This window comes from Solanum pennellii, chromosome 9 (assembly GCF_001406875.1).
Source record: "Solanum pennellii chromosome 9, SPENNV200".
In the NCBI taxonomy this organism is placed as follows: Eukaryota; Viridiplantae; Streptophyta; class Magnoliopsida; order Solanales; family Solanaceae; genus Solanum; species Solanum pennellii.
Window position 1 is genome coordinate 46961658 of NC_028645.1, and position 72089 is coordinate 47033746.

Sequence of the window (72089 nt, forward strand, 5' to 3'; positions counted from 1 at the left end):
CATTAGAAGCTTCAAGGTTTTGTGCCTTCCACAGGTGAAGAGTATTATATCATCAGCAAAGCTCAAGTGATTTACTTGAGGTGCGCTCCTCTCCATGAAGAAGCCATGATAGTCTGGATGAGCATGTAGCCTGTTAAGAGACATGCATTACACTTCCGCACCTAAAATAAATAGGGCAGGAGATAGGGGATCACCTTGTTTGAGACCTCTTGCAGAGTGAAAGAAACCATACCTCTTACCATTTACAATGATAAAATACCAATTGTTGGCCATGATTCTCCATACCATATCTATGAACCTTTCTTCAAACCCCATTTTCCTTAGAACAAAACAAATCTATGACAAAGAAACCCTGTCATATGCCTTTGCCATGTCTAGCTTTATGATGACATTACTCTCCACATTGGGTTTCTTAATATGGTGGATGATTTCCTGAGCTAGCATAATGTTCTCAGAAATACTTGTACCTTTAACAAACCCGGATTGATTGGATGAAATCAAAGAAGGGAGAATAGGGCTAAGTCTGATACTCACTATTTTAGAAATAATCTTGCTAGTGAAATTACTCAGACTTATAGGCCTGAACTCAGTTAACTTGTTTGGATTATTAACTTTAGGGAGCAGGACAATACAAGAATGAGAGAAATATTTAGGAATCATCTGCCCACTAAAGAAGGCCTTAACAACTCCCATTAAATCATCCTTGATAATGTGCCAACATTTATGAAAGAAGTAACCATACATACCATCAAGACCAGCAGCGGAGTTAGGATTCATAGAGAAAATCAAACTTTTAAGCTCCTCCATATTGGGTAAACTAGTAAGATGGTTATTTTGCTCTTGGCTGACAATCCTTGGAATGCATTCCAAAGTATTTTCATTGATAAGCTTCTCATCACCTGTAAAGATCTCCTCAAAATGAGCACAAGCAGTCTGGGAAATCTCCTCCTCATCTTGTATCCATTCCCCCTCGTCATTGATAATCCTGTGCACAAATGATTTCCTTCTTCTTCCTCTTATAATGGAGTGGATGTATTTATAATTTGTGTCACCATCTTTGAACCACTGTAGTTAGGTTTTCTGTTTCAAAATAGTATCCTCCAACTTCAGGAATTTGATGTATTTAGCATTAATTTCATGTAAGGCACTTCTGTTAAATTCATTTTGGTGAGTAATGTAATTCTCCTCTGCCTTGTGAACCTGTTCCTCATACATTCTGACATTCTGAAAAATATCCTCAAACTCTTCCCTTGACCAAGCACTGAGGGTGTTGGCCAGCCTCTTTAGTTTCTGATGAAATCTCCACATACCAGTATCATCTACCTCTCTATCCCAACAAGTCTGCACAGTTTCCATAAAATCAGGGCTGTCCACCCAACAATTGATGAACTTGAAGTACTTGATGTGATTTGAATCTTTGGAAGTCATTTCCACTAACAGAGAACAGTGAACTGAGCCAGTAGAAGACAAGTGAGTGATAGTGGTTTGAGGCATACTTTTAAGCCAAGAGCCATTAACCATAGCCCTCTCAAGTCTCTTCCAGATTCTGTGGTTAATACCCCTCTTATTGGACCATGTGAATTTGTGGCCACTGAATCCAATGTCCACAAGGCCACATGCTTCAGTAACTGCTATAAATTCCATAATTTTCCTCATATTGTAAGGTGTTCCCCCAAGTTTTTACTCTACTCTAGTTATAACATTGAAGTCACCTACTCCACACCAGGGTTTGGTATCCTCATTACCCCGTTGAAGCATCTTGTCCCAAAGAGGTCTCCTCAGATAATCCTTACACTTTCCATAAATAAAAGTAGTAATGAAATGTCTCTGTAACTCATTATGTTTTATGTCGCAAGTGATTTACTGTTCATCTTCATCAAGAATGTTACAGTCTATATCGCTGCTCCAAAAAACCCAAATCTTGCCATTACAATTACTAGTTGCATTTCCCATAATCAATTGAACTTTGAAATTCTGTACATGAACACTATCTGAGAAAGGTTCCAAGATAATAATGATTGATAATTGGTGGAGTTTCCTGAGCATTTTGAGTCTCTACAACACCCCTTTGGTGTTGATCCCTCTCACATTTTAAATGATTGTACTAATCATTGAGAAGATCTAGTAGAGAATAACCTAGTATTTGGTCTGCCATCTGTGACAGTGTTGATGTCTTGATTCTTGAAGTGAAACTTTTCATGTTTGAATCCCCTTGGAGATAAGCCTTGCTTTTTTGACAGCGGTTTAAGCTCATCTTTAAAACTTGATCATTCGAAGGACTGAAGGCTTCAATCAAAGCCTCACTAGTCTCATCCTCCTCATCTGGATCCTCTTGAGAATGGTTGTCTCTATCCAATTCATCTCCAGAAATATTCACAGCATACTCATCAATCAAAGGTATAGTATTAACTTGACATAATTGTGGCCTCTTATAAGGTGGTTCTGTTGGAGGAGGGGTCATGAATCTAGTCTGCAAAGGTATAATGTCTAGACCATGGCTGTCATTGATCATCACAAATTTTTTGCATGGTTCCTCCCCTTTTCCCTGAGATTGTTCCTCCTCACTTTTCTGCTGTATACTTTGTCTCCACTTAGCAGCATCCATTTTTTGTTTGCTTGGTTTGTTTTTTCTCTTGGAGGTGTTTTCAGTAGTACCATTGTCAATCTACTTCCCTTTATCATTTGTCTTTGTACCCTTGTCCTTTCCTTCCCCATCTTCATTTATGTCTAGTTGTGTTTCTTTGTTATTTTCTTATTTCTATTTTCTGATTTTTGCAGTCTGCACCTGTTGTAAATTCTGTTGTGATTCCTCTTGAGTATGCTTATCCCTAGTACTGTCAAAGGCTCTAAAGTCTGAGCTAAGGTCACTGTTCAAACCCTCATGAATAAGATGAGGCATACTCCCCCCTTTGGTGCCCCTTTCCTGCAGGTTAGTAGGTTACTCCTAACTCTCCCCTTCCATACCTCCAAAAACTTCTTCATTCTCATTCAAAACATCAAAAGAGTTAGGTTACCTAGCTATGATACCTGATTTTCGGAGTGTTGGATTCTGATCAACTGTTCCTGTGTTCCTGCTGCTTCTGTTTGTATTTCCTTGTGAGGGTGTCTTGTTCCTGTCTAGCTGCTCCTCTTGATTTCCTGCATAGACAAATTACTGGCAGGAATATATTGAAGATTATTGAGGTTACCTGTTTGCTGAGATGTGTTCTGCATTTGTTCATTTGCTGGCTTATTAGAGTTGTGAACTGGTTTCCATGCAGTCTTATTGTTTTTCTCCTCCTGTGTTCTGGAATTTTTCCTCCTCTGTGTGTGCCATTCTTCTTCTTTTAGCTGTTCTGTTTGTTTCTGCTTTCCCTATCATTGTTGTTTTGTTTTCTTTTTTCCTCATTCTCCTTGGATTGTGCTTGAACATTTTCCTTCCCCTTTTGATTTTGTTGTTCCCTGCTTCTGTCTTTTTTCTCCTTTTCCTTTTCCATCCTTTGTCTGTAATCATCATCTCTCATCTTTGCTTTACATTCCTCTATATCATGTCCTTGATGTCTGCAATACTCACAATAAGGTGGGATATTTTCATACTCCACAGGCTGCCACATCCCTACATTATCATCCTCATTGTCTAAGCCAATCCACACATGTCTTGGCCTAGGTTTAGTCAAGTCAATCTGTATTTTTACTTTTCCCATACCTGCTCTAGTTCTTGTGATAGAGGCAGTGTCTAAGTACAACACTTTGCCTATAGTTTACAGGAGAGGGATAAGGAAGGGCTTCTTGAAGCAATGCCATGGCATCCCTGGTAAGAGAATCCAAACTGGAACTATGGGAGTTTCTTCCTCAGGTGTAAAGAAAGGTGTCCAAGCTTGTAATCTCATCAGCTTACCCTCAATGGTCATCCTTTGTTGAGTCCAAACGGTGTTGTAGTCTAACTCATTTTGAATATCAATAAACACATGCCTAGAATTATAATGAGCAATATTAACCCCCCACTTAGCTGGGTTTGTTGAATAAAGCTCTTCCTGATGAGCTCCATTTTAGGCATTGTTACACTGAACTTCCCCACCAAAGTATATTTACAATCCACTGCTAAAATATGAACAAAGTCATACATGTCAAAGATGACTGCAGGCTGTCCTTGCTTGGTAGTCTGTTTACGAGGAGTTTTGAGTACAATGGTGGGTTCTTGGGCAGCATGAATGTGTCTCAACGTTGCAGCCAAGGTCTGAACTACAGTATAGGGAGCAGCTTCAGGGATTTTTTTTATTTTGGCTGTTTTGATTGCTTTAAGGAAGGTTTTTTTCTATCAAGGAAGGTTGTTTTCTATCACTTTTTGATGGGGGTAGGCTGGAAATCTCTTCTCTGAGGAGGATTTTGTTTATCAAAATTGTTGGAGATTTTTGGAAAATCTCTATGATAATTGGTTTGACCTTTATTTTCCCCCCATTACTCTGTTTTGTTTTTCCCCGATCACCCTCTTTTTCCCACTGATTGTGCTCATTTTAAATCCTAGATTTATTAGCTATATTTTTCTGTACTATTATTACAAGAATCATCAGCTACATTTCCCATGGCATTTTCATGCACATGGCCAACACTAGAATAATTAGAATTCTGAATTCGTTTAAGGTTGGGTTGTGGATACTTACCTTATTGTTGTTCCTTCTCCCTTTTGCCATTGTCATTTCGCTTTTGTTCTTGTATCTTAGCTTGATTAGCTTGCATACCTGATTGTTGCTTCATCTCCTCTTGCATACCAGTTTGTTTTTGTTTCAGTATGTTCACATCCCTGCCATGATCATTGGAGTCATCGTGCATACCTGCCTGGAAGTGATCTTCCTTTGTTATTGTGTTATCAGTTGCCTTTAATCCAAATGAGAATTGCAAGGAATTTTCCACTTCAATCACTTCTCTTGGCTGCGTTGCTGATGTGCCTTGTTTTAATATTGCTAGCATCCCCAGCTGTGCCTCTTCCAGTCCCTTCCCAGGTTGAATTTTCGACTTGTGATGCACATAATTTCCAATAGGATTATAGTCTTGGGGAGTTTGATTGAGTGTGTTAGTGGTATGCACGACTTGATTATCAGATTCTGCTTCATTTTCCCCATCTTCAACCATTTCCATTCGACTGATATTTGAGTCACCGAAATTCTTGTCGCCGGCAACCTGGTCGTCTTTTGGGGTGGAAAGTGATTCATTAGAGGCGCCTTTCCAAGAGGAATACACCCCAGTAGGTATCTCACCTCGAATCAACTGGGAAGTTGTTCGATTTTGAGATCGAGTTTCAACGTTTATCGCGACTTCTCTAGAGACGAAGTTCTTGTCGCCGGTGACCTGAGTATCCATTGGGGCTGAATTTGTGGTGGATTAGGGTTTAGGTTTAGGGTTAAGGATAGGGTTAGGGTTAGGGTTCGAGTATAGAGTTTTTTTAGGTTTTAGGCATTGTGGTTTGGGATTTGAGGTTTTAAAATCTATGGTTTAGTGTTTTATGTCGGGGTTTTTGTATTTTGAAATAAGGTGTTTTTTTGACTTAGGGTTTAGGTTTAAGGTGTAGGTTCTTTTTAGGTTTAATAATTTAGTGTTTAGGATTTGAGCTTTAAAATCTTTTGTTTAGTGTTGAATATTTGAGTTTTTGTATTTTGGGCTTCGGATTTAGGGTTTATGGTATGGTTAGTGTTAGGGTTCACCTTACATATAGAGTTAGGTTTTAGGTTATTTTTATAGTTTTAGGGTTTGGGGCTATTTGAGTTGTAATATCAAGGATTAGTGTTTAATGTTAGGGTTTTGGTATTTTAGGCATTGGGTTTAGGTTAAGGTTAATGATCCGGTTAGCGTTAGTGTTAGGGTTAGGGTTTAGGTTTTTTTATGTTTTAGGTTTTGGGGTTTAGGAAATTTGGTATAAAATCTATGTTTTAGTGTTTAATATTTGGGTGTTTGTATTATGGGCTTGGGGTTTCGGCTTAATGGTTTAGGTTAGAGTTAGGGTTAGGGTTTAGTTTTTTAGGTTTTAGGGTTTGGTTTGATGTTTTGAGTTGTATTATCTATTTTCTTAGTGTTCACTGTTAGGGTTTTTGTATTTTGGACTATGATTTTAGGGTTTAGGGTTAGGGTAAAGTATAGGTTTAGGGTTAGGTTTAGGGTTTAGGGTATGTGGTTTAGGATTTGACGTTTAAAATTTATGGTTTAGTGTTTAATGTCTGGGTTTTCTTATTTTGGATTTTTGTATTTTGGGCTTGGGGTTTACATTTATGGTATGGTTAGGGTTAGTGTTAGGGTTTAGGTTGTTTTTTTTAGGTTTTTGGGTTTAGGGTTAAGGATTTGAGTTGTAATATCTGTGGTTTAGTTTTCAATGTTAGGTTTTTGTTATTTGGTGCTTTGGGTTTAAGGTTTAGGATTTAGGGTTAGGGTTTTGATAGGGATAGGGTTAGGGTTCGAGTAAGGGTTAGGTTTTATTATTTTTTAGGGTTTAGGTTTTGGGGTTTAGGATTTTCAGTTTAAAATCTATGATTTAGTGCTTAATGTTTGGGTTTTGGTATTTTGGGATTGTGGTTTTGGTTTAATTGTGTAGGGTTATGGTTAGAGTTATTGTTAGTGTTAGGGTTAGTGTTTAAGTTTTTTTAGGTTTTAGGGTTTATGATTTAGGATATAAGGTTTAAAAGCTATGGTTTAGTGTATAATGTTTGAGTTTTTTATTTTAGACTTAGGGTTTAGGGCTAGGGTGTAGTTTTTTTTAATATGGTTCAGGGTTTAGCATTTTAGGTTTAACATCTATTGTTTAGTATTAAATGATTGGGGTTTTATATTTTTGGCTTTTTTTTAGTTGAATTACCCTTGGAGGGGTAGGATCTTAACAACACCCCCAGGCCTTATCATTAATAACAAAAACAAAATACAATGAGGGGGGCATAAAACTAACCTCCAATCCTACGATGGTTTAGAGTCAACTTTCCAAAAAAAAGGGTCAACTCCTCCCCTTACAATAGAAGATGTAACCAAAATACTAAGAACCTAAGGAGAGGACTCCTCTCGTTACATAGTATCTAGGAAGCATAAATACGGGAGACTCTCGCTTTACATAATCAAAAGGAAGACTAAAATTAACCTATTCAAAGTAGATATAATTTTGAATTATAGCTATGTTTAAAAGATGATCTAATCTCAAGGAGGCTCAGAAATCTTCTTTGTCTTCTTCCTTCTAAAATTAGGAATCTCAAATAAGTCAAGTTGATAGTAGGCCTTTGCTTCTATAGGTAGTTGATGACTATTGAAATATACCTGAGGAGTGGAAGTGTTGTGACTGTGTTTTGACAATGCATCTGCTACACAATTTGCTTCTCTAAATACATGAATGCATTTGAAATTGTGGGCTTGAGTGATAAGATGTTGCACTCTTCCAAGTTGAGTGATGATACTCCATTGTGGGGCTGCATTCTGTAAGATCCAATGGACCACTAATTGAGAATCAAGTTCAAGTAGAATGTTCCTGTAGCCAAGCTCAAGTCCCCAAGTTAAACCAAATATGGCATCTTCAATTTCAGCTTTGTTGTTTGTTCCCTCTCCAATAGGTGTTGTGAAGGCCATTACCAGTTTACCTTCTGAATCCCTTGGAATACCTCCAGCCCCAAGTTTACCCGGGTTGGTGAGTGCACTTCCATCTGTATTTATCTTAATCCATTTATCCGGTGGTTTAATCCATGTTACCATGTTCACTTTGGTGTCGTGAATACTTCTTTCACTCTTTTGGAGCAAATCAGTCCACTTTGCAGGCCATTGGAGATGTGGAAATGCAGTGTTCAACATTTTGAAGTTGTCTTTGTAGACTGCATACTTCACCCTGCTGATGTTGGTTGCTTTACCTCCATACTTGCAGGCACACCTGTTCTTCCACAGATTCCAGCAGATGAATATTGGAGTAGCTTGTAGCAGCAGTTTGTGGGCTGCATTTTTGGACTTGACAGTCCACCATTGTTGTAGTAGCAGCTGTAGTGAAGAGTGGTCCAGCTGTAGGCCTGCACTGCCTGCAAAATAATTCCATACCTTGGCTGCAAATTGACATCAATTGAATGTGTGCTCTATGATGTCCATACCTGCTCTATCAAGACAACAAAAACAATGTGATGACTCAATGCCAAAGTTAGTCAATCTTTCATTAGTAGGGAGTTTACCCCTAAGGGTTCTCCATAAAAGAAAAGAAGATTTAAAGGGAATGTTTTTATGTCATATCATTGAATTGAAATGATTCTTAGCTCTTTTGTTCCTGATTTCCTCCCATGCTGAAGAGAAACTGAAGCTGCCATGGTTAATGAGATTTCAGACAGCTTTGCAGGAAGATGATGCTGTGGAGAGAACTCTACAGCCAGAATGTTGGAGAACTGACTAGCAGGGGCTTGTTCTATCAGTTTGCTCCAACTCCACTTCCCATCTTCCCATAATTCAGCCACTATAGTATTGTTAAATCTGTTGCTATTGGTGGTGTGATGAGCCAGTGGCCCACTTCCAAGCCAGTTATCCCACCAAAAGGAACAATTTCAAGCTTAAAGTTTCCAATGGATGTGATGCTCAACAAACTCTCTATTCATTAACATATGTTTCCAAGTCAATGAATCTCTAGTATCCAATTTTTTGCTTACAGGGTTTGATCTTTGACAATATTTTGCTGTCAAAAAAATCTCCGCACAGAGTTTGTTTTGTTCTGAAGATCCACCACTGTTTGAATTAGAAGGATTTGCTAATATCTTGTAAGTTTCTCATTCCTATCCCCCCCTTCATCATAGGGGTAGCTTGTGATTTTTCCATGAAGCCCAGTGATACTTCTTTCTATCACTCTTCCATCCCCAGAAAAAGTCAGCTATAAGCCCTTGGGTTTGCCTGAGTACTGTGGATGGAAGTGTCACTGCAGATAGAAGGTACATAGGGAGAGACTGTAGAACATGTTTTATAAGAATTGTCTTGCCTCCATAGCTTAATTGTTTGGTTTGCCAACCTGTAATCCTGAAAACAACCTTCTTAACAAGATTAGAGAAATATATATTCCTAGGCCTACCAACAAATAAAGGGCAGCCTAGGTAATTAATAGGACCCTGCTTTTGTTTGAAACCTGTCAGCCTCTTAATTCTACCTCTAGTGCTATTGAAAGCATTAGAGTGTATCATAAAGTGTCTTTTGTCCCCATTGATGAGTTGCCCAGAAGTATCTTCATACTCCTTTAAAGTAGCCATTAGGAGTTTTAGAGTCTTGCATCTTCTAGATGTGAATAGAATTATGTCATCAGCAAATCTTAAATGATTCACTTGAGGCCCTCTCATTTTCATGAAGAAACCATGATAATCCAGATGGTTGTGAAGCCTGTTTAGAGATCTTGAAAGTACCTCTGCACCTAAAATAAATAGGGCAGGGGAAAGAGGATCGCCTTGCTTGAGACCTCTACTTGAGTGAAAGAAACCATACCTCTTACCATTAACAATGATTGAGTACCTGTTGTTAGCCATGATTCTCTACACCATATCAATAAAAACCTCATCAAACCCCATCTTTCTTAGAACTAGGCAAATATATGACCATGAAACCCTGTCATAAGCTTTTGCCATGCCTAGTTTAATGATGACATTGCTACAAATATTGGGTTTTTTGATTTGGTGAATGATTTCCTAAGCTAGCATGATGTTCTCAGAAATACTTCTACCTTTAACAAATCCGGATTGGTTAGGAGAGATTAAGTCAGGGAGGATAGGACTAAGTCTGTTGCTCATTAGCTTAGATATGATCTTGCTAGTTAAGTTGCTCAAACTTATAGTCCTATACTCAGTCATCTTGTTTGGATTATTCACCTTAGGGAGCATCACAATGCAAGAATGGGAGAAGTATTTAGGAATCATCTGTCCACTAAAAAAGGCCTGTACAACCCCCATTAGATCATTCTTGATAATATGCCAACACTTTTGAAAGAAATACCCATTCATACCATCAGGGCCAGCTGAAGAATTAGGATTCATAGGAAAGACCACCTCTTTAAGTTCTTCCATACTAGTAATATTGGTAAGCTGAGTATTTTGGTCTTGACTAATCATCCTTGGAATACGTTCCAAAGTATTCTCATTGATAAGCTTTTCTTCACCATTGAATATATCTTTGAAGGGTTCACAAGCTACTTCAGCAATGTTGTCATCACCTTGTATCCAGTCTCCATTTTCATTGACAACCATTGAAGGTGTGTTTTTTGTTTCAAAATAGTGTCTTCCAACTTGTGAAACTTGATGTACTTTGCATTAATTTCATGGATGATACTTCTATTTGAGTAACTTTAGTTAGTAATGTAGTTTTCTTCAACATTTTGCACTTGTTCCTCATACATCCTAACCTTTTGGAAAATATCACCAAATTCTTTCTTAGACCAGCCACTAAGAGTGTTTGACAACCTTTTAATTTTTTGGTGAAATCTGCACATACCTGTTCCTTCCACTTCCTTCTCCCAGCAGGTTTTTACTGTTTCCATGAATTGAGGGTTGTGTATCCAACAGTTTAGAAATCTTAAGTACTTGATGTGATCAGTAGATGTGGAAACCATTTCCATAAGAAGAGGACAGTGATCAGACCCAGTAGATGACAAGTGAGTTATAGTGGTTTGAGGCATCTTTCCAACCAAGAATCATTTACCATAGCCCTGTCAAGCCTCTTCAAGATTCTGTGATTAATACCTCTCTTATTGGACCAGGTGAATTTCTTACCACTAAAACCAATGTCGAAAAGGCCATGGCTTCAATGACAGCAATAACATCCATACTTTTCCTCATGTTATAAGGCACCCCTCAATGGTTTTTCTCCACAGATGTTATAGCATTGAAATCACAAACAGCATACCAAGGGTTATCATTCAAAGTAGGTTGCTAAATCATTTTGTCCCAAAGAGGTCTTCTGAGGTGATCTTTGCATTTAGCATAGACAAAGGTACTAGTAATTTGATATTGCAATTCATTGTGTTTCATGTTGCAAGTGATTTGCTGTTCATCTTCATCAAGAATATTACAGACAATATCATTGCTCTAAAAAACCCAAATTTTACCAATACAATTACTAGTATTATTTTCCATGTTTAATTGAGCCTTAAAGCTTTAAACATAAAAAATATCAGAGAAAGGTTCAAAAATAGTGATAACAGATAGTTGGTGAATCTTTCTGAGCATCTTGAGTCTCTCTAACACCCCTTTGGTTTTGATCCCCCTCACATTCCAAATGATTGTACTAATCATTGGGAATATCTAGAGGAAAAGAGCCTGGTGTTAGGTCTGCCAGAAGTGACAACCTTAACATCTTGTTTCTTGAAATGGAATTTGTCATGTTGGAACCCTCTTGGGGATAAGCATTGACTTTGTGCTACCTGTTGAATCTCCTCCTCCAGAGCCTGATCATTATGAGGACTAAAGGCCTTAATAAGAGCCTCACTAGTCTCATCATCAGGTTCATCTAGAGAATGGTTGTCCCTATCCAGCTCATCTTCAGAATTATGCACTGCATACTCATCAAAAAGAGGTGTTGTATTCATCTTACACTGTCTCTTGTATGGTGGCTCAGATGATGGTTGATTCATATATTGATCCTGGAGATGGAGGATATCCAATCCCTGATTATCATTAATCATAACAAATTTGTTGCATGATTCCTCCCTCTTTTCCTGTCCCAGATCACTGTCATGGGTTTGTAGCTTATTCTGTCTCCTTTTAGCACCATCCCTTTCCTGTTTACTTGGCTTGTTTTTGCTCTTTGGGTGCTTTCTGGAGTAGAAGTAGCCACCTGTTTCCCTTTATCTCTATTTTCCTCTTTTTCAAACTATTGTTTTTCCTTATTATTTTCAGAGTCTTGTTTTCTGTTATCTCTGTTCTGGCTGTGCTGCTGTTGATTCTCCGCTTGTTGCTTCCTGTTCTTTGGACTATCAGATGCTCTAAGGTCAGTCCTATGGTCAACCAACCCCTCATGCAGAACATGAGGAAAACACCCCCCCCCCTTGGTAACCCCATCCTGCAAGTTAGTGGTTTTCTCCTGACACCCCCCATTTATACCTCCAACAACTTCTTCAGTAAAACCATCATCAATAATAGAAATGTTGGGGGAATTGGGACTTGGGAACATTGAGTCAATACCTATGCTCTTGTGATTGTAATCTGCAGCAGCCTGCTGCTTTTTTTCCTTGTTTATGTTTTTTTTCTTCCCAGGTGAGCTGTTTTTAGCCCCTTTTTTTTGTTGATTCTGTTGTGTTACTTCTCCACTGGTGTGCTCCTCCACTTTATTGTCTGTTTTTTGTTGTTCCTGTATTCCAAGGTTAGAGAAAATATTTTGAGTTGGGATATTAGTCATACTTGTTGTTCCTTGTTCCTGCTGCTGGTTGTCCCTGATTTTTTGTGTTTGTGGTTAAACTGGTCTCCAAACAGACTTGGAGTTACTAGTTTCCTGATTTTTGTGTTGTTTCTTTCTCTGAGTCTGCCACTGTTCTTCCTGTAACTCTACCTGATGGTCTTGTTCATTTTGATTGAAGGTGCTTTTCCCTTGTTGATGGCTTGTAGGTTGTTTCCTTGGCTTATTCTTGTTTTCCTCCATGTTCATTGATTCTGTGTCATTGCAGCTGCCTCATTTGTAAGTTTTTCCTTTTCTTGAGCATTTTTATTTCCAGTCTGCTCCTTATTCTTTTTTGCAGATTCTAGCTCCTTTCTTTTCTTGAATTCATCCTCTCTCCTCTTAACTGTACATTCCTCTTCCATATGGCCTTGATGCTTACAATACAAACAATAAACAGGAATCCCCGAATATTACAACTTTAACCATCTTCCTTTGTTGGGGTTTGAGTTTTTGAATCCCAGCCAAACATGAGAAGGTCTAGCTTTGATAAGATCAACTTGAACTTTAACTGTAGTAGTGCTACCTCTAGTCCATTGGGAGGTTGGTGAGTCAAGGAAAAGTTCTTTCCCAATAGATTCCAAAATAGTAGTCAATAAAACCTTATTGTAACAGTGCCAAGGAAGTCAAGGAATAGCCACCCATATGGGAACAGTGGGGGTTTCCTCCTCCAGGGTAAAATCTGGGGTAAAAGATTGGATTCTCATCACTTGCCTCTCAATATTCATCCTAAGTTTTGTCCAAACAGTTGGTAATCAAACTCATTGTCTAAGTCGATGTACATATGCCTAGATATAAAGTGTGTGATCTTCACACTCCCCGTAAGTTGAGTTTGGAGGGTGAAGCTTTTCCTAACCCACTCTATTTTCGGCATCATATTTGTAAACTAGCCCACTAGAGTGTACTTGCAAACTTCCGCCAACTTCACATAATAATCATTTTCATCAAGCAGTAAAACAAGGAATCCATGTCTAGTTGTATGAATTGGATCATTAAAAACAATCGGGATTTCATTTTTTGATTGATTATATCTCAATCTAGCAGCAAATGATTGCACAAATGTATAGGGTGCTGGTTCTGAATTATTCCCATTTTTACATTGTTGTTAGGATTTTGACCCTGCTGATGGCTATTATAATTCCTAGCAGCTGCCTGACCAAAATCATTGCCTTGTCTATTACTTCTATCCGATTGAGAGTTAGGTTCATACCTAGAGTAATTATTGGATATTTTTGGAAAGTTGTTTTGATACTCCACTCTTTCTCGATTGGTTAGATGTGCTGAATTGACTTCTCCTTGATTGTAGGTGTTCCCACCTTGATCAGTTTGTCTTCTATCTCTCCCTTGGCCCTGTTATGATCCATGCTTGCCACCCTGAACACTCATTTGATCATTTTCTGTCTGCTGTGCTTCCTTGCCTGAGTGCTCAAGTTTTCGACTTGAGTGCTCTTGCCTTTGTAGCTGCAATCTTCAAGACTCCATACCATTGTCATCTTGATTGTTTATCGTTTGTGCATTACCTGCATTAATAGTGGGAGTTAGATAGGATGAATTACCTGCTATGTCAAAAGAAAAATTCAATGCTTGAGTTTCATTTGAAGAGCTGCTGTGCGTGTCCTGCTATACATATTATTGCCCTGTTGTTGAATTAAATTCTCCCCCTGCTGTGTGTTGTTTCTTTGTCTCAATGTTGTTGTTTCAATCGACTGAAGAACTTCAACGATGTTGCCATGTTCATTATTTTGAGCAGCAACTGAAGCCTCTCCTTCACTTTCGTGTTTTGCTTGTTGTGAATTCAATTTAGGATCAGTGAAAGGAGATGGATTGTTGCTAGTAATGATTCCTCCATTAAGATGATTGCAAATGTCTGTTAGATGAATATTATTGTCCCGAGAATCCTTCTCCTTCGAGGAGTTTCCATGACTTTTGACTCTTCGAGTTCCATCGTCATCGGAGTTCGCCTCGCCGGCTATTGCCTCATCCATTTCGCCTAAAATTTGAGTACGATGGACCTCATCATTGGGGGGACAAATCCCAGTGGTCAAATCCTTACGAATTTGACTCGAAGTCGATCAAATTTGGGTGCGCGACTCAGGCAATGCACTTGCGATTTCTTCGAAAGTCACCTTTTGATTCTTATCAATTTCGATGATTGAATTCGTTGATTTTTGACTATGTTGTAGATCTTGATGAGGAGTATCGGTTTCCATAACCCTTTCTCCTTGCTTCAACTCAGAATTTCCTTAGGAAATAATTCCACGTTCTCTATCAAACTCCATTTTTTAAAATGCAGTATTCATAGCGTCAGTATTCTACGAATTCGTGGAGTTGTGAGATGGATAATAGAGCGTGTGGCACTGGGGTTTGTTTCCCTTTTCAGGACGCTCCTGATGGCTTTGGTCCGGCGACCGTGTGACCTCTACCGGCGGTGCACACGCCGTTGAGGCGGTGCACATGCGTGACTGTTCAGTGTCCATTTTAAGGTTTATGGTTTATATTTAAGATTAAGGTGAATATTAGGGTTAGAGTTAGGGTTAGAGTTTTAGGTTCTTTTAGATTTTTGGGTTTAGGGTGTAAAAGTTTAGGTTTAATATCAATGGCTTAGTGTTTAATGTTTGGGTTTTTTTATTTTGACTTGGGGTCTAAGGTTATGGTAGGGTTAGTGGTAGGGTTAATGTTAGTGTTAGGTTTAAGGTTTATGTTATTTTTAGGTTTTAGGTTTTGGGAGTTAAGAATTTAAGTTAATGTATCTATGGTTTAGCACTTAATAATAAAGTTTTGGTATTTTTGGCTTTGAGTTTAGGGTATAGGGTTTAGGGTTAGGGTTAAGGATAGGGTTAGGTAAGGGTTCGTGTTAGGGATAGGGTTAGGGTAAAGGGTTTTTTTTGTTTTTGGTTTTGGGGTTTAGGATTTTTGGTTTAAAATCTATAGTTTAGTGTTTAATGTTTGTGTTTTGGTATTTTGGGCTTAGGGTTTTGGGTTAATAGTTTAGGTTTAGGGTTATGGTTAGGGTTAGGGTTAGGGTTTAGGTCTTTTTTTAGGGTTTAGGATTTGGGATAAAGATTTGAGTTGTGATATCTATGGTTTAGTGTTAAATGTTAGTGTTTTGGTATTTTTTGCTTTGGATTTAGGGGTTAGGGTTTAAGGTTAGGGTTAAGGATAGGGTTAGTGTTAGGGTTCGTTTTACAGATAGGTTAGGGTTAGGACTTAGTTTTTTTTGTTTTAGATTTTGGGGTTTAGGATTTTTGGTTTAAAATCTATGGTTTATTATTTAATGTTTCGGTTAAGGTATTTTGGGCTTAATATTTAAAGTTAATGATTTAAGGTTTGCGTAAGGGTTAGGGTTAGGGTTAGGTTTTAGGTTTTTTGTAAGGTTTTAGGGTTTTTTGTTTTGGATTTGAGGTTTAAAATCTATGGTTTAGTGTTTAATGTTTGGGTTTTTGTATTTTGGACTTAGTGTTTTTGTTGTCGTATGGTTTAGGGTTTAGGGTATAGGGTTAGAGTTAGGGTTAGGGTTTAGGGTATTTTTAAGTTTTATGGTTCAAGGTTTATCATTTGAGGTTTAATTTTCTATGGTTTAGTATTTAATGTTTGGTTTTTTGTATTTTGGGCTTTGGGTTTAGGGTTTAGGGTTTAGGGTTAGGATTAAAGATAGGGTTAGGGTTAGGGTTTGGGTTTAGTGTTGTTTTTAGGTTTTAGGGATTGTTGTTTAGGATTTGTGGTTTAAAATCTATGATTTAGTGTTTAATGTCTTGATTATTGTATTCTGGACTAGGGTTTTTTTTTGGACGTAGGGTTTACGTTTAGGGTGTAGGTTATTTTTAGGTTTTATAATTTAAGGCTTAGCATTTGAGGTTTAAAATCTATTATTTACTGTTTAATATTTGTGTTTTGGTATTTTGGACTTTGGGTTTAGGGTTTATGGTATGGTTGGTGTTAGGGTTCATGTTAGAGTTACGGTAAGGTTTCAGGTTATTTTTTATGTTTTAGGGCTTAGGGCTATTTGAGTTGTAATATCTATGGTTTAGTGTTTAATGTTAGGGTTTTTGCATTGGGTTTAGGGTTCAGGTTAAGGATAGGGTTAAGGTAAGGGTTTAGGTTTTTTTAGGTTTTAGGATTTGGGGTTTAGGACTTTTGGTATAAAATCTATTATTTAGTATTTAATTTTTGGGTTTTGGTATTTTGGGCTTGGGGTTTCGGGTTAATGGTTTAGGATTAGGGTTAGGGTTTATGTTTTTTAGGCTCTAGGGTTTAGGTTAAGGATTTAAGTTTTAATATCTATGGTTTAGTGTTCAATGTTAGGGTTTTGGTATTTTGGACTTTTAGATTAGGGTTTAGGGTTTCAGGTTAGGGTAAATCATAGGGTTAGCGTTAGGGTTTAGGTTAGGGATAGGGTTAGGATTTAGGTTTTTTAGCTTTTAGGGTATGTGGTTTAGGATTTGATGTTTAAAATCTATGGTTTAGTGTTTAATGTCTGGGTGTTCGTATTTAGGATTTTGATATTTTGGGCTTGGTGTTTAAGATTTATGGTAGGGTTAGGGTTAGGGTTAGGGTTTAGGTTGTTTTTTAGGTTTTTGGGTTTGGGGTTTAGGATTTTGACTTATAATATCTATGGTTTAGTGTTCGATGTTAAAGTTTATGTATTTGGGGCTTTGGGTTTAGGGTTTAGGGTTTAGGGATAGGGTTAAGGACAGGGATAGGGTTAGGGTTCAGATTAGGGTTAGGGTTTAGTGTTTTTTTTGGGTTTTAGGGTTTAGAATTTTAAGTTTAAAATCTATGGTTTAGTGCTTAATGTTTGGCTTTTGTTATTTTGGACTTGAGGTTTTGGGTTAATTGCTTAGGGTTAGGGTAAGGATTAAGGTTAGGGTTAGGGTTTGGGTTAGACTTAGAGTTGATGCTTGATTGTTCCTACTTGACTATATGAGTTTATGATGGTTATATTGATGATGATATAGTAGTGTGTAAGGTGACTTAAAGATGATAATGGCTATTCCTATGTGCTTCTAGAATGGCTAGTAATATTTGCTAAAGCGAAGTAATGATGTATCTTGTTTAGGTAGACTTAAGTCCCTTTTCTTGATGCATGAATGATATGTGAATATGTGATGTCTCTTGACTTAGGATGTTAAATCCTATTAGTCTTGTATGAATGAATCAGATGTGAGGCCTTGAATGTGTTAAGAGGGTCCTTTATATGAAACCTTGAACCTAGTGGTAAAGTTATGAATCTTGAAGAAGAAAGTCCTAAGAGTATCCTTCTTGTAATGAATGATGCACTTAAGGTTTATTGTCTGGAACGACATTATATCCATCATTAGGAAAGTCATTATGAGCTTCTTGTCGCCATTGAAAGGCAGACCTAGGGAACCTCTTTGGTAGGGTAACGTTATTGGGTTATGAACTTGATATGGAACCCCTTTGTATGAACCGTTAATGTGAATTACTCTATGATAAAAAAAGTCTAGTACCAAGTGAGTATGGTAAGTGAGTGTTAGGATAGCTTTTAGTAGGGAACTTATATACTAAAGGATGTTTGGAGTGAAACTAAAAGAATTCACGGTAACAGTGAAGAAGTTCACTGTAAAGTGAATTATGCTCACTGTAAGGTTGATCTTAAAAATGTTCTAAATTGACTAAGTGATTTCTTATGTGTTTCTAAGTTGATTAATGTTGTTCTTATGATTATATTATTATGTTTAAATCCAAATATGCATATTTCCATTAAATGTCCGTTTTATGATTTTTTATGCATTATGTTGTACTTATTACATGTGGTTGTACTAATTCCATGATTTATCTATCTCTATAGTGGGTGGTAGGTGAGGAGCATTTGGGAAGCAGGACTTGGATCGTAGCACCATTCAAGTGAAATTGAAGTATGTTCTCATTTGCCTAGGGGGCATGGATGTCTTTTATCTCTTTTATTGAAGTATTGTAATAGACTTAGTATTACTATATTTCTATTGTGCATGGGTCGTGTCCCATGTAATCTTGTGTCTATTCTTTGATGAGATTGAGACTTAGTTTTTCCTATGGATTTTATATGAAAGTGCTTTAAAGACTATGAAATGTTTTGTGAAAAGTTTTAATTCCGCACTACTTTTCACATTGTATATGTGATGAACGATGCATAAGGTCTTGTATAAGACCTTCAAGAGGTCCAGTATGCTGGTTGCACTCCAAGAGTTCCATATATTCTAGGGTATGGTCTTGGGATATGACAGTTTATGGGTCAACATCTAAGAGATCACCCTCCGCAGGTTTATCGACGACCCAAACCATACTCTGTCTATTGATACATAGAGTTCGGTTATGGGATGAGTATCGTGCAAACTTGGCATTTAAGATGAATAACGAGTAGAGGGAGTCTCTTTTGCATTGGCTAGTACTTCATCATGCTATCGATGGAGAGTTTGTCAAGTGGATACTAACCCCGAACTTAGGTATGAAGTAGACGACCTTTACTTTTTCTGCTACATTCTTCTGGTTGCTTGTGCAGAAGCGTGTGTCCCCTACTCTGGTGGACAATGTGGTAATAAGGGATCTTGTAGTGATGGTTACAGGTTTTGTTGCTTATTTGCAGTAGATTTTGCCCACATCCTCATTATTATGAGAAATGAGAGGGCTTTCATAGTCACTACTACCCTTCCATTCCCTTGCCTCATCTTCCAGCTTTGTGGAGATGTTGTTTTACCACTCTGGGATTGTGACAAGTAGCATTAGGCAACCACAACTCTAGATATTATCCTGATTCAGGATGAAGCCAATATAGTTGCACCGCGCAGGAAGCCATAGGTTGTGGTTCCACAAGTAGGAGAGGATCTTGTAGCAGATGTGGAGGAGATGCAAGTTGATGACCCTACCCCTCCAGCCCCTACAACAGATACCTAGGCTCCACAATTTCCGGCCGCCAGTTCGGCCTCGAGCTCCTCCAAAGTCACTCCATCTTCATGGTCTGGTTTTGTGCCTCTAGACCGTACCTAGAAGTTGTAGGCCTAGATAGCCACACTGTTGCAGCATGTGAAGCAATGGATGCGCCAAACGATAGCGAAGTCTGAGGTGCAAATGGTGCAGATGATGGACCATAAGGTCCAAGACGTTAACCAGTTCCAGGATGTATTTGAGTTACGATTCATAGAAAGTCTTGTCCGCACTATTGATGTTTCTACTTTCTATATGGAGCTTGGTAGTCTCTGTGGCGATGTTGCTTCTCTCGTATCCCACTTAGTCCTAAGCCAGAATATGCCCCTATGACACAATTTTACGAGTTGTTGTTGAGTGTCCTATTTGATGATACCATGCAACCACTAGATTCTTCTTCCCTGCTTCTAAAAAATGCCCCTGGTTTGTTCGTCCTCCAAATGATGCTCAGGAAAAAAATTGAGAAAGAAAGAGCGCCAGAAGAATGAGTAGCTGGAAGAGCATTTATAGTTGATGAGTGTCTTAGAGAGCAGCGACCTAAGATGTTGGCCCATCAAACAAAGTGAGCACTAATGATGGTGTTGAGAGAGTGACGAGATCACCATTGAATGTTCTGGGATAGTTAATGGGAGCTCTACTAATGGCGTTCCAAGTGTTGATCCAGCGGGCTCCGAGAAACAAGACCAACCCACTCCATTAGTGGTCTTCGGCACATTTTCACCATAGGTTCGCTTCATCTTCGCCATACACTTTACTTTTTGTTTTGTATGCATTAGCGTAGATTGCACTTAATTTTTTTGGGTTTCAGGTAAATTGATTGGGAGTGATTGGGTGAATTCTGAGTAAAAAACCTCATAATACCCTCTTTGGGTTTTCTTGCCTATGTTCTTTCACTACTGGAAAATAGGCGTGTGGCAACACGGATCAAACCGTAACTATAGATAAACAAACTGTTGCCATAAATCTTGCGCAACGAGTTATCAAGCGTTACATCAGCTTGCGTGGTCATAGAGTGACACACCTCGGAAATTCCATGACCTATCCTAGAGCTTAATATTCTGCATAAAGATAATTTTAGACCAAAAATAGTGTAAATAACTTATTTGAGAAGTATTGGAGCCATAACATTAAAGAAAAGCCTTAACATCCATAAACTAGCGATATTTCACTAGTTGACATTCCAATGTTTGGTTAAGATTTTGGAGGTTCATATGAAGTCCAAAACTTGTAAAAAATACTTTTAATAGGTAAAATGTAGTATATAGGGTCAAAAAGTACAGTCAGGACACCCCAAGGACCATCGGAAGGGTCCTTATGGAGGACCCGAACATAGGCGAGCAGAATGCATTTTGGAGGGTCATATGAAGTCCAAAACTTGTAAAAGGACTTTGAATAGGTAAAGTGTAGTATAAAGGGTCAAAAATTATAGACAGGAAACCCCAAGGACCATCGGAAGAGTCCTTGGGGAGATCCGAACATGGGAGAGCAGGCTGCCAAAACAGCCTGCGTGCAACAAAATTGTGGTGGCTGCTGCGCGACGCGAAGCCATCGCGGGGAGATTGAACATGGCCTAGCGACGCGAGGCCTTTACTAGGTCCACTTACTCAACTTGGATTTCAAAAATAAATTGTGAAATTAACCCGGCGACCCTTAGCTCCTTCCCAGATTTGTAAATGTCGTATTTTTAGTGTGTTGACTTCACAAAAAGACCCATTTAAGTTAGGGTATTTAAGATAATTTAATGGGTGAATATGTAAGGTATTAGGGTCAGTTTTAGGTAAATTTTAACTCTCAAAACAAGTCCCAAAAGTTTAAATAAAAAAATCACTCTCATCTCTCTCAAATTCTCTCTTCCTCCAAACCTCCATTGAAGACCCTTAGAGATCCAAGAAGAAGATCAAGCCTTCAAGTTTACAACCAAATTTTAGGTATTTATAATCTTTAAGGTATGGTTTCTTTAACTCTTGGGATAGCTTTCCCCAACATCTCCCTCCAAAAGATGATTTTTGAATCCCCCAACATCTAGGTTTTCTTCTACACATGGGTCTTCTTTGAAAATCAAAATTATGTATCAATTGTGGTTAACTATGATGAATTAATTTTAGTTAAGTATATATTGATTGTTAATTGATTATTTAGTATGAGATTTCCCTAGACCCATGTCCTTTCCCCAATTTCATGAAAACCTTGAATTGATATGGTGAATTGTGAAGATTATGAATATTTACATTGAGTACATTGTTGTTAATTATGTAATTGCTTCTTGAATTTACCTTGTCTATATAATTGGTCATGTATTCTTTGTAATGGATGTATTAAGGTTCTTGGAAGGTCAATGAGGTTGTTGATTGGTTATTCTTTGATTCAATTATGAATTATGAGTAACATAGATAGTAATGCTTCTAAGTCTAATTTGTGGTTGTGATGTTGATGCTAAATATTGCTCATCCCTAACCCTAAGATATTGAATTATACATGAGCTTTGTACGCATGTTATGATATGATTATTGTATGATTGGAAGTAGTTCTTATGATTACAATAAAGTGTTAGGTGAAAGGTTTACTCACTTTTGAAGTGGTGTCTAAAGTGAAAGGATTGATCTCACTTGTGATGACTTATGAGCTATATATGATAAGATGTTTACATAGGGGTCTAGAGGAGACTAATGTGAACTTTGATGAGATAATATGATTTCTAAAGGTATTAATTGCTTTGAAAGGTCATGTAAATGATATGGAGGTCTCACGTTAGTAAGTCCGGTCTCCCACATGGGTTCCTCACGTTAGTATGTCCAGGTTCCCGAATTATATGTTGTGTCATGATATGAAAACCTTAACATTAGTAAGTCAAGGTTTATAGAAACAATCTACTTGAACCTTTACTATGTGCCCACATACGACTCTAGCTTAGTGATCCACATAGATATCTACGTATGAATGGTTACACCTTAGGCAAGTCTTAACCCTCTTTTTTTGGTGTGGGAGTAGAACACTGTATTCGATGTATTTCACATGGTCTCATGTCGGTTATTGCACTTTTTTCCATAATATAAAATTAAATGAACAAGTTAAGTATGTGAACTCTTATTAGGGTTGTCTTAAAGGCTAATACAAAGTGTAAGGGAGGATATGTGACTTATCTCACTCATTGCACATGTGGGATCCTAAGAGATGGTTCTAGTAGTGTTCTTTTAAGATTATGATTATGTTGATAAGCTATAAGTAGTATTGATGTATGAAGCATGTTATACATGATAATATGTGTAAGTATGAAATGGGTGGCTTAATGTAATACTTAGCTTTAGATAGGGTTATGAGGCTTTATTCTGGGAATTGCACAAGTGTTCCTTGAGTTAATTATATGTTGATATGATTATGATGTTCCTTATATGTGTAGATTGAATTTTTGGACATTATGTATACTTTTTACTAAATTATGCCTTTTCTCGTGCATTGATGATTTTTTGTGCATAGGAGCTATACTTAGTACATGTGGTTTGTAATAACCCATATTTCTCCCTTTTTCTCAAACATTTTAGGTTCGGTACATTGAGGAGATTCGTAATCATTGGAGAAAAAGAGTTGGATCTTTCCTAAGTCACTTGGTGAGTCCTCATGAGTTCTCAGGAAAGAGCCACTTATCAAGCCTTATTAGTTTTGTCTATGTTTTGACACAATTATTCCATTCTCATGTTGAGACTTTATTGTAGCCTATATGGCATATCAAAAAAGACTAAGGTCTATGTCCAAACTATTGTGATTAATACTCTTGTAGATGGTTTATTTGTGAGATGAGACTTTAGATTTCTATATGATTTGTTATGCTAAAAGATAAGTCTATGTACACTTTATATATGAGGAGTCTATGTAAACTCCATATGTAATGTTTTAAATTTTCTATTTTTTTGACTATGATGTGCTATGATGTATGATAAGGGATTTTCTTAGTCATCTTAGAGGACGACGACGCCGGTTACACCTACGGGGTACTTTGGGTTGTAACAAACTTTGTAACAGAGCATGAGTTGGAGAAATCATAGGATTGATGTATCACTAAACCATGTCTATGTAGGGTGTTATTCATAATTGTGAAGCGCCCCACACTTATGAATGAGAGCCTATGTGATGCTTAGGAACTTTCACTCTCTTGTTATTCCTTAGTCGTTCCTAAGAGTCTTAACTCTATCTAGTCATTTCTTCTAATCCTTTTATTGTGCTTATAAGCAATGAATAAAAAGAGGAACAATGCCCGAAGGGCCATAGAGGAGAATTTGAATGAGGTGGTTCCCCCTCAAGACCTCAAAACCCTCAAGTTCCTATTGAAGAAGGGGTTATGTCTGATGTTGAGATAAAGTCGGCCATTCTTAGCTTGTTTCAAGTGGTTGCTACCCAAGTTGCTAGGGATAAAAGGGTGCAAGTTAACCCCAATGCTAACACACCCCCTTCAAGGATTAGGGATTTTACAATGATGAATCCCCTTACTTTCTATGGTTCTAAGGTGGAGTAGGACCCACAAGGTTTAATTGATGAAGTGTTAAAAGTTCTTGAATCTATGGGTATTTCTTCTAAACAAAAGGTGGAACTAGCCACCTACGAACTCAAAGATGTAGCTCAAGTGTGGTATGAACAATGGAAGGATGAAAGGGCGGTTATAGAAGGTCGGATTACTTGGAGAGATTTCAAAATGGCTTTCCTTGATAGGTTCTTTCACTTGGAATTAAGGGAGAGGAAAATGCAAGAATTCATCAACCTTCGTCAAGGGGATACGAGCGTGAATGAGTATAGCCTCAAGTTCACTCAATTATCAAAGATGCTCCTACTATGGTTGCAGATTCTAGGGCCAAGACGAATAAATTTTTCTTGGGGATATCCGATCTTGTAGTTAATGAATGTAGGTAGGCTAGGTTGATTCCTAGAATGGACATCTCTCGTCTCATGGTTCATGCCGAACAAATTGAGGAGAAAAAACTTAAGCAAGTTTGTAGGGAGTTGAAGTAGGTGAGAACCGAAGAGGGGAATTCTTCTAAGAATAGGTTTGATGTTCAAGAAAAACCAAGGTTCAAAAGGAGGTCTTCCAACCAAGGCCCTCCTGATGCTCCATGAGTCAACAAGAGTAAGGTGTCTACTCCCAAGACCCAAGAGGGGAAAGGTGATGCTTCTTTTATTGAGAAGCCTCTTTGTTCAAAACGTGGTAGGAAGCATGATGGTAAGTGCCTAGTTGGTACGGGTAATTGCTATGGTTGTGGAAAGAGTGGTTATATGAAGAGATATTGCCCTATCATGAGTACTCAAAGAAGGGAAAATTCTCAAGCTCAAGCAAGTGCCCCAAATCCAGATGATCCTATGAAGAATCACTTTAATGCTCTCCAATACCGAGGTGATCTAAAGAGCTCACTAGACGTGGTTACCGATAAGTTACAATTGTTTTCTTTTGATGTATATGCTTTGTTAGATTAGGGAGCTACATTGTCATTTGTGACCCCTCTTGTAACCATGAAGTTTGATATACTACCTGACATATTAGAAGAACCTTTTTATGTTTCTACCCTGGTGGGTGATTCCATGGTGGTTAATAGAGTCTATAATGGTTGTTTTTTTTTCTTGCCCAATAAAGTTACAATAGTTGACTTGATAGAACTTGATATGCTTGATTTTGATGTCATATTGGGAATGGATTGGTTGCATGCTTTCTTTCCTCCATTGATTGTAGGACAAGCATAGTAAAATTTCAATTTCCAAATGAACCCATTTTTGAGTGGAAGGGAGGAAACTCAAATCCTAGGGGTAAGATCATCTCATGTCTAAAAACTTCAAAATTCATTGCAAAGGGTTGTCTCTACCACATAGTGAGAGTTAGGGATCTTGAATCCAAAGTCTATCCGATATAGTTGGTACCCGTAGTGAGGGAATTTGTGGAGGTCTTTCCCGATGACCTTCCTAGAATTCCTCCCGAACGGGAGATTGACTTCGGCATAGACTTATTGCGGGATACACAACCTATTTCAATGCCTCCTTATCGGATGGCCCCGGCCGAGTTTAAAGAACTAAAGGCTCAACTCAAAGATTTGCTATATAAGGGTTTCATTCAACCAAACATATCTCCATGGGGTGCCCCGATATTGTTTGTGAAGAAGAAGGATGGGTCTTTGAGAATGTGTATAGATTATCGTAAACTGCACAAAGTTAGTATAAAGAATAAGTATCGGCTCCCTAGGTTTGATGACTTGTTTGATCAACTCCAATGAGCGAGTTACTTTTCAAAGATTGACTTGACGTAAGGTTATCATTCACTTAGAGTAAGGGAGGTTGATATTCCGAAAAAGGCATTCTGAACTAGATATGGTCACTTTGAATTCCTAGTGATCTCCTTTGGTCTAACAAATGTCCTGGCGGCATTCATTGATCTTATGAATAGAGTATTTAGAAAGTATCTTCATTTGTTTGTCATTTGTATTCATTAACGACAGTTTGATATACTCTAGGAGTGAGAATGATCATATGAAACATTTGGGGATAGTTTTGCAAGTTCTCAAGGATAACCAACTTGTGCTAAGTTTCGCAAGTGTGAGTTAAGGTTGAGATCGGTTTCATTTCTTGGTTGCATTTTCTCTAGTAAAGGTGTAGAGGTTGATCCAAGGAGGACGAATGTGGTCAAAAGTTGGCCTAGACCGTTGAGTCCTACTGACATATCAAGTTTTCTAGGGTTGGTCGATTACTATAGTAGGTTTTTGGAGGGATTCTCTTCTATCGCATTTCAATTAACGTCCTTAACCCAATATAAGTCCACATTCAAATGGTCGGAATCATGTGAAAAGAGTTTCCAATTATTGAAAGACAGACTCACCTCCGCTCCAGTATTGACCTTATCAGAGGGTTTGTGGTTCATTGTGATCCCTCCTGAGTGGGTCTAGGATGCGCGCTCATGCAACATGGTAAAGTCATAGCTTATGCCTCTATGCAATTCAAGCCACATGAGAAGAATTACCCAACTCATGACCTAGAGCTTGCTTCCATGGAATTTGCATTGAAAATTTGGATACATTATCCATATGGGGTACATGTTGATGTATTCACCGATCTCAATAGTTCTTGTTATGTGTTTACCCAAAAATATTTGAACCTACGTCAAAGAAGATGGTTAGAACTTTTAAAGGAATATGACATGAGTGTCCTTTACCATCCCGGAAAAGATAATGTGGTAGCGGATGCGTTGATTAGAGTGTCAATGGTTAGTGTCACTCATGTGGTTGATCATAAGAAAGAGTTACTAAAAGAGTTTCATAGGTTGGCTCATTTGGGTATTCGAATAGAAGGCTCTCCAAAGGATGGTTTGTTGGTTCGCCAGAATTCCGAGTCATCTTTAGTTGGTTGGGGTGAAATGCAAGCAACACCTTGATCTTTGTTGATGGAGTTGAAGAAAACGGTCCTTAGTAAGTATATAATGAGTCTTTCTCTCAAGGGGAAGAAAGGGCTCTTAGGCACCAAGGAATGTTGTCTGTATAGGATGTGGATGGGTTAAGGGAATTGATCATGGAAGAGGCTAATGACTTCCACTATTCCATCCATCTGGGTGCCAGAAAGATGTAGCGTGACTTACGAGAAATTTATTGGTGGAATGGTATGAAAAGGGACATAGCGATAGCGGATTTTGTTCATAAGTGTTCAAACTGCCAACAAGTCAAAACAGAGCATCAAAGGCCGGGTGGCTTGACTCAAAATATAGGTATTACTACATGGAAATGGGAGGATATTAACATGGACTTCGTAGTAGGGTTTCATCGTTTTAGAAGACAACATGACACGATATGAGTCATCATTGATGGGTTATCCAAGTCCGAAAATTATCTTCTCGTTAAAGTAACATATTCGGCGGAACAGTATGCCAAATTGTACATCAAAGAGATAGTGAAGTTACATGGACCACATTTGTCCATCATTTCGGATAGATACTCAATTTTCCTCCAATTTTTGGAATGCTTTCCAAAGTGGGAATGGTACGAAAGTGAATCTTAGTACCACTTTTCATCCCAAGACAGACGGTCAAGTGGAACGTACTCTTAAAAATCTTGAAGATATGTTGAGCGCGCGTGTCATTGAATTAAAAGGTAATTGCGATGAACACCTACCTTTGATATAGTTCTCCTACATCAAAGCTACCATTCGACTATTTCTACAACACCCTTCAAGGCACTTTATGGGTGAAAGTGTAGATCCTTGGTTGGGTGGTATAAGGTAGTTGCGCTTGCTCTACTTGGTCCCAACTTGGTCTATGAAGTCCTCTAGAAGGTTCCAGTTATAAGAGATAGACTAAAAACATCTCAAAGTCAACAAAAATCTTACATCGACAATAGAAAGAGGGAACTTGAATTCGAAGTAGGAGATTGGGTCTATTTAAAAATTACACCCATGAAAGGGGTGATGAGTTTTGGAAAGAAGGGGAAACTTAGTCCTCTTTATGTGGGACCGAATTAAATTTTGAAGTGGGCTGGGAGTGTTGTTTATGAGTTGAAGTTGCCAAATGAGTTGGCCATGATTCATCCGGTGTTTCATGTTTCTATGCTTAAGAGGTGTATAGGTGATCCGGTTTCCATTCTTTATCTAGAAGGTCTAAGGGTAAAAGAGGACCTTTCTTATGAAGAGGTCCTGGTGGAGATATTGGATCACCAAGTTAAGAAATTGAGGAATAAGGAGGTTGCCTCTATAAAAGTTCTATGGAGGAACCACCTTGTTGAGGGTGCAACATGGGAGGCCAAGTACGCCATGAAGTTCCGCTATCCTCATATTTTTCCCCTTACTCATTGCCAAGATTGAGGATAGTAGTTCCTTTATGAATATTATGAATAATGTAGAATATATCATGTTTCTGTAAATATGTGCATATTATAGTAGAAATCCATGTCTAAATTGAATTCTTTTCTTTCCATGAAATATATTTCATATAGTTGGCTTTCACTTAATGTATGTGGTATGCTATAAGTAATCATGAAAATTATGGTGAGCATGTCTGATATTGTTTTGATAGGAAATCAGCATGTCAACTATTAATGTTCATATTGAGCTCATATTGAAATGGATAAGGTAGTTCCTCCTTATGTGATATGAAAAGTTGAGTTTATGTATATGGTATGTTGTGGATTCTGTTCCTATGTGTAATTGCTATGGTTATATGTTGAAAGGAGTGAATTATTACTCCAATGATCTGTGACTCATTAAATTATATTGTATTTGGTTGGGCTACTATTCTTGAGTCTCTTCCTCTTATATTGGTCAAGAGTGTCATTCGGGCACGAATATTCCTAAGAGGGCAGTATTGGCACACCCTGGAAATTCCATGATCCATCCTAGATCCTCAAATATTGTATAATGATTATTTTAGACCTAAAATAGCGTAAAAACGTGTTTGAGAAGTGTTGGAGCCATAGCATTAAAGAAAAGCCTTAACGTCCGTAAATTAGAGATATTTAACTTGTTGACGGCCAGATGTTTTGTGAAGGTTTCAAGGAGGGTCATATGAATTCCAAAACATGGAAAAATACTTTTACTTGGTAAAATATAGCATAGAGGGTCAAAACTTACAGTCACGACACTCCAAGGACCATGGGAAGGGTCCTTGGGGAGGACCCGAACATGGGAGAGCAGGCTGCCAAAACAGCCTGCGTACAACAGCATTGTCATGGCTGACGCAAGACGCGCAGCCATCACGGGGAGATTGGAACTTAGCCTCGCGAAACAGGGCTGATAGGCTCAAACTTACTTCTCAAATAAGAAGTAAAGCGGTCGTATCAAGTAAAGAACCCAACTAATGAGCTTGGGATCGTTCCCACGAGAAAAATAGTTCAGATTTAACTTTATTCTATTATTACTATTATTTAGTCAATTATTTCCCTAGAAAACAAAAGACAGTAAAGGGGGGTTTTTATTTCTAAATTAATGAAAATAATTAACTAAATTAAAGTAACAAACTAACAGATTCTAATCTTGGAGCTTAATCAATTAATAAAAGTAACTAGGGCTTAAGTGTTCCCCACAGGTTTCTAACTTGATAATTGTAACTATAACAATTTTTTCCTAGTATCTTGCATGTAAAGTGATAAGTTATGTATCTCTAAATCCTTGGTCCGGCATCTAGAAAATTTCACTCCGCACCTTGGTCCGGCTATGTGTGTTGCTATACTAACCCTTACCTTTACCTCACATGAAGCATTGTATTAGATATTTGACTAAGGTATTACCTCGTACCAATCGACACTAACCTATTAGATAGTGTACACTAAATCTATGTCAATAATTCTTTTCCTATTATCTACCTCCTTTGTCCGGCAAGTAGCATTAAGGCGAGTTCTAACGTTGGCCATTCGTTAAAAAGACTTCTAAACGAAAGAATTATCAATACATGCAAGACACAATTCTAGAATTGCTATTTTAGTTAGATTTTACCTGATTATTCACCCATGGTTCCCACAACCCTAGTTATGGAGTTTAGTTACCCATGGTCATAATCACACTATTCATATATTTAATATAAGAATTCATGCACTTACTTTAATGAGAAAAAATAAAATCCAGAAATTCACTTGATTAATCAACAAAAGTACCAACAATCAATTCCAGAAAAAATGTAAAGATTGCTGAAATTAATCCTTCAATACTTGAACAAGAGAACTAAAGATTATCCAAAAGCCTAACTATCAAAAAGTCTAACTATCAAAAAGTCTAACCCCAAAAATGAAGTTTTTCGAACTATTTATAAAAACAAAAACCTGATAAAAGAAGGATTCTAATTACTGAAAATCTGTAAAAATGCTTCTGAGTCGACGGACCTCGTGACGGACTGTCGTGGTCACGACGGCCCATCATGGTCACGACGGGCCGTCATGGCCTCCGTCGTCCCATACTTCACAAATTCTTCTGCAGCTTTCTTCATTACCGTCAACGAACAGGTATGACAGACCATTCCAAGCACGAAGGTCCGTCGAGGGTCTCCGTTCCATAATACTTTATCTTCTTGGAATTTGGGTACTGGACTACTCTCTGATCATTACGACGAAGCAGCAGGACAGACTGTCGTGGCAATGACGGTTCGTCGTGGAATTCCGTAATCCCACACTAGGTGAGACTTCCCCAACTTCGTTCAGCAGCTTCTCTCCTTACTACGATGCCACCTACGGACCGTCACAGGCTCCACGGACCGTCATAAGCTCCTTAGGTGGTCTCTTCTGCATTTCTCACTAAAAAACATCTGCGTTCAACTGTGGACAGATTTCCTGCAAATAAGGAGAAACTTACATAAAAATCAATACAAAAAGGCTTTTGGACACAAACTAAACATAAGGAAAAAGCATTAAAAATACCGTGAAACGACGGTACATCAAGGGCCTACACGAGGTCCACTGCCTCAAATCGGATTTCAAAAATAAATCGTGAAATTAACCCCGCGATGCGCAGCTACTTACTAGATTCGCAAAAGTCGTATTTTTAGTGTTTTGACTTCACAAAAGACCTATTTAAGTGAGGGGTATTTTGGGTAATTTAATTGGTGACTATATAAGGTCTTAGGGTAAATTTTAGGTAAATTTTAACACTCAAAACAAGTCCCAAAAGTTGAAATAAAAAAATCACTCTCATCTTTCTCAAAATCTCTCTTCCTCCAAACCTCCATTGAAGACCATTAGAGATCCAAGAAGAAGATAAATCCTTCAAGTTTCCAACCAAATTTCTTGGATTTATCATCTTTAAGCTATGGTTTCTTTAACTCTTGGGGTTCTTTCCCCTAAGAGGTCCCTCTAAAATAAGATTTTTAAATCACCCAAAATCTAGGTTTTCTTCTACACATGGTACTTCTTTGAAAATCAAAATTATGAATCAATTGTGGTAAATTATGATAAATTAATGTTGTTTAAGTATATATTTATGGTTAATTGATGATTTCATTTGGTATTTCCCTACACTCATGTCCTTCCCCCAATTCATGAAAACCTTGAATTGATATGGTTAATTGTGAAGATTATAAATATTTAGATTGATTACATTGTTGCTAATTATGTAATTGCTTCTTGAATTAACCTTTTTTATGTAATTTATTATGTATTCTTTGTAATGGAAGTTTGAAAATTCTTGGAAGGGTAATGAGGTATGTTGATTGGTTCTTCTTCAATTCAATTATGAATTATGAGTTACGTATATAGTAATGCTTCTAAGTCTAATGTGTCGTTTTGATGTTGATGCTAAGTATTCCTCATCCTTAACCCTATTATATTGAATTAGACATTGGCTACGTATGCATGTTATTGTACGATTATTGTATGATTGAAAGTAGTTCTTATTATTACAATAAAGTGTTAAGTAAAAGGCTTACTCACTTATGAAGTGGTGTCTAAAGTGAAAGGATTGATCTCACCTGTGATGACCTATGAGCTATATATGATAAGATGTTTGCATAGGGGTCTAGAAGATACTAATGTGAACTTGTATGATGAGATAATATGATTACTAAAGGGAAAAATTGCTTAGCATTGAAAGTCATGTAAATGAGATGGAGTTCTCACGTTAGTAAGTCCGGCCTTCCACATGGGTTACTCACGTTAGTAAGTTCGGATTCCCGAATGATGTGTCGTCTGATGATATTGAAACCTCCACATTAGAAAGACAATGTTTATAGAAACAATCTCCTTGACCCTTAATTATGTGCCCACATAGGACTCTAGCTTAGTGGATCCACCGAGATAGCTACGTACGAATGGTTACACCTTAGGCAAGTATTAACCCTCTCTTTTTCATGTGGAAGTTGAAGACCGAATTACATGTAGCTCACATGGTTTCATGTCAGTTATTGCACTTCTTTCCCTAATGTAAAAGTAAATGAACAAGTTGAGTATGTGAACTCTTATTAGGGTTGTCTTGAAGGCTACTAAAAATGGTAAGGGAGGGTATGTGACTTCTCTTACTCATTGCACATGTAGGATCCTAAGGGATTGTTCTAGTAGTTTTCCTTTATGATTATGATTATGATTATGATTATGTTGATAAGCTATGAGTAGTATATATATATGAAGCATGTTATCTATGAGAATATGTGTAAGTATGAAATGGGTGGCTTAATGTGATACTATGTTTTTGATAGGGTAATGGGGCTTTATTCTTAGCATTGCACAAGTGTTGCTTGAGTTACTTATATGTTGATATGATTATGATTTTCCTTTTATCTGTAGATTTAATTGTTGTACATTATGCATGGTTTTGACTAAATTGTGCCTTTCCTCAAGCATTGATTATTTTTGTGCATAGGATCCATACTTAGTACATGTGATTTATACTAACCCATATTTCTCCATTTTCCCCAAACATTTTAGTTTCGGGCCATCAAGGAGATTCGTGGTCATTGGATAATAATACTTGGATCTTTCCTAAGTCAATTGGTGATTCCTCATGAGTTCCAAGAATAGAGCCACTTATCAAGCCTTATTAGTTTTGCCTATGTTTTGAGACAATTATTCCATTATCATGTTGAGAATTTATTGTAGCCAATATGGCATATTGTAATAGACTAAGGGCTATTCCCAAACTATTGTGATTCATACTCTTGTAGACAGTCTACATGTGAGATGAGACTTTAGATTTGTATATGATTTGTTATGCTCAAAGTGAAGTCTATGTACACTTCGTATGTGAGGAGTCTATGTAAACTCCATATGTAACGTTTTAAATTTTCCGTATTTTTGACCTATGATGTGCTATGATGTATGATAAGGGCTTGTCTTAGTCCTCTTAGAGGACTATGACACCGGTCACGCCTAAGGGGTACTTTGGGTCGTAACCTAGAGCTATGGAAACAGTTAATGCAACGGTAGTAGCATTGAGTTGCCATAGACACTCTTATAGCACTGATTATGTCATCCTTCTGATGCGACCTAATAGTTGGTATATGCAACATTTTATAAGCGTTGCCATAAAGTACATATTCTAACATGTATTTTATTTATAGAAACATTTATTTTTATAAAAAAAATCAACGATTTCCAGTTCTATTGCAACGACTTTTAACCTATTGCAACGATTTCCTATTCTATTATAAGTGTTTCCATAGAGTACATATTGCAACATTTATTTATCTAATAGAAATGGTTATTTTTATAAAATATCAATGATTTCCAAGATCTACTGTAGCGATTATTTAATCTTTTGCAATGACAATGTATAGACGGTTCTAATTGATTAACAACATATTGCAATATATGATGTACATGAAATAAAAATCTTAGTCGTAAGACACTATCAATGTATATATATATATATAATTATAATAAAATAGATATACATATATAATTAGTCGTCCATCGAAAAATTTTTATAAACATCACCATCAAAATATCTAACAAAGAGATCATAATATATCCATAAGAGCAGCACATATGTTCAAACCCAAATGATCCCTTAGGTATTTCATCAATACTAATGAGTTATGATATAAGTTTTAAATGTTTGACCGCACAACGAATATTAGAACTATCTAATATCAGAAATTCAAAAATATTCAAGGTCAAGATCACCTTCATTGCTATGATCTTTTCCCCATTCTTCATTTTCGATACCTACAAAAAAATTTGCATAAAGTTATATTTAGTTGATAATAGGTGATTAAATGAGAGGATAAAGAACTTTCTTCTGTAACATGTGGAATTCTCCCCTTTCTCCATAGTTTTTCATCAAAAACCGTGCTTCAGTAACACGAGGGAATCGTCCAAAACTTAATTAAAAAAAGAAGCATTGAAGATAATTCTAACAGACTTATCTATCAATTACTCAAGCATTGCAGATAATTCAGAAAGGAAGCATTCAACAAACTTTTTCGTCAAAAATAATACTACTCAATATATGAACTCACTCTTTCAAGAGACAATACAAACTAGGATAATATGGTAGAAGGAACAAGTTTAATGTCATAGCCTATATATCCAAACACCAATTTATGCAAAAATGTTGAAAATGTCACAAATGTATCCAAAAGTTGAATCTTATAGCCTCTTAATGTATTTGATTGGAATGTATCAGATGAGGAAGAAGAAGAAAATCGGCATGCCAATATAATTGATGACAATCGGCATGCCAACATCAACATAATAAATTCTCCTCTTACATGAATGTTCTACTCATGGTCGCGGGAAAATGGACATACATCAATGAATGTCCTCTTAGATGAATGTTCGACTCAATGATCTGCCGCATGCTCAGGCGGCATCACCCGTGGTTTTTGTATGAGATTAAGAAACATATGCCCCACCTGAGAAGTACCTCTACAATGTAGAAACAAATGGCTATTCAAACCCTATGATGTATCCAACTGATTGTATCAGGGATGGTATTTAAACTAGAGAAATAAGTTAACCTTTACAGTAAGCAGGCCACACTCTCAATCTCCCATTCATTTAGAACCCTTCTGAAGATGATATTCCATCATTGGTTAGTCTAGGTTTCAGCAATGAATGCTTCAGGATTGTCACAAAATGAATATAAATCTGGAAAATCCTCCATGAGTGAGTTCTAGCCGATCCATTTGTCTTTCTCCGAAATATAATACTAGTACCTTCACCCACATTATAACCTATGCTCCCGTATTTGTTAATGATTACATCCTTCCAAAGAGCATGATACTCTTTACCAAACCTCCACAACCATTTTGATAAAAGACACATGTTTTGCAGCCCTAAATTCTTAACACCCAGCCCACCAATTTAGGACACATCAATTATTTCATTTCTAGTAATCTGTTTTTATCAATAGAAAAGAGGCAGCAAGAATATTGGATGCAACCTGTATAACCATACACAATTTCATACTCAAGAAACAGAGAGTACAATAAGTTCTACAATCTATGGTGAAGTTAAAACTTAATTCTAACATACAACAGTCAAACATCAATAAGACATCTAACAAAGAAAATCTTAAACTCAAAGAAAAAGTAAGCAAAGACTAAGGTAAGGCTGTGATTTTTGCTCGCAGTCAAACATCAATAAGACAGGTAACAATCTGAAAGCATGTAGAACAGAACAACAACAACAGAGAATAAATACTATAAAGGATAGAACAAAGTAGAATTAAGGTTTACAATGATGTTTATTAAAGAAGAATGAAGGTAAACATTTTTATGGGTCTTCTACAATAAGTAGAAAAGTTTGCCTCTTTGAAAATAGAACTGCAACTTGTATTCTAAACATGACTTTAAACATGTGGATGTTTAAGCAAATGATCATGTCTTCTCATTATTTAAGTATTTCGGCCAATCTTGCTAGTTCTAACTAGTAAACAATAAACAGTGATGTGTATGAATCATGATCGAGTTGTTCAAGATAGAATATAAGAAGAAGTAAGAAAACCAACCTTTATTGTTACAGCCATCAAATGGATGATTGATTAGTTTAAGAGCACCCCTATCTTCAAGCGAACCAAAAGTGAATCATAGCATATTAGGATGAAGTGTTAATCCTGGATTTAGACGCTGAAGTTGTGCAATGATGTTTACTGTAACATATCTTTCTATTGTATCTTTTTATGCATTGAATTTTTCTTGCATTATTTGTTGCATCCGCTCTTCAAGTTCCTCGAATTTTTTCTTCATCATTTCATCAGCGACAGTTTGTGAAGCGAGACCAGAACCTCCCTTTTTATGTTTCAAAAGAGTCTTGGTTACTCCACGTCCATATAATCTTACTCGACCTAGATGATCTTGCCTCATGGGTGTTGTAAATGCGTCAAGAGATTGAGTAACATCTTCATTTTGGTGAGTTTCTATCCTCTCCATCTCAGCATTCATATCAGGCTCAATAGAAGAGAGTTCAATTAAATTGAATCGATCATATATAAGGACAAAAAATTCATATAGATCAACTTATAATAAGAAAAGTTCATACTACTTTGGCAATTGTATCTTTATATGAGTCCTTGTATACTTGGTCAGATTTCCTTTTTCTAGTAGCCACAAATAAGTCCTTACTTGGCAAAGCATAAGGAGTTTCCTTCTTTTTTTCCTAGTTACATGCAAGTCACCATTAAAATATTCCTAAACAAAGTGAACAATGTCATAGTAATTATACAAAAAAACATCAAACCTCGCGAATTATAGCAAAACTTTTCTTGCCAACAGTGCGTGGATACCTCAACTTTTATTCGATTCTATTTATTGGTGTGGGACGTCTCCTACAAATTAAAAAATTAATGATTCAAACAGATACTAGTAGTAATGGAGAAAAAATTCTTACGAGATATTCAAGATTTATTTATCACCTTTTTGCCATTTGAGTTGCATTATCGGCATATGCATAAAAGTGTGTTTTATTCAACCTACAATTATACCCTCTCCAAGCAAGTTGAATTGCTCCCAAAGCCCATTCTTTTCCAACATCCGGAATGTCATATTTTTCCTACAATTTAATCCAATTACATCAACAAGAAAAATGAAATATTTTCAATCAAATAATGAAACAGTGAGAATACAAAACCTTGTTATAGTTCTGCAAATCATCATGTGTCTTCAACTTCTTCCAATTAAATACATTAATAGGACAAAATGTTCCATTTCTTGCCAATGTTCCAAGAAAGCTGCCCAATTCGCTTACCACTTCTTTAGTAGGACGATTGGGATAGTTCAACTCATTTAGCAGGATCAGTTTACGCTTAGTCTGTCCATGAACAACCTGCATTTTTGTGCCACCTCTTTTTTCTTGTTTAGTATAGGGTCTACGTAGATTATAGTTATTTAGAGATCTTTTGGAATAATATGAACTTAAATTTGTATATGCTTTCCTTGTTCCTCAAATTGGTTATTTCCTTTGAGATTGGTTGAATTTTGTGGACGTTGCTACATTGGTTCATGCAGTGGTTGTGATGCTGGATTACTAGAAAGTTGTGACTGTTGTTGCACTTGTTCATCTGCTACTTGTGATAAGGGAGTGGTAGAATCGGGCAACAGGTGTTGCACTTTCTCATGTACTGTTTATACTGTAGAAAATGTAGAATTCAAAGACACATGTTACACTTGAGATTCATTTAGAGAGTTGTTCGAGTTCAATTTTTTCTTGTGACACTTTTCCTTTGACTTCATAACTTCAACGGTTAAAATAGACTCCGTGTTCCGTTTGTGCTTGTGATGTGATACCTTTTTATTTCGCAAAGAAACAAGTGATGTAGCTGAAACAGAGTTTAAATTCTGAACTTTCTGGCGTTTTGTCACACACGTTTCTTGATTCATGATTGTTCAAGTCTCTGGAATTTTAAAAAATTAAATATATAATTGGTTAGAAGAAGGAATTCAATACTTCTCCACTTAACAAACCTCATGAATAAAGTAAACGCCACTCTCGTTACACATAACAAAAATAATAAAATAGCACAATAGAAATGGAATAAAGAGGATCACTTAATCATTTAATCATCTTCCTCCATCCAGTCCCAATCTGTTTCATCAACATCATTCTTATATTCTGACGTTTCTACAACTGTATCTTCTGAATGTTGTGCTTACATGTAATATCAACAATATCAACGGCCACATCTTCTCTTCACCATATAAAGTCACCTCATCTAATCCGTTTGAGGAACCAATGTCATCATTAGGCTCGCTCCAAAATTTGTCGCCTATACTAGGACAATTTTCTTCCTCTAGATCATATAAATAAACAGGAACCTTATTCTTTGCATAATAAACATTTTTCTTAATTCTATCCGTGATATAAAACACTTGATGAACTTGTGATGCTAACACAAAAGGGTCATCTTTACTGCATAACTTGTTGAAGTATACTCGAGTTAACCTATATTCATGTACTTCATTCTGATACCACTCACATCAAAACAATACAACACTAAAACAACCATAATAATCAATTTCAATGATATCTTGAATAACTCAATGATAAACAACATTTCCATCAACAGAATTATGGTCCCCAGAACTAGAAACTATCTGTTGAATCTGATAAAGTCGCTCCACTAATTTTAGTTATACGCGGGCATCCCTCTTTTTCGTATGATATCGATATCCATTGATAAAATATGGAGTATATATCCATGCCACCATATTAGGCCCTTTAGCTAGCCTAAGTAACTGTCGAGGTACTTCAACATTTTACTTTTCTTTTGGAACCAATTGCTAAATTCACGACTGTGACTCCTTGCTCTATCCCATGCATTTAATATACTATGATTACTCATTATGTTCTTATGTTCCATTCAACATGAATATTGAAAATTTAGTTACCGGACTTTATAAATCTTAATGTACCTTATCTAACAAAAAAATTTATTATAAAATGTAAATAATTGTTGTACGATTTATCTTACTCGATAAGCTTTTCCACTTGTTCATCTCTAGTATTGAAAATGGCATGCCAATATGTTTCATGACGTAACTCTGAATCCATGAAATTATCTTCTCCCTTTAAATTGGATGACCAATCTTACGGGATATAGGTGACAAATTCTAATCGCATTCCTCATCCTCAATTTGGTACATACTGAATTTTGTCTTCACTCGATCATGTAGGTATCTCAAACTACGATTCATACAATCTCTACCCACAACATCCTCTATTATCGATGCTTCTGGACATTTTCAATTAAGCATGAGCCCCTTAAAGTTATATAGCTTTCTCTCAATGGAATACATCCAACGAAGATGAGTCGGGCCCCCAAGCTTCATTTCATTCACTAAATGAATAGGAAAATTTAGCCTTATGTCAAAAAGGCTGGATTAAAAATCATTTAAAGATCATAAATTATTTAACCAATTTCATACTCCAATTTTTCGTGATCCGTTGGACTTATTACCTTACTACATATGTCTCTAAAGAAATCGTCAAACCTTATCAATGTCAATGAAACTTTCTTGGGCAATGTCTTTATAACGACAACCTGAAGCAAGTAATGTATCATAAAATGAGAATCATGACTGTTGTATCACGATATTTTCATATCTTTCTCATTCACGCGGTGTGATATATTTGTAGCACACACTTTAGGTAATTTGACATATTCAAAGACACTGCAAAATAACCTCCTTAGTTCTGGCTTCATGAAGAATGATGAATGAGCCAAACTTATATTTCCACAATCGGCTTCAATTGGTTGTAGATCCTTTCATATTTCCCTTTTGTTGCACGTCATAGCTAGAATTTACATTATCTTTTGACTTTCCATATATCTCTAATAAAGTTCGAAGCAAACTATCACATGTGTTCTTCTCAATGTGCATCATATCAAGATTGTGCTTTAATTTGTTATATGCCCAATATGATAATTCAAAGAAAATAGATATTTTTTTCCATGGACCCTTATTATCTCGCAATCTCTTTCTTTTACCCTTTCCAAAGACATTATTGAATTCATTCAACTCTTCAAGTCATTCTACACCCTACAAAGGAGTAGGTGCAGGCATGTGCTTCTGCTTACCATCAAATGACTTCTTATCTTTTTGCAATGGATGATTAGTAAGTAAAAATTTCTGATCACCCAAATAACACATCTTACGACTATGTTTATGATATTGAGAGCATGTGTCATAATTAAAAGTAGGGAATGCAAATTTTCGCTTAGTGTTGTAAGACACTGAAAATGAATTAGGTTTTTGGAGAGTCACATGTGTCTGAAATGGTTTTAAAATATGTTCATTAAGTGTTTTATAGTATGTATACTTGATTTGAGGTGATTTGGAAGTCAAACGTCAAGGGACGACCAAGACGTTCAACGACTAGTCACCAAAGGTCCTTAAGTGTTTTTATGTTCTTATGTGTGTGTAATGGTCTCATGAGGTCCTTATATGAGTTATAATAATGTTTATAGGCAGTGTGTTAAGTTTCATGAAGTTTGAAGGTCAAACATTCAAGAACGTACAAGATGTTCGAAAGTTAGCCCTTTAGACATGCTAGTGTGTCCTCATATGTTTGCCTTGTTTTTATCTGTTGTTTCAAGTACAAAAATAGTAGGGTTTACCCTATCATATTAATATACATGTTAAGGGTCAAAATGTACGGGTATGACTCCCCGAGGACCACCTTAATGGCCCCCAAGGATGACCCAAACATTGGACAAGAGGCTGCCCAAGGTAAGGAGCAAGCAAATATTTGGACTTGCCCTGTCTGACGCACGCATAGAACGCACCTCATTGTCCCAAAAATTATTTGGGGCAGAATTTGGAGGCTGCCCCGCGAAGTGCAGCCTTCTCCCAGACCCGGTCGCGTCATTTTTAAGTCAATTTTGACATGTCTAAAAGTCCCAATAAGAATGGGGTGTTTTATTAACTTAAAGGGACGGTTATAAACATATTTTATGACTTACTTAACCCCTTTTACAAGCCAAAACCCCAAAACCTAATAACAAAATAAAAAATCCCAAATCTCTCTTCTTCTCCAAATTCTCTCAAACCTCCATCAGAGGGAAAAACTCAAGTTCAAGCTAGGGGATGGATTTTCATTATTTCTTGTTCGATTTCTTGTGGGCTTCTCATATAGTATTTATGGTGATCCTTCATCCTTAGTTATCCATTCATCTAAGGAGTCAATCAAGGATTTTCAAATATGATGAAAGACAAAAATTCCCAATTTCCTATCTAGCCATGTGTTCTTTTGCAAATTGATTTAAAAGCATTTTTATGATAAATTGATGATTATCTACTGTTTTAAAGATGAATTTGAATCCAATTTCATGAGAAACCATTATCCTCCTAAATTCTCAAATTGGCCTATAATGTGGGTCTTGTAATCTTGACTCTATGTTGATTGCATTATGATTCAATTTTGTTGAATTGCCTATTACAATCGTTAATCATGTCAATTGAATATGAATTGTTGAATGAGTGATCAATGATGATCAAGGTATAGGGATTGGGTAAATTTATCTATATTTCTATACTTTCTATAGACTAGATGAAGTAGTGTACTTCATGTGATCTTGAAAACTATGATCTTTGAAGTATGATTTCGTTTATGCAATAGTACCTTTAGCTACTGTTTTAAACATGTACAGATGTTGAATTATTGGAAGTGATCAATGATGATCAAATCTTGGAGGAATTTTAAGTTGGCTATATTCTCTATAATCTTCTTATAGAATTGCTAGTTGATGTAGCCTTGTATGGAATTGTGTGGTATGGTCCGACTATGATGTCAATGTTTAAATTATTTTATGCTATTATGTGTTGTGATCATGGACTTGAATACTATTTTATCTTGAAAGTATGGTTATGATGATCACACAATGTGAAGTATTATGCCTATCTACGGTGCTAGTTTATGATCTATGTTATATTTATGATGCTTCCTCTACATTAAGACGACTATGCTAGGGCTAGGTGTGGTATACATGTTGATGTTTGAATACTCTTGTGTATCATGATCCCTACCTATGTACCCTATATGAATATGTTGTCTTGTTCATGATTAGGAGTCCTAGTTGTAAATGATGAACATGTCTTGCCTCCTATGCTATGATGGTTGGTGTGTGGTGTATAGTTCCTATTACGCTATATATTAGTTGTCTATGCTTTAAGGGACATAAATGTGTATTGTGATATTTGTATGGTGGTTGCCTTAATGTTAGGATCGTTGACATTATGTAAACATATGGTCCAATGTACATAAACACCTCATGCATGCTTATCAAGTAGTATAGGTTCATGGTGTCTAATGAAAGGATAATTCTCATATGCACTAATGTCTACTATAATTCATGTTAAGTATATGTTTAAGAAGTATGATATGACTCCCTTAACTAGGATGACTTGATAGGTGTACTAGTATGGGCAAGGGTATGAGACATTGTCTATGGATTGCACATGGTGCCTTGGTAGGATAATTCCTAGGTTTGGATTTCTATTTATATGAATATGAACGCATGGTTATGTTATGAATATGTATAATGTCTTAAAGTGTTTATATGAAAGGATTGCTCATATAGTTACACTTATAGACTTATGCTTTGATGTGTGAACATGTGTGACACTAATGTGTTATGTGAAAGGTTTGGTCACATATATGTATATACACACATGTATGATGATCTAGTCAATAGAGGGGCACTTGAAAAGTTTTCTCAAGGGTAACCAAAAACTAGATAGGTGCTTGAATATGCTATAAGCATATGAGGAGTCAATATCCTAAGCCTATGTTTAATGTAGTAAAGGCTTTTCAATAAAGGGAACTTAGCTTAGCACTGAATGAACTTGACAATGAGAGGTGTTGGCTTCCCTTGGAGGAATATTCACCATTGGTTTCTCATAAGGTGTTGACTTCCCTTGTAGGAACATTCATTTATGGTTGCACACGAGGTGTTGACTTTCCTTGAGGAAGATTCACCCATAGTTTCTCATGCAATGAGGTTCCAATGCTAAAGAACATGTAGAGGGCTATGTATATCTCTTTGTTCCATAAGTTATGCTAGACATATACGATCTAGCAAGTGAATTTAACCTAATATGCTAGCATATATGTTAATGTTCTACTTTGGCTAAGAAGAGCACCTTCCATTTGTGTAAGGTTCTACAACACCAAATTCCATGTTTAACACCCATGGTCTTAGTGTTTGTTAAGGCTATAGTTTTCCTAAAGTATATTGGACAATGGAAGTAAATGACTAGGATCCTAACTAGGATAACCTAAGGAAAGTTGTTTAGTGTAGGTGTGGGTATGTGCTTTCACCTATGTATTGCACAAGTAGCTCTTGAAGGGAGTTCTAGGAAGGTTTTCTAATGTATATGATTATGTTTATGTTCCTTATGCATGACATTGTAGTGTTGTATAATTGTTGTGATGATATGCATGGTATGAGTCTATATGATGTGTCCTTACCTAATATGCATAGTATGGGTCTTATTTACTATATGAAGAAGTATTGCTTGACATGAAGGAGGTTGTCTATGCTTGTCTTGTTGATGTATGAAGGGCATGTTAAGGATTGTAGTCTCTTTGTAGGTTTACTTAGTATGTGTGAGGTCATGGGACTTCACATGTACATTGCACAAGTAAACTTAGGAAGGGATCATGAGTAAGGTTCTATACGGTTCTTATGAGATGAAGTCCAAGTATGTTAATGTGACTATTGACTTGCTATGATTATGCTCGAAGTCTTAGCTTGCGTATGGTCTTGTAATGAGTCAATTTATGTGGTCCCTAAAGCATGTTGGGTCAAATGTGATTTAGGTATCTTATTATATAAAATAATTCTATGAATGCATGTGTTGCGTTAACGAAGGTTGTACGCATGATTCCCTAGTGGCCTTAAAGTGATGGTTGAATGTGGATACTGTTATGGGACATTGTCTATACATTGCACCAAGCACCACTAGAGTGTTACTTGAGAAGATAAGGAGTTAAAGTAAAAGGAGAGAGTTCACTGTAAACCTGAAATAAGCTCACCGTAATTGTAATGTGCTTACTATAAAAAGGTTAGTTACATGCCTTAAGTACAATGTGTAGTTTTATATGATGTTTGACCATTGAATATGTCTATATGAAGTATATGAATTGTATAATGCTTATTATATCAAAGTTTTATGAGATTTTCACAAAAAGGCATGATTCATGGTTTTCAAAGTAAAATGTCCCTTTTAAATGAATGTTTTCTATGTGGTTGTCATACTTAGTCATTCTTGTACTCACACCATTCTTCTCTAACTTTTTACACCAAGTGTAGGTTAGGCATGCTTAAAGGATGTCTCTAGGGGAAAGAGTTTTATATGTGATTCCCAAGCTCAAGGAAAGGAATCCTTATGTTCTAAGGATTTCCTATGTCAAGTTTATATTCAATGTATTGTAATAGCTTAAATATTATGTAACGATGTTAAAGGGTTGTGTCCTTAATCTATTCTATGAAGTTGAGTCTAAGATGGCAAAAGAGACTTAGGATCTAACTATATATTATAACTTATATTCTTATATAATCGAAGTGATGTTTCTAGCATGTGATGTCCTATGAAAAGTTTTAAGTTTTTCGCTAAATTTACTATGACAATGCGATGAATGATAACTATGGGCTTGTATAAGGCCTCCAAGAGGTCAAGTACGCCATGTTACTTCTAAGAGATGCTCCCCGGGTGTGACAAGGGCTCCATCCTAAAAGCATTGCTAGTGCTAGAAAATCACTAATGGTCCACATTAAGGCTGCACATATCTTGAAAGTGTGGTTGGTTTTAGTATATGCTTCTATACCAGGTTCCCATCGTTCCTTCATTTATGCAATTAGTGGTTGTAGGTACACATCAATACCATTTCCAAGAGATGATGGGCCTGGAGTGATCATTGATAACATAATATACTCCGACTTCATACAAATCCATGTTGATAAATTATAGTTCATCAACATAACAGGCCACATGCTATGAGAAATAATCATGGTTCGAAATGGATTAAGTCCACCACTTGAGAAACCCAGCCTAACATTACGAGGATCAATAGAGAAGTTTGGATGTAAATATTAAAATCTTTCCATGCTTCCCCATCATTAGGATGACTTAAATTCCCATAATTAGGTCGTTCATTAGCATGCCATCTAATTCCAACAGCTATTTCAGGACACAAATATAACTGTTGAAGCCTATGCTTTAAAGACATGCACCTTAAAATCTTTGCGGGAATTTTTGAGCTTGCATTAGTTGACGTAACACCAATATCTTTCCATCTAGAAGACCCACATATAGAGCAGTTATCGACATTCTTATTGTCCTTCCAGAATAACATGCAATCATTTGGGCATGCATATATTTTTTCATAATTAAGACCCAAATCTTGTATAACCTTTTTAGCCTTACCGAAAGAATGTGGTATCTTAGCAAAGGGAAAAGCCTATCTTAACAATTCTAAGAAGTGTGAAAATGCAACATTACTCAACCCATGCAAGGTTTTGAACAAATATAATCGAATGATGCAACTCAATTTATTAAAGATTTCACACTCCGGATATAACAATTGTTTTCCATCCTCTAATAATTTAAAATGTTTCTTTACATCTTCAGATAGTCCCTCTCTCACTCTTTCTCCATGCCCCGGTTCAGCTTCCACATTTGTACATGTATCATGAAGTAGCCCATAAATATGATCTCGCAAATTAGAACCTTCATCATCATTGATTGGATGAGGTGTCTTTCTCACGGAAGATCCTTCTCCATGAAAAACCCATTTAGTGTAACCATCAACGAACCTATCAACAACCAAGTGATCCTCTACCAAATTTCTATAATGCCAATATTGGTTAATGCACTTTTTTCAAGGGCACAATATTTCATTTCCTTGAGAAACTTGTTCAAATGCCTTATCAAGAAATTGTTTACTCCATGAATATACTCATCTATCAATATTAGGCAACTCATCCGACTTTTATCATGATTATCCATTGAAATTCTATTTAACACCAGAAAATCATAAAGTAAATTATGGTTAGTCGGCATAATTGTTAAATTAACTTGTAGGTTATGGAGTTCAAGAAATTATAAGACCATTATTTTTAGCTTCTTGTTGTTCAAAGTTCCCCTTTAACTATCTCTATTATTTCCTTAGAGTATTCATGCTCAAAGTTTCATTTTGTCTATCTTCTATAATTTTTTTTCATGGCAATATAGGAAATCGTCAAATTATGCTTCTCTTTTACCATTTTTGTTCTTTTAAGTTGTTTCATACATTAGTTTTGTAAGTTTTGTTTGGATGTTCATATCATGTTTAAACTTTTAAATAACACCATAAGAATCAAGAGGATAAAAATTCTTCTCTTTTCAACTCTTTTAAAGCTAAGCTTTTATATCGTGATGTGTATAGGATTCTATCTAACGACTAGAACAAGTACTAGGTAGAGACACATAACTTTAAATTTTCCAGATTGTTTTTGGCAAAATGACATTCTAAGTAATGTTCTGTCAATATTCTTTTCTTTTCTTTTCTGCTATCATTTTTTCTCCTAACTTAAAAGATCTCAGAACTAAAGCATCAGAAGAAATAAAAGGTAATCTTTGATAAAATTAACAATCTAAATTAATCTGTAATCACTTTTTTTTCTTCAGCTTATAACATGAATTTGATTAATCGATTCTAAAACAGTATCTCCTTAGTGTTCTTAATCCTCGAAATAGTTTTAATGACACTTGGATGTAATAATTCTAAGGTTAAATGTTCATATTTAACATAAATACATAAACATTCGCATCATGTCTTTGCACTTACAACATAAACTTGAATTATTGATTCTAAAATAGTTTCTCCAAAGTGTTCTAAAACAAATCCTTGAAACAATTTTAATGCTACTTGGTTGTAACAATTCTAAGTTTGTTTTCTAAGTTTAAATATTCCTCTCAAATTCATATTAAATTTAAATAATATTTTGCACTTACAACATAAACTTGAATTATCGATTCTAAAACAGTTTCTCCAAAGTGTTCTAAAACAAATCCTCGAAACAATTTAAAGTTACTTGGTTGTAACATTTCTAAGTTAAATTTATAATTTTAAATGTTCATCTGTAACAGAAATACCTATTGTTTAAGAACAACTATCTCAACTCGTAACTTCATAATCATATCACAACTGCAAACAACAGTTGGATACTATAATAAATTTCTCAAATTTACCCCAAAACACTACTCATTAATCACATATTTCTATCTTCATACAAGTAAAATTGAAAAAACACAAGAATAGACAACCAAAGTTACATATAAACAATAGTGTATTGCTATTTTCTTAGATGCATCAACTTAATGCTGACTAAATTTTTAATAAAAAATTGATATGAAAATCCACAAAACTCAATAATTTTAAGAAATAAGAACGCACCTTAAAAAATATCCAAGGACAAGTTTTTTCTTCAGCTACTCTTGCTGATATCTTTCTTCTTAACCACTATAACAATCTACAGTACAAATAATCAACCCAAGTGACTTTATAATTCAGAGAGAATAACCTAAAATTAGAAAATAAGTCCAAAATATGCATGAGAAAACAGAGAATATAACCTAAAATTAGAGTTTTGGAAAGTTGAGAAAGAACCTAGTGCAGCAAATCTTGGAGTATTGGGGTGAGTTAGAGAAGCACATGAACCCAACAACAATTTAAGAACTTGTTGAGCGATATTAAGTTGAGCATAGCACAGCGCAACAAAATACAAACAACCAGCACCGGTTAGAATAAATCTATCGACACTACAGAGGCAAATTTAAGCGATGATCGATTTGGGTGAATTGACTGGCGACAATTAGGGCTTCTCGACTAGAAATCGTCGATGATGAAAAGAGGCCAATTTCAGCGATACTGAAATTGTATATGTTTTGTTAATTTTGGGAAAAGAGAAAATAATTAATTGTATAGTAAATTTTAGGCGCTTTACTGAAAATATTTGAGGAAAATTAGGAGGGAAATATAGTGCCATGTGTGAACATGGCCCGTTGCTACTTACTCCTTGTAACAGTTACGAAAAACTATTGCAATACCAAATTTTTTGCAATGGTTGTCACTTTATTCCAACAGTTTTCAAGATATCATATACACATATTATCGTGGGCCTTAGGTAACACTTATAACCTCTGCTATAGACATCTATGTCTACACTTGTTGAACCATTGCGATACAATCTGTTGTTGTATGCCATATTTCAAGTAGTGTTTTGTCCCAAAAGAATGTTTTAATTTACTTTGAATGACATGTTTAGGAATGTATGTATAGGAGTAAGTATAAAAATGAAAGCATGATGGAATAAAAAAAAAAAAAAGGATCCCTACCAAAGAATGATGAAATGTGCTAGAACTTTAGGCTTGATAAGTCAAATGTGTTGGATATCAATATTAAATGGTAGGAACCGCTATTATTTCATGACTTAAGCTAAAACTCAAAGTGGGAAATGTTATAATCTGATAATGAAGCAATTTCCCAAGGCTGTGTGAGAACAGTTAAATGTTTAGATAGTATGTGCTAATCAAGAACTTGCCGCGTTGGTCCTACTATGATATTCTAGGCTAGAAGCTAGGAAGTGATCATAGACCCTTGATCTAGTAAGTCCATTAATGCCTAAAATTATCCAATCAAGTTAAATAATTGTTCCCTTCGATCCTAATGTTTGAGCCTAACATAGACCACTTCTTTAAATACACCTAACTCACCTTCCATAAATGAATTGTTTTGGCCCCTGACCATCCTTGGACATGTGCACCTTGACTTAGGCCAAAAGCCTAAGTTGAGGCAGGCTAATTAAAAAATTACCTTGATATTGGCCCTCGTAAGACGTTGGATATTGTGCGCCTCAACTCATGCAAAATACGTAATTCGAGGGTGGCTATGAAAAAAAAACAGAATGAAAAATGGGTATTAAAATAGTTTTTTTTGAAGTGAAAAAAGAGATGTGAAGTTTTGCAAAAGAAGAAAAAGATGAATAACAAAATTTCTAAAAATATAAAATAATAAAGAAAATACAAAGAAAGAAAAAGAAGAAAAGCAGAAAAACTTGTAATATAAAGTGAAAGGTCACATTTGTGTTGAAAAGAGTTGAGGGAAAGAAATGAAAATAAAAAGATGCAAGAAATGGTTGAGAAAAGAGGTAACATGCTACTTTGATGTCAAGTAGTGCAGAAAGTCATTGAAAAGTACCAAAATATATCCTACCTGACCCTCATCCTACATTACAAGACAAAAAAATCCTATAGTTATCCTAGTGACTAGTTTGGAGAGTCTAAGCAGTGAAAATAAGGGCAACCCTATCATATTGAGCACTCACTGTTCTTGAAGTCACTTATGAGCGTGAGTTTTAAATGAATCATAAAACTCGAAATTCATATGTCTTGTGAGTTAAAAGGGATTTCTTTTGAAGAGAAGACACTAGTTCTATTATTTTAGAATTGTTGCCTTGGTGATTGTGAATTGTGTATGTTACGGTGTTTGTTGGTCAATTTATGTCATGTTTTAATCATATGAGTTGATTTTTTGAGTCTAATAGAAAATATTTGCAATGGGAAAATGGAATGGATTGAAATAGCCATGTGATTGCCTGAGTTTGTATATTTGCTTCTATATAAGTGTCGTTTAGAGTTTTAGTGTGTCTCTTTAGTACAAAAAATGAGTTTAAGTTGAGGGTGTTATATAACGCGAGTTTACGGTATTTTTGATGCATTTCACTTAAGAGTAGTGTGTGTCTAGGGCCATATTGTATAAGGATTAATGTTTTTTTATTATATTTGTAGGAAATAGGCTTGGACATGGAGAGTGAGATGACAACTGAGAATTTGTAGAAGGAGCCATCCATGGACGTCACCTATAGATTGTAGGTCCTTTGATAGTTCATCGATGGATGGCATAGATGGAGAATCATGAAAGTCTGACCAAGTGTGGAAACAGGGATGCAAGGGATAGATGGTAGGTCGACCCACGGGCTGTCATGCACATCCGTCGAATGATTAGTAGAAGTTTAAGTTCTAGTACCTGATGAAATTCCTAAGTATAAAGACATGGAAGAGTACCACAGATCGTAGGACAACCTTCGATCTATTCTATACGTCTGTCATTATTATATAAGAGTGGAGGTTCCGATCTCTCTAGAAAAAGTTGTATGTGAACCATGGCCCGTAGGTCGAGTTGTCGAGAAATGTCACATCCAGAAAGTTAATTTCCTTATTATTTTTTCTTTTTGTAAATGTTTTCTTTAAATATGGTATGCAAACCTCCTTGTTTTTTTTTTTTTTTGGGGGGGGGGGGTTATACATTATTATTTACTTTTACTTCTTGATATAATCTGGGGAATTAACTTGCAAACTTTGGCAATTTGATTTCCAATTTTCTGTTTATCAGATTTTTGCTTTGAAATTCTATTCGGGATTTTGGGTTTCTTCTACTCTAAACGTTAGTTCATGATTGTGTTCTTTCAAGAATGAGTAGCTAAATCGATAACTATGGTTGTGAGAACCATGAGCACTTAAAAATGTATGAATAATACTTAAGTAATTCTTGAATAGTGTTGATGCATGCATTGGTAATTCTTTCACTCAGAAGTCATTTTAACAAGTGCATGCATATGAACTCGCTATGTTGCTACTTTTCTGGTCAAGGAGGTAATTGATGAGAAAAGAATTATCAACAGAGATTTAGTGTTATACTATCTAATAATCCAATGTCAATTGGTGCGAGGGTCAAAACTAAGTCATACATTATTGTGATGTCTAATCTGAGGTGAATGTAAGGGTTAGTATATTATACACATGTAGCCAAACAAAGGTGCAACATTAAATTTCCTATTTGGAGGACCAATCACTTAGAGGTAGATACCTTACAAACTTTGCATGTAAAACACTAGTAAATGATTACTATTATTAGAATTACCGCGTCAACAGCTTATGGGAATAAATACACCCTCTCTCGTATTGATAACTCGAAGTTTTAATCTTGCTCACTTTTTACTTAAACAACAATGACTTCTTTGATTACAAAATCCCCCTTTAGTAACTTGTTTTAGGAAGTACTTTTAATTAACAGAAATAATCGTTATTTATTTAATTCTAAATCATTGTCCTCGTGGAATCGACCCAACCAACAATTTGGGTTCTATATTTGACAACGATCGTTTTTGCTTCTTTAGGGAGGTGTAATTTGAGTGTATCATGTGCTACAATGCAAAGAAATAAAATTTCTCATGATATTTGAATTGTAGTATCAAAAGAATCACTTTAAGTTAGAAAGAAATACTGAAAATAAATTATATTGAGGCTATAAAATATTAAAAGATTTATGATCTTTATGTTAATATAATCAAAGTGTGTTATAAATATTTATTTATGTTTTCACGTTGTTTGTGGTAACAAAACATGGGCATGATGATGGAATCACAAACAAAATATCATTTGGTAAGATATGTTGATGACCAACCCCTTTCAAATATGGTGATTAATATATATATATATATTAACAATAATAACATAAATTCTTTCATGAATTTTCTTGGATTATTTATTTCATTATAAAATTATCATTCTACGAGCTAATGGTTAAGATTGAATCTGCTGATATTTTCAAATGTATAAATATGTGAATATGGACCGTTCACCCACCATGTCTAGCATTTACTATTAAATGATTTAAAATATGCATCTACATCATGGTCAAAAGTTATTTATTATCAACATACATTTTTTTTTCAAAGGTTGTTTGCTCAGAATATGAAATCAGGAGTGCATTTCAAATTATAAAATTATAGTAATGATGTTGATTTATCTCCAAGTGGTTTGAGTAGAAATTACATCCTCCACTTATAGATAAACCAATGCTTATGAGTACAAAATTGTTGAAAGAAATTTCATATGAGATCTGTTATTTTGAAGTGTTGTAACACTTGTATGTACCAAGCCAACAAGATTCCCCTATCACAATTAGTTCAGGCTCAGGAATAAATTAAATCTCATAGAAATTTAGCATATTATTTCATTGCTCCACAATTACACAATGCACAAAGATCAATCCACAAATAGGGGTTGGTGAATGTTAGACTCTAACATTAGGGGGATATTAGAAATAGAAAATAAACTATACATAATGAATTATCATTGGTATGATCCTCATTTAAAGGATAATTTAAGTCAATTGTAAAATGCATTAAAAAATCTTATGTTATAATCCACATATAAATGCTTCAATGAAAAATTCATTGAATAACATAATCTTTTTCACACCTGAAGCATGATAGGTACATTGATTAAAAAATTAAAAAAATACTTGAAGAAGAAGAGGAGAAAATGATTTATATGGAACGCCTGAAGCTTGATAGGTATGTTGGATTTATTGAAGATCATCAATGAAGGAGCTTGAGGATGATAATTTTTTAACAAAGAAGAATGAAAAATGTTAAAAGGGAATATGTTTTTAAACGACTACAAGGTTACTAAAAGAGTAGAATCACACAATCCTTTATTTTCTTTTCTTTTTTTTTTGTGTTTTAGTTTGTTTTTTTAATATGGAAATTACACATTTCTTTTTTCTAACGTACATGTAAATATTTTTTTGTTATATAAGGTAATTAATAATTAGGAGATAGTTGGGTAGTTAGTGATTTTTTTCATTTCTACTTTGTGTAAATACATATATGTTGTTTAAGGTTGCTAGTATATAGGACTTGTACGTTGTTTAAGGTTTCTAATATATACTATAGTTGTATAGTTTAGTCTTTCATGTATTTCTATATATACATGTGTAGAAATGAGAGATAAATACACAAAACAGTCAGCACGTCCCCTATGCATACATACATACATACATACATACATATATATATATATATATATGTTTGAAATTTTTCATGTTATCAAAGATCAAGTTTTAACTCGATACTCCTGTTTTCATTTTTATTCCTGATCTATAATTAGTTACAATAGGAGATCATGTAAACACATCTTCTGAGACTCCAGTTCCCATTATTGCTCGAACTAATGTAGCCAGCTAATTAACTTTTCTCATCCCTTTCTATTTCTCCTCTGAATCTCATGTATGTTATTAGTTAATACATCTTTTGATGGAAAGAGTTTTGGGGGATGGAATAGAGGCATGCTCATAGCCTTGAATGCAAAAAAACAAGACCGATTTTATTAATGGATCAACTCATGAGCCTACTGGTTGTACAAACCTACACAATTCCTAGTTGAGAACAAGAACATGGTAATTTCTCAGCTTTTGAACTCTCGTTCTCGAGAAATTTCTGAAGGTGTTATATATTCTTCCACCACTTAATATTTGTGGCCACAAATCGAAGCCATTTTTGGACAAAGTTCAGGTGCTAAGATTTTTCAGGGCTCAACTGATATTGCGACTTATTAAACAAAGATGAAACATCTTAGGGATGAATAAGGTGGCTTTGGATTTCTTCCCTCTATGCACTTGTGTTTTTTCTTACACGGAGAATAGGAAAGAACATTATATCCATGCAAGATGAACGATAAGTATGATTTTTAATGGGACTTAATGACTCTTATTGTGCACCTAGCGGTAATATACTCATGATTTCCTCACACCCTTCTATACGTAGGGCTTATGCATTGTTGATGCAAGAGGATAAGGAAAGGGACAACGATCATTTTCTACTGATTTCAGGGTGGAAGGGATCTATGATTACAAGAATTCTAATCTTTTGTAGATAATGCAACAAAATAGGGCATAATATTGAAAACTGTTATAAGATACATGTATTTTCCAGTGTATTTTACCTTTACTAAGTCAAAATATTTTAAATATTTTGTTAAGAGTAATGTTGTGATTTCTATTGAACTTTCTGGTGATCTTTCCTTACTAGCACATATGATAAGCTCCTTACGTGGGTGCAATTTGGCACATGTCATTTAAATGCTTCAGGAGGTGCAAACTAAGTGTCAAGCCAATAATTCTTATTTCATAGCTTCTGCCAATTGTGCTGGTATTAATTTCACCCCTTAACTTTTCTCTAAATTCAACTATTGATGGTAACACGTTCACTAATGAGACGTGGGTAATAGAATCAAGTGCAACAGATCATATGAGTTATAATAAAGATTCTTTTTCTCGAGCTTAAATCATTGGTAGAATTATTTATGTAAGTCTTCCTTAATCACAAAATGTTATGGTTTCTCATTCAGAATATGTCCAAGTATTCTAAAATATAACCATTCATAATGTATTATATGTACCTAGTTTCCATTTCAATTTATTTTCGCTACCATGTTCTGTCAACAACTTTCTAATATATTATTATTCACACCTTCTTATTGTTTTATGTAGTGCCCTTCAATAAATAGCCCAATGCTCCTTGATAAAAGCTAGAATGGTCTTTATATCTTTAAGAATAGGCCTCTCGTTTCTTCTTATTGCTTCTAAATCTAGTATATATTCCCTAAAGCATGACAAATCTAGTTCATGTATTTCTCTTTTTGTTATTCAAAGCAAGTTATGACATGTAAGGTCGGGGCATATGTCTTTATCAAATATGCAGATTATCAAAGTAATTCCTATTTCAGTTTGTTCGAAATTCGTTTTTCCTTGTTCTGTTTGTCCATTGGCAAAGTAATTCAACCATCCTTCTCCTATTAGTCATATTTTGTTTCAATAGATTTTTTATTTAATCCACATTGATACTCGGCAGCCTTATAAAACTCCTATTATGATGGTTATAAGTATTTTTAACCATAGTGGATGGCATTAGTAGAGGAACTTGGACTTTTTTATTAATCACTAAAACTAATGCTTTTTCTATTCTAAAATAATTTCTTGCAATGATAGAAAGTCAATTAATTAAAAAAAATTAAGCTCATTAGGTCTGATAATGCTTGGGAATTGGGTTCAAGTTTAGAAACCTCTAAACAAGATTATCTACACAAGGCTTTATTTATAAAATTTCTTGTGTTGCCACAACACAACAAAATGGTGTGGTTGAAAGGAAACTTTGGCATCTTATGGAAGTTTGTAGAGCTTTGCTTTTTGAATCGTATCTTCCGTTGAAATTTTTGGGGAATTTTGACATCCCATATTTAATCAATAGATGTCCGACTAAACTATAATCTTTTCAAACACCATATGAGAAACTCTTTGGTCATCCTTCGAGTTACACTAACCTAAAATGTTTTGGTTGTCTTGGGTTTTCCTCCACTCTTCCTAAGGTAGATCTAAATTGGATCCTTGAGCTGAACTTTTGTGCGTTTCTTGGCTATCCTTTTGGGCAAAAGGGGTATGAGTTACTAAGTTTACATTCTCAAAAGTTCATTGTTTCCAGAACTGTTGTTTTGTATGAAGATATATGCCCTTTTTCTTCTATTCAGCCTACTTGTTTATGTTTTTCCTCTTACTGAATCACTAGTTACACATGATCCTGATTATCATCGTATAGCCTCTCCTTCACCTATTTCTTCATTTCCTCCTAATCAACTTTATCATGTACCTTCCATACCCACTCTCCCTTTACAAATTTGGTTTCCATCCCTCTTATCAATCCTATCACCTTTAGAAAATCTACCAGATCTATCAAGACCCCTAAATATTAATAAGATTACAATTGTAATAGTTTACATTTTTCTGATAAATCGAATACTTGTTTCTCATCTCCTTTCTGTTACATCATTTTCTTTTGATGATTTGTCCACGTAAAATGAAAAATATCTATTCTCTTTCACAACATAAAGAACCTACTAGTTTTCCCAAGACATTTTATATCAAGATATGCATAATGCTATGAAAAGAAAATTATATGTTCATATTATCAATGACATCTGAGAAGTCGTATCATTGCCACCAGGAAAGAAGTCTTACCCAATAAATGGGTTTATAAGGTAAAACTCAACTCTAACAGTTTTACGGGAAGACTTAAAAGCTCAGTTGATTGTTAGGGGTGATGTTTAAAAGTAAGGTGTTGATTTTACTGAAACATTCAATCCAGTTGTGAATATTAATATAGTAAGGCATGTTTTTGCAATTGCAATTAATAAAGGGTGGGGTCATTACCAATTAGATGTATATAATGCTTTTTTACATTACGTGTTGGATGAAGAAGTTTATATGAAGTTTCCGACATGATTGAAGGTTTCTAATCTGATCCTACTCAAGCTTGCCGCCAAAAACATTCTTTATATGGCCTTAAACAAGCGTCGCGATAATGGTACACACGACAAACTACTGCATTGAGTTCCAAAGGTTTTCAACACTCACTGAATGATTATTCCCTTTTTTTTTATATAAACTACTTTCACGGCACATGCATTGCACATGTGTATCGTACATAATGTAAATAATGTTGTAAAATAGAATTAATATTACAAAATTGATGTCTTAAATAAATAATTATATTTGAAAGAAAATTGGAAATTATTTGAAATGATTAGTAGATAATTTCATAGAGTAACCTATATTTTGTTATCATAATTCATGTGAAGTTTAAATGTGGGGAGAAAGTGACATTTCTTTAGTTTTATTGATATTACTTCAGTCAATTTATAAACAAATCTAACCAACAAAATTAAAAAATATATATCCATACAAAAAAATGTTACCAATAGTCTTTTTTCTAGAGCACCATCTAATAAAAAAAAATTCTTAAATATTAATATATAAATTTTAGAATGTGCATGATACTATAAGGATTACCATAAGTATTTCAATATTTTATATTCATATGGAATCTATATTTTACTAAATATGAGTACTCTGTATTTTAAAAAAATTATAAGTACTCAATTAATATTTGAGTAAGTTTATCATAGTGAGTTTATATATAAACAATATAACCTTTGGTGAGAAACATTTCATTTGTTTAAGTTTGTACCTTATCTTTGTACAATTGTAGCCTTCTCCTTTTTTGTCGCATATATCATATAGTTCTTGTCTAATGATAGTATCTAATATCTTATAGAAGTTGTATCATGATATAAAAATTAATTTATGAATCAAATTTAAAGTGTTACTTATCGAATATTTAATTGGATTAAAGATTATTTTATCATGAATCACTATTCTCATTCTAGTTTTAGTGAATACAACATAACAGCAATTTCAAATTTAAAAAATTTCGTACTGATACTTAATATAAATATAAAAAATAAAAAATATATGGAACAATATATAGTCAATGAAGTAAGACTAAAATATATGTTAATGCTTTACTCCCTATAGTGTTCCATTTGATTGAAATATCTTTCTATCAACACTTTATTTTCACCGTTCATTTTTTCTTACATATCTATTAAAATATTTATTATCATGACTATATTATTATATTATAAGTAAAAGTGATAATATATTTTCAAAATAGGTGATTGAACATCAAAACTAATAATTCGATAGACGACGTTGATTCCCATTGTTTTAGCAAAATTAGAAATAAATTTTTTTCAAGGGTAAAAGAATATAGATGAAAAAATTTAACAAATAACTGTGGAAAAACATATGACTATTTTTGTATTCGTTTATTATTATTATCTTTCACACAATTTTTTGTCAATGTTAACTCATGAAAACAAAAATAAAAATTATGAGTGTGAATTGATGAATTATTTGCTACAATTTATTCACCAACTCTTTGTTATGCGGTACCTCAAATTTCGTTGAGTTTTGAACTTAATCAACTGTTTTAAATAACCATTAAGATTTGTATAAGAAGAACAATGGAAACATTAAAAAAAAACATACTTGTAAAGTTAGAGGAAACACCTCTATTAATAGTAAAAAAAATAGTAGTCTGAATAGGTGTTAATTGTGTGTTATTAGAAAAGTTACAACCTTTTGAAAAAGTCACTGCTCATAGGAAAAGCCACAAGGCTTTGGAAAAGTTACAACTCATATGAAAAGGTACAACCCTTTGAAAAAGTCACAATCCTTTAAAAAATTACAACCCTTCGGAAAAGTTACACCTCATCGAAAATGTACAACACGTCAAAAAAGTGATAAGTCTTTGAAAAAATCACAATTCTATATTGTGAAAAGTTATCTACTTTTAATATAATTAAATCAATAAGTATAATAAAATTGAGTATTTTTAATTGAGGGTATTATAGTAATTCAACATTCAAGTTTAAGTGTACATGCTTTTTAGGTAGTATTAGTCGTATATGTGGAGTATATTTTTTTCACATGTAATGATCTGGAAGAAATATAAGTATTGAAATCTTTCCTTAATTTATAATTTAAGATCAAGGATCTAGGTGATTACACTATTTTTTGGGCATTGAAGTTATCCGAGAACCTCACGGATTGATCCTTATCCAACGAAAGTTTATTCCGGAAATGTTATCTGATTATGATTGCTTTGGACTCAAACCTGGCTCTTCTTATCTGGATTCCAGTCTAAAATTGCAAGCAAATATGGGTTCTCCTTTTTTGGATCCCAATGTTTATTGATGGCAGATTGGGAAATTAATTTTTAACTCATACAACGCATGATATCTCTTTTTCGGTCCAACACCATAGACAATATATGCAGTCCCCACATCAAACACACTTTGCAGCTCCACACCATGTTCTTTGATATCTTCATTCGAATCCTGGTTTGGGGTTTTTCTCAATTCCTCACCTTCTTTTAACTCCTAGACTTTTGTGATTCTGATTGGGCTACTTGCTAAGATTCTAAAAATTCTGTTAGTGGATTTGAATTGGGAAAAATTACGTGGTTAAGCAAACTTATACAACTTAATTACTCAGCATAGCTATAGATTGATATAATTACCACTAGCGACTAACATTATATTTACTTAAATGGGCTTATTTGAGTTTGTGTAATTATCCACGTTTGTATATGTATAATTTGCTAGAATATAGAATCACATATGTATAATATACATATACAATTGACCTCTTTCCCACTCTCTTCGCTCTCTTGCTCGCCTCTCTCCTCCCTCTCCCAATCTCGCTTTCCTTATATACAAATGTATATGCATAATATATAATTATCTAATTGAAACATATATAATTAACCTCTCTCTCTCTCCTCTCTCCTCCCTCTCCCAATCTCCCTCGCCATACATTCACATACATATGCACAATATACAATTATCTAAACGATATACTTATACGATTTACCTCTCTTCCTCACCTCTAACCTCCCTATAACATGTAGCTACAAGTTTTTATTATGTAACAATAGCTATGGAGATCAATTAAGCAATTTCATAGTGTCTATTTGTCAAAGTTCCTCTTATTAATTTTTCTTCCAGGCAGTCGTATTTCATAGAATTCAAAGAAACAACCTTTTCCCCTTTCATCCATTGATGCCGAGTACAGATCGATGTGAAAGGTTGTTGCTCGCTAATGTGGTTAGTTCATCTGCTTTCCGACCTGTCTTTGCCTCTCGCACTACCAAATTCTCTCCATTCAAATATACAAGCAGAAGTTCCTATTGCTAAAGACCTTGTCTTTCATGAGTGGACGAAACATGTTGACTCAGATTGTTAATTTATCCGTCAATAATATCTCACTAGTTTGAATTCTCTTTCTTTTCTTCCATTTTCATACCAACTTGCAGATTTGCTTAGTAAGCCCTTACTTTGTACTTCTCATGATTTACTAATGAAAAAGTTGGGTCTTAGTTCCTCCTAGCCGAACATGAGATGGGTGATATATTTATTGAATACCTGTCAATGAATAAGCTCGACGATGATGATTTTGTGACAAAGAAGAATGAAAAAGGCTAAAAGTGACTATGTTTTAAAATGACACAAGGCTTACTAAAAAATTAAAACCACACAAGCCTTTCTTTTCTATTCTTAATATTTAGTTTTGTTTTTCAATCTGGAAATTATATATTTCATATTTTTAATTTTTACTTCCATGTAAAAAATAGTTTTTTATTTAAATTAACAAACAATTAGTTTATAGTAGGGTAGTTGGGCTTTTTTTAACTTTTACTTCATGTAAATACAGATGTATTGTTTAAGGTTTCCAGTATATAGCACTAGTAGATTGTTTAAGTTTTCTAATATATACAATAGTTGGTGTAACACCGCCTACCTGAAAAAGACTAGATTGGAGCTTTCAGATGCAGTAGGTGGCATCCATCGACACCATCCATGGACTGCAGAAGGACCCTCTGTCTGTCGTGCAGGTCCGTGGTTTGAACTTGTAACCCACCACCTAGAAGTCTCAGAAAAATCCATCTAAGGGTTGACCAACTACCCGACCCACAGATTGTAGGTCAAACAATGGATTGTGGTCCACATCCTTGGATCAGACTCGCATGAACCAACTTTATTGAGGAACGATGCACGGAAATAACGGACCGTCACTCAATTAACAGCCCGTCAGTCTCATTCACCCGTTCATCAGACAACAATTAATTCAGGGGTCTTTTGGTCTTTTCCTGTTTAGTTTAACCCCTACACTACGTCGTTTAGACCCTAAATTATGAGTTTTTAGTCAGTTTAAGCCTGGAAACATAACTAGAACTCAACTAAGTCAAATAATTAATCAAAACATAGAGAAATTAGAACGTAAATAGAAGAAAGGAGTTAAGAATTCTACTTCAGGAATATCGTAAGATACCATCAGCTCCAGCCCCTAAGTCAAAAGATCTCTCTATAGAATTCGTCACCAGGTATGAGGGATATCAATAGTGGATTCCTTTTGCCCTCTACGTCGTTGAATTCCGTTAGATTCTTGATTCCCTTATTATGACTAGACCTAGGGTTTTCTAGAACTTCAACAGATTATCATGAATTAGTTATCTAAATGTTCCAAATCAGATTATCATGTTATTACTGAGTTTATTGCATGAATTTCACAACCCTAGATATGTAGTTCTTTAGTTCTTGAATTACACATGCTAGGTAAGATAGTTTAGTTATTTTAGATATGCATGCCTCAGTTTTTGAATATGTCATTATCATTTATGAATGTGCATTGTAAGTTTTGCATGTAAGTTTTGAGCTATCCAGTATATCATAGAAATTAACTCATAATGTGTTAATTACTTATTTTATTGGGATTAGGGTAATACCAAGTTGGACTAGGGTGAAACGTACCCGAATAGTCTCAAAACTACGAGCCACATAGGTTGTAAGTCCCCTATATGGGCCTTATTTTAGTGATCATTCCAACATGCCTCTACACCTTTGGACAGGTCTATTGGTTCCTCTCGATGGGGCATATACATCATACTCCATATTTAGATCATGTGATTTTACTATCAATTATTATTAGATCCTATCGGTCAGTCAGACCCTATTGCATTGAGAACATTTCAGTACAGTCAGTATTCTATCTCCGCATGATATAAATTCGTCATTGAATTCAGCTAGTCTGTATTCAATATCTATATCATGTTTAGATTAGGTTCTTGCTTTATTATTTGTTTATTTATTTAATTATTTTAGCTTTAGTCTATCCCTTATGCTCAGTACCTTTCAATTACTGATACATAATTTGTGCCACTTTTTCTCATGATGTAAGTTTAGGTTCCGAGCAGTCAGGTCATGCATAGATTGGTTCCCGATCTTCATTTAAGTAGTATCGGTAGTGAGTCCTCATTCTTCGAGGACTAGTGACCTGTTTATTTTTATCGCTTTTATCCGTAGTTTTAGTTTTCCCAGATCTAGTTGGGGCATGTCCCAACATTTCTAGTTAGTTTATGTCACACCCTCAAAATGAGCTATGTTGAATTAGGGATTAACATGTTGGTTATGATGTTTTATGGTCTTAAAATGGCTAATAATAGTGTTTATAGTCAGTTTATAATGTTTGGAAGTGTTTAAAGTTAAAACATCGAACAACGTCCAAGACGTCCGGAAACTAGTCGAAGTTGAACTAGTGTGTGGTGGTGTTTTGTATTGATGTTTTTAGGGATGGTTTGAGAGTGAAATTGAGCATCGATGGTTTATAGATATATACGGACATGTAAAGGGTCGAAACTTCAAAGAATGGCGCTCCGGGGACCAGTTTAAGGGTCCCCAAGAGGACCCAAACATGGCCAATGCAAGTTGTTGTGTCAGCCAAGATATAAAAGTGGCTGCGCGTCGCAGCTGGCACTGAATGGGAAAAAGTTTCCCTGCAACGCAGGGCCGACACGAACCACTCTGTCCTGATATTTTCCAGAACCAAGAACTAGAGATGCCTCCGCGACGCGTAGTAACCTCCCAGTTTTGATTGCATCATTTTTTAAGTCAAATATGAATTGGTTAAAATGTCCAAAATGTGCAGGGGAATTTTGGGTAATTTGGGGATTACTTAGTGACGGTTATTGACTCTTTTTAAACCCCCTCAACTAAAAACAAAACTTCTCTATTCCTTTCTCAAAAAATCCATTGATAAAGGTTTGAATCTCCAAGGAAGAAGACATATTTTCAAGATTTTTCTCCATCAATTTCGTGGGCTAATCTTGTATATTAGGTATGGTGATTCATCATTAGATCATCTTCTATTCAAGGAGCCAATTCCAAATGGTTTCAAAGATGATCAAAACATGAATTCTCTTATTTTCAACTTCTAGCCATGGGTTCTTGCATCAAAAGATTTGAATTTTTTTTTTACTATATAATTGTTGTTAATTGAATGATTTTAGATTAAAATTCCTATGAACCCATGCAAATCATAAACTCCTATTTTGGCTCTAATATGGGTGATTTGATCATGACTTGATAGTATTGGATTCTTATGTAGATTGTTATGTATTTATTATGTTAGAATTGTTTATAGATTGCCTTAGTGAGATGGTTTTCATAGAGTATCTTGATAGATCAATTGTATAGTTTTATGATTGGATTGAATTGGTTACTATGTCTACTAGTAGATACTTGATGTATTTAATTTATTGGAATGGCTAAAGGATTGTTGGTGTGGATGATGGATTAGGGTAAGTTGAATTTATCTCCTTATGTTGTGTAGTATAGATATGAATTTTGTCGGTTGGTATGGTTTACTTATGGTAGCGATGATTATGTTCTATAAATGTGATGAATGTGGCCTCGTCGACATTACTTTATGAATTGTATTGAACATGGCCTTGTCGGCATTACTTTATAAATAGTGATATTTTCATGTTATGAGTTGAATACGAACAATATGAAGGACTATGTGATATATGTGTATGTGTGAAATTGAACTCTCCTAATTGACTATATGAAATCATGATAGACTACGATGATGTCTATAGTTGTGTTACTAGTGTATCTTGATAGGTTGACCTGGTTATTCCTATATGATACTTGAAAACCATTGAATATATATATGAAGAAGATACGTGTGTCTTGTTAGGTATACTATGTTCCTTTACTTGATGCATGCTAAGTATATTAATGTCAATATCTTTACTTAGTAGGTTTATGCACATTTTTCTTGTATATGTATGGATGGACGTTGGATGAAAGTCAATAATTTGTAGAATTAAGATGGTTCCCTCCTAAGCATGACTAATATATGGAACCAGTTATATAGAAAGAAGGTTAAGAATGAGCTATCCTTATATACCATTGAATGGCAAAACTAGTGGACCCATCTTTGGTAGGTGCATTATGACGAGGTAATGACTAAGATATGATATCTTTTCATATACCCTTATGTTATTGAATTTAATCTATGAGAATAAAGGCTAGAACCAAGTGAATATGTAATGGGTTGTAGATCTACTTGAGAAGGAGACTGGAGTGCAATGTAGCTCTACTTGAGGGGAAGACTATAGTGCATAAAAGCCCTTGATATTCCTTAACCATGTGCCTACATGGGTTGTGTCTTAGTTCTTTCCTTGAAAAGTAGAACACCCTCCATCGGAGTAGGGTACACTCAGAATTCCATGCCTAGCTTGTATGGTCTATGTAGGTTATTGCCTATTCTCATCATGTGGGATACATTTTAGTGTTTGATAAGTTCTACAATGTTTAGGTAGTGGAATAGGACACCTCTAGACATGACACGAGTAGGCTTTGATGATGCTAGCATGTAGGTTCCCTAGGTCTTTAAAAGTCCATTATATGAAGTCTTTAATTGATGTAATATCTCTTAGTTTATTTAAAGAATTATCATGACTAAAGTTAATGAAGTAAAGAAAAGGATCCCTATCTACGGTAGCTTTCAGGTTGCTTCGGTAGACTTGAACAGGGTGTATGAGCGGTTTTTTCATGATTTACTCAACTGAATCTTATAGTAACCTTAGATGGTGAGTATATGATTAAAAAGGTAAAAATCTTATCTTAGGTAGTCTTAAGGATTATTTAGGTGTGCTTGAAAGGGTGTATGGGTAGTCTCTTCTTTTCTTATGTAAGTAAATCTTAGTATAACCTTTGGTAGGAGAGTTACATGCTATTTGATTTGAAGTATGAATAATGCCATTATGTGAGTTACTTGAAGTATGTCTTATATGCGATGTTAGGTGTTAAAGGAGTTTCTTATGCTTATTATATAAAGATTTCTCAAAAGGGAATTTTTCATACAAATTTCTATCTAGCACAATTTCATTGCATATCACCTACTTAGTACATACAATGTTCTAATTCCATATTTTGTTTACTTCTAAAGGATTAGGTAGCGTTTGAGAAGAGTTGGTCGAGGTGAAGCTTGTATACTAGCACTCATTCAAGACAAAGTTGTGGTATGTCCTCTATTGATTCGACGACACCAATATGTTTAAATTTTCTAGTTATAGACGTTATAATAGACTCTGTGAATTCATTTTCGATAGTTGAACGGGCTGTGACCCAAAGATGTTCATGAGTTTAAATTTGCTACTTTGAGACTTAGTGTTTCTATCGTTTTCTATAAATGAGATTTTATATATGTTGTGAAAAGTTTTAATTCTACACTACATTCCATATATGTTACGCAATGAGCAATTTCTAAGGACTTGTGGAGGATCTCCGAGAGATCGAGTACGTTGTATGACGTTTCAAGAATGCCTTAACTTCTAAGGTGTACTCTCTCGTCATAACAGTTTAGAGGCTTATTTCATACATAGTTTGTTTTAGCTTTAGTTTTAAAGTTTGATTTTTTGATATTTAAACTCTCAACTCTCTTATATTCAAATAGTATATAGGTATTCCCCATCATTTTCAGTATGTCTTATGATTTAGCTTCGGCACGATTTTATAATCATTTTATCTTTAGTATGCTTATAATTGTGCCAATAGTATTAGCTTAGCGTCACTCATGATCTCATGTCTTGCAACCGCGTATCAAGGGTACCCTCGGGGTGTGACAAATTTGATATAAGAGTATTATGTTTAAGTGTCCTAGGATATCTAAAAAGACGCACTAGGTAGAGTACTTTTAATGGGTTTGTATTGTGCTCCATATCTAACGAGAGAAAGGGTACAAAGCCTTTTAGGAAAAATCATAATTTTCTTTTTACTCTTATCGTGGTAAGGTATGATCTAATTTTGTTCTAACTCAATATTTTACATTTTAGATCATGCCTCATCTTATAGCTAACACAATGAATGCGAATGCCAGGTGTGCAAACACACTTCTCCAGTCCTTGAATAAGAAGTCTCGAAAGTAGTGTTTTGAAATGCCATTCAGATGTTGGCTCAGAGTGTGGCCAACCAGACCAATCAATAGGTTGCATTTTTGATAGATGCTGATGTTGGGTCAGCTGCAGCTCGAGTACGAGATTTTGTTACGATGAATCAACAAGAGTTCTTAGGTTTGCAGATTGGTAAGGATACCGAAAACTTCATTTATGAGTTCAACAAGATTTTTGAAGTGATGTTTGTTACTTGGAATGATCGGGTTGAGTTAGTACCTTAACAACTCAAGGATGTGGCTCATATCTAGTATACTTTGTGGAAGGAGAATATGGGTACAGATGCGACGCGATTACTTGGGATTGCTTTGGTCAGATTTTTCTTGATAGATTATTCTCAAGAGAGCAAAGAGAGGAAAAGGCTTAGGAATTCATTAACTTAATGTAAGGTAGTATGAAAATCCATGAGAATGGGCTCAAAATTACCCCACACTCCAAGTAATCTCCACAAATTGTTGTTGATCCAAGGTATTAGATGAATAAGTTTCTATATGTGGGTACGGACTTGATGAAGATAGAGTTATGAAATGCTATGTTACTGGAAAATGTGACCATATTAAGGCTCAGGACTCATACTCAGCTGATTGAGGGTGATAAGATTAGGGTACATACTAAGGAGAACAACAAAGCTAGAACAAGAAACTATGAGTATTCCAAACAGAAATTGGGTTATGGAAATCACTCGCAGGGTTCACTGAAATATTTAGCTCCGGCACCTTTATCAGCTTGTCGTCTGTCCTCTAAATTCAAAGAAGATCAGAAATGTAGGGATTGAGTCTCTAAGTCTCAAGGAAGTGTTTCAGGTACAAAAAACTATAAAACTTTCTCTAACAGTGGTAAGAACTATCTTGGTGAGTTCCTTGCAAAAAAGGAAGGATGCTTTGGATGTGGTCTGTCTGGTCACAAGTTGATGGATAATCCTTCTAGACTGGGTCAAGGAAGTATAGTAGTGATCAGTACAAAACATCATCAACACAAACAAATTGCCCGACTCTTTAGGGTAACTCGTTTGGTATATATGGCAGACAACACAAGGAAAAGCTCTATGCTCTTAACGATCGCCAGGATCACAAAAATTCTCCTGATGTAGTCACTAGTACGTTAAGAGTCTTTGATCTCAATGTTTATACTTTTTTAGACCTAGGGGCTACTCTTTACTTTTGAAATACTTGTATAACAGGTAAATTTAGTTTTAGTCTAGAAATTCTCTTAGAACCCTTCTCAGTCTCTACTCTAGTTAGTGACCCAATTATAGCTAGACGATATATGGAAACTTTCCTGTCACAGTTTCTCAGAAAGTCACCCCAACAAATCTTGTAGGGTTAGAAATGGAGTGTCATTCTAGGCATGGATTGGTTACTTTCATGTAATGCCTTTCTCTATTCTACAACTAGGATTATTTGTTTTCAATTTCTAAGAGAACCAATCTAAGAATTTAACGGTAGTGGCTTAGTACCTATGGCTTGATTCATTTCATATCTTAAGGCAAAAAAGATAATCTCTAAGGGTTATCTCTATCATCTAGATCTGGTTAAAGATTCAATCTCTAAAGCCCCAACTCTTGAGTCCGTTCAGTGGTTAATGAGTTTCCAGATGTGTTTCTTGTTGTTCCTCTAGAAAGGGAAACTGAATTTGGAATTGATCTCTTTATAGATACCCAACCTATCTCTATTCATCCTTACCGAATGTCTCCAACTAAGCTTAAGGAATTGAAGGAGCAATCTAAAGACCTTCTAGATAAGGGCTTCATCAAACCCAGTATTTGCCCATGGGGTTCACCACCATTGTTTGTAAAGAAGAAAGATGGTTCCCTAAGAATGTGCATTGACTATAGGAAGTTGGATAAATTCACAATCAAGAATAAGTATCCCATCCCAAGGACTGATGACTTATTTGACCATCTTCAGTACGCTAGTCATTTCTCAACGATAAACCTCATATCTGGCTATCATTAACTCAAAGTCAGAGATAGTAACATTCTGAAAACAATTTTTTAAATTCTGTATGGTCATTATGAATTTTTAGTTTTGTCATTTCGACTAACCAATGCTCCTACAACTTTCGCGGATTTGATGAACAAAATGTTCAAGCGATACATGGACTTGTTCATTATCGTCTTTATTGATAATATCCTTATTTACTCTAGGAATGAGGAAGAACATGCGAGTCATTTGAGAGTTGTTCTACAAACTCTGAAAAATCGCTAGTTATTTGCAAAACTTCACAAATGTGAGTTCTTGTTATAGTCAATAGATTTTCTTCGGCATACAATATCTAGTGAAAAGATATGAGTGGATTCCCAAAAAATAGAACAAGTGAAAAATTGCCAAAACATACCTCTAGTACATATATCAAATGTTTGTTGGGTATAGCGGGTTATTACAGAAGGTCATGGAAGGATTTTCATCCATAATGTCTCCATTAACCAAGTTGAGTCAGAACAAAGTCCTATTTAAGTGTTTGGATGATTGTGAGTAAAGTTTTGCGAAATTCAAAACTAGGTTAACTACAACTAATGTTTTGACTCCACGAGAGTGTTCAGACAGTTACGTGATTTATTGTGATGCATCTAGAATTGGCCTAGGTTGTGTGGTGATGCACTAAAGTAAGGTTATAGCTTATGTTCTAGAAAAGTCAAGGTACATCAGAAGAGCTATTCCACTCATGACCTCGAGCTTCTAGCAGGGGTGTTTGCAATCAATATTTGGAGACACTACTTGTATGGGGTTCATGTAGATGTGGTCACAGACCATAAGAGCCTTCATTGGGCGTCTACCCAGAAAGAGTTTAATCTTAGTTAGAGGATATGGCTTTAGTTCTTGCGTATTATGACATGAGTGTGCATTACCATCCTGGTAAGGCCAATGTACTAGCATATGACCTTAGCAGACAATATATTGGTAGTGTAGCACATGTTGAGGAAGAAATAATAGATCTAGTGAGAGATGTTCACAAATTTGCTCATCTAGGACTTCATATTATAAGAAAATACGATTGTGGTGGTAACGGTTCAGAATGGGTCATAATCTTCATTTGTAGTGGAGGTTAATGAAAGGCAAGATAGTGATTCGATGTTGCCTTAAATTAAGAGTGCAATACACCAACAAAGAGTTGAACTTTTCTTCAAAAGGGGAGATGGTGTGCTTCGCTATCAGGGTCTATTATATATTCCTACGTTAAGGTAGTCGAGACATGAGATGTAATGACCCAAGAGAACCCCTAGTCGTTACCAGCGTATTCGACCTCGAAGAGGTCTTAAACAAGCCATTAGCATAATCTTCGTAGCATAATGAACTCGAAATAATGTGGAAAATTGAAAACATTTACAATAGAAGTTCAAACTTCATTTTCATAAAACAAAAAAGTAGGAATCTAATACCATTGTCACACATACACCACCTTCTAATACAAATTCAACTTAAAGTATTCAAATAGGGTCCTTAGCCCTTTGGACACAATAGTCTTATAGAAAGAAAGTACATAAAAGACTTCTAAATCAATTACATCAACAGGGAAATCATAGGGTGGCATCAAATGCATTAGTCCTCGGATATTTAAGGACCTACAACAATTCTTTGAGATAAGAAGTCCAAGCTTTCTTCAAGGATATAGAAGCAAACCACTTAGCCGGAACCTATTCTCATAATAGAAAAAAGAGAAAGGCATTAGTACAATTAATGCACTAAGTAATGAGAAATGCATAAAACCTTTAAAACATGAGAAAAGGACATTTATATTAAAAATAGGCATTTATGAGGTTTTTAAAGCTATTTACATCACCAACATAATACATAAGGCAATACCCCAATAATGTTAAAACTACAATGAAATCATGACTTTAGAAGTTCTTAAACTCCACTTGTGCAATGTAAAGTTAGCATCCCATAATACCAACCTTACAAATATCCCTTAGAACCACCTTGGCAACACACATTAGTTTTACATTCCACCACATACCATAATCATAAGTCAATCACATGCATCGTGAACCACATGCATCGTGAACAACATTTGAATATAGGGATATGTTCATCACAGCCATTATCCGTTCAACATACAAGTTCTTATGTAATTTAATAACTACAATGAACCACATACAATACGCTTTTAAACATACTAGTGCAATGTACAAGTGAAGTTCCATACCCCCACTTCTACAACTAAACCTATTATGATATCATAGACTAGTTCATACTTCATTCATTACTTTATTATTTAAGGAAGATCAACCATAACCGAAATAGACCATGAGATCTTGCATGGAATCCGGTGTCATAAAGCCCCACAACGAAAAATGGTGTTCTACTTGATAAGGTAGAACCTACATACTTGCTACTATGTGGACCCATTAGCTAAGTCCTACAGGTGCACGTAGTTAAGATATAGGGAGATTGGTTCTATAGACTCTATTATCTATAGGATGACCTATCCTCTTGCATTAACGGAAGGGCCTTTTCCTCATTATACATATCCTCTGGGTACTTAGTATACTTTCCAAATCTACTACTATTAGTCTTTTTAATTGTATCTACTTGTATGAAGAAGTATTCATTCTCCATTCAATACAATTTAACATAAAGCTCTTATATTTATTTGGTGAGAATACACTTTAAACCTAGAATCAACATCCATATGTGAGTAGTACTTTCACAATACAAATCATAGTGTTTTCATTAGAACTATACTTTCAATCAACACAATAGATTAGCCTCATTCTACATAATTTATGAAACATAATAGTTAAGGTTCAAGCGAGTTGAAACCATCCCACTATACCTTACTTGCATCCTTTTATAGGCCATGTACTTTGCAAGCAAATCCGAAGTTCATATACAACATTCTCCAACACATATACAAACCCTTAATTTTACCCCCTTTTAAATATAAAGAATAAAGTATCACAATTACACCCATACACATCACAATAGGCATGAAAAACACGGTTATATAAGTGGATAATCATCAATAACAATTTACAATGTTCATATCTACTCAATTCATTAACGAACCTTCATGAAATTGGGTCATAGGGTGCACATGGGTTCTTGAGAGAGTTTCACAATAGAAATCATCAATAATCCCAATATATTCATAATATAACATAATGAAAATTATTTTAAAGTAAACCCATGGTTAGATCACAAACCCTTCTTTTTGGTAAAAATATCAAATTCAAAAATAGAAGTTTTGAAGGGCTTCATGAAGAGACTAATCCAAGAATCAACATCCCCATAGCTTGTTTATATGTTAGCCGACAAATTCTATGGGAAAATGATGAATCAAGAGTGCCCTAGCTAGACTTTCCTTGTTGTTGAATGGTGGGTTTGAAAGATAAGTTGTGAGAGAGGGAAAGTGGCGTTTTTTTTTTATTGGGAGGTATAAGGTGGAAGACTTGTTTTATTGTTTTAATATCCTTTAATATACCTATCTAACTAATTATAATCGTGTTTAAGTTTTAATTATGTGATAAATTAATTATCTAACTATCCTTCATTAAGTTGTGTTTGGGGCAGTGAGCAGTGCCCATTGATGAGTCCGCATTGACGAGTCGTCAATGGTCCTCGTGAAATAAGTTGTTTTTTGACAGGTTTTTGGACTCTCCCTTGTGTCCTTTCCTGAACCCATGTGAGGTTCCTAAGCTTGTCGTACCTTGATATTTAGGTATTGAAACCTTATTTTAGGGCTAGGAAAATTAATTTAGGACCTTAACCTCACATTTATACTTCCTTAGGCCGTTAAACTATGGTTTAGGCTCTAGTATAGGACATTAGACATAGCGGGTGTTACATTTTCTCCCCCCTTAGAACATTCATCCCCGAATGTTGACCAAGGAACCAAACTAAGTTAGAAACTGTATATTGATATCCCAAACAACCTAAACATTTTTAAAATGTGCACAAATCAAAATTGCACTATTCATCACTTGAACCACACTTACTGTATAAAATTTCCATCAACCCATAACTTGGACAAAGCAACTCAAGTAGATTGGAACTACTTCTATCAACTCAATATGCAAACACTCTTTGACTCACATAAATATCGAGCAAAAGTGTAATCTCCTCACACTCAATAGGTTATTTCATTTCATAGGCAGCACTTACTAAGAATTGAAAAATCTAATATGGCCCATGTCACATCCCAAAAGTACACCCTAGAAGTTAGGGTGCAATCTTGGATTGCGACCGGCGTATTCGACCTCTCGGAGGTCTCATACAAGCTTATCGTATCGTTCATCGCATAATAACATACTAAAAATGCGTAAGAATTAAAAACGTTCTTTACATAAACAATATAAGCGGACGACTTCATTTAAAACTTTAAAACCTTTGAACCATCTAAATTTAGAGTATACAAGAATTGGGATTAATCCCATACAAGACATAAACATAAGGACTTAAACATTAAGTCTTAATCGAAGATGTAGATATTGTCCTCGAGTCGATAAGGACTAACCAATACTTCATCTTCAACTCTTAGAAACCTATCCGTCATCCATGGTACATCGAGACATCCAATTCCCTACACTTTAGCCAAAAAGGTAAAGAAAGGGTTATAGCTTTAGATGTACTAAGTATGGAAGCCATGCAAAAACCATGAAAAAGGGACATTTAGTTAATAATATGCTTTTCATGAATTTCTTAAACATCATGATATAATAATAAGAACAACATTATCACATTAGAAATACATAAGAAAATCATTTAAGCAATTATCAAAATTTTTAGAACAAATTACAGTAAGTACTTCACTGTTACAGTTAAGCCCCCTAGCTTCACGTATAACATCCTTTTGCATGTCGTCTCCTTAATAAAGCAATCCTAAGATTCACTTATGTCACACAAATATAG

The 72089-nt window shown here is 35.2% G+C and overlaps 1 protein-coding gene across 10 annotated transcripts; it reads right to left on the reverse strand.

Annotated features, from left to right (window-relative positions):
• Window positions 1-33615: 33615 nt before the first annotated feature.
• Window positions 33616-47702, reverse strand: LOC107031562. 10 transcript variants are annotated; one of them, XR_001458242.2, is made up of 8 exons: window positions 47310-47692; window positions 47097-47172; window positions 36789-37551; window positions 36574-36710; window positions 36399-36486; window positions 36204-36317; window positions 35671-36109; window positions 33616-33884 (listed from the first exon to the last, which is right to left on the reverse strand). XR_001458242.2 is itself a non-coding variant. In XM_027911763.1 (6 exons), the coding sequence occupies exons 3-6, from the start codon at window positions 37216-37218 to the stop codon at window positions 36453-36455; spliced, it is 492 nt and encodes a 163-aa protein (XP_027767564.1). In that variant the 5' UTR covers window positions 37219-37551; window positions 47097-47172; window positions 47310-47702; the 3' UTR covers window positions 36398-36452. The 10 variants fall into 10 exon arrangements, 1 of the variants encoding a protein (XP_027767564.1); XR_001458240.2 differs by having other exon boundaries at window positions 35671-36317; window positions 36789-37287; window positions 37445-37551; window positions 47310-47684; XR_003574426.1 differs by having other exon boundaries at window positions 35671-36349; window positions 36445-36486; window positions 47310-47695.
• Between the last annotated feature and the right edge of the window lie 24387 nt (window positions 47703-72089).

Bases quoted from the DNA above. Each gene is read 5' to 3' on its own strand.
- LOC107031562 (XM_027911763.1), bottom strand. From the start codon at position 37,218: ATGAACAAGTGCAACAACAGTCACAACTTTCTAGTAATCCAGCATCAC. The intron at 36,711-36,788 runs GTTTTGTATTCT...ATTAAATTGTAG, and splicing joins ATTTGCAGAACTATAACAAG to GAAAAATATGACATTCCGGA. The intron at 36,487-36,573 runs GTGATAAATAAA...TTTAATTTGTAG, and splicing joins GCAACTCAAATGGCAAAAAG to GAGACGTCCCACACCAATAA.